General features: G+C 42.4%; 5 protein-coding genes across 5 annotated transcripts; 3 read left to right on the top strand and 2 right to left on the bottom strand.

Annotated features, from left to right (window-relative positions):
- Window positions 1-4719: 4719 nt before the first annotated feature.
- Window positions 4720-5112, bottom strand: LOC117900882 (protein enhancer of rudimentary-like). The gene has a single exon (XM_034811409.1). It carries the CDS (start codon window positions 5044-5046, stop codon window positions 4750-4752), a length of 297 nt encoding a protein of 98 aa, XP_034667300.1. The 5' UTR covers window positions 5047-5112; the 3' UTR covers window positions 4720-4749.
- A 26777-nt stretch (window positions 5113-31889) lies between these two features.
- LOC117900781 lies at window positions 31890-32951 on the top strand. Its single transcript, XM_034811262.1, has 2 exons — window positions 31890-32324; window positions 32389-32951. The coding sequence occupies exons 1-2, from the start codon at window positions 31997-31999 to the stop codon at window positions 32748-32750; spliced, it is 690 nt and encodes a 229-aa protein (XP_034667153.1). The 5' UTR covers window positions 31890-31996; the 3' UTR covers window positions 32751-32951.
- A 4640-nt stretch (window positions 32952-37591) lies between these two features.
- LOC117900647 (histone acetyltransferase Tip60-like) lies at window positions 37592-39049 on the top strand. The gene is made up of 4 exons (XM_034811079.1): window positions 37592-37645; window positions 37703-37829; window positions 37886-38711; window positions 38781-39049. Exons 1-4 carry the CDS (start codon window positions 37607-37609, stop codon window positions 38995-38997), a joined length of 1209 nt encoding a protein of 402 aa, XP_034666970.1. The 5' UTR covers window positions 37592-37606; the 3' UTR covers window positions 38998-39049.
- A 255-nt stretch (window positions 39050-39304) lies between these two features.
- Window positions 39305-40061, top strand: LOC117900792 (transcription initiation factor TFIID subunit 7-like). The gene is made up of 2 exons (XM_034811272.1): window positions 39305-39456; window positions 39528-40061. The coding sequence occupies exons 1-2, from the start codon at window positions 39367-39369 to the stop codon at window positions 40011-40013; spliced, it is 576 nt and encodes a 191-aa protein (XP_034667163.1). The 5' UTR covers window positions 39305-39366; the 3' UTR covers window positions 40014-40061.
- An 85-nt stretch (window positions 40062-40146) lies between these two features.
- Window positions 40147-40705, bottom strand: LOC117900440 (40S ribosomal protein S14a-like). The gene has a single exon (XM_034810810.1). It carries the CDS (start codon window positions 40668-40670, stop codon window positions 40215-40217), a length of 456 nt encoding a protein of 151 aa, XP_034666701.1. The 5' UTR covers window positions 40671-40705; the 3' UTR covers window positions 40147-40214.
- Window positions 40706-60948: the final 20243 nt, after the last annotated feature.

Genomic DNA, 60948 nt, shown 5'->3' on the forward strand with positions numbered 1-60948 from the left:
CAACCATTATTTATCCCCAGCCTATTCCATGGGTCGTTAATTTGCGAAATATTTTAGTGGTGCTCTAATCGATGCACTTTCAGTGTCTGCGACAAGAGTGCCGCCCCACAGTGTGTCCTTCCACCGCCACCAGCACCCATCGATACATTTTCTAATGCACATGCATATTGGGTGTTTGCCCCTCAGCCACACTGAAAATGTGTGGAAATATATGCGCACTGCGAAATGGGGGAGAAAATGTATCGTTTTTGGCGCAGGCCAATATGAAATATTTATGCACGCCCTTCCCCGTCCTCCTTTTTTTTTTGAAACATAATTACTTAGTGGGTTGCGATGGTGGCCGAAGAGAGTTGTAATTAGCTTTTGTAATAACTCGTTGAATTATTTGCGTCGATTGAGCAAACCAAAGGCTGTCCAACAGTTTTGGCGATACAGGGAGAACTTCATTGATCGAAACGGGAATCAGACGACTTTTTATCAACAAGGATTATTTTAAAATAGTTAATGAAATGGATAGGCACATGATTTATCTATAAATATGAGAAATTCTCTGCGCCAAGTACCAATCCTCCCATAAAGCACTCACTGTATAAAGTTTGTCTAGCCCGCAGGCTATTTTCCAAATAGAAATGTTGCACAGCTAATATCAGGACCTCCACTCCCCACTTTTCTTCATGCTCCCTTTTCTAGCTCTTTACTTTCCCCTAATTCTCCCTATCTCTGCCTAAGCTTAACCCCTTTCAATCAGCGAGTTGTGTTTTTCTTGTCCTTTTTCCCGCTAATTTCCTGCGCTCTTTTGTCAAATTAAAAACACACACACCCACCCATACATACATACATATAAACAGAGGCAAAAAGTTTTCCCCTTTCTCAGTTTTCTCGGCTTTCTCAGTTTCTCTGTGTTGGTTTGTTTGCCTGTTGGTTGGGTTCATTTATCATGATTTTGTTTGTCGAACTTTGTCGCGTATGTTCCCCTCGCCCACCGTCTCCTGGATAGGCGGAAAAGTGTCTTCTCTGTTGTTATACCCTGGCAGAGGGCATTGAGAATTCAAGCAGACGCGAATAGTGAACAAAAGCAAAGAGTCTTCCAATTAATAATCAAGTCTTATGAATAGTTTAATGTGCTTACACTCGATCATAATTTGTATCAAACTCTAATGATTTATTCCATAAAGACAATGGATTGTCCAGGGTATCTGAAACTCCAGTCTCAAATTCCATCCTTTCCTCTGTTACTTTTGTTGTTCTTGATGTGAATGCCAGCAGCAAATGGCAGCTGTTGATGGTACTTCCACTTTCCCCAAGCCAGAAGCAGAGCCCCAGCCCGTGGGAAGGGTCTCGTCTCCTGCTTGTGTCAGGAATTTTCCTTCGGTGGAGGGGGGCTCACTTTTTGTTTGTCTTTTCGTTAGAGAGAGGGAGCCGAACCGAGCCAAAATTGCAAAGTGATTACTTTTGATTAGTTGCAAAAAGAAACGTAATTTGTTTATCGCTTTTGCTGTTGCCACTGTCGTTGCTTTGCTGCTTTGATAAATGTAATTTGGGGCCGAAACTCGCTGATTACAACAGAAAATTTCCAACTGAAACAATGGAAAACAATGGCTAACGAGCTGAGATTCATGTGTGGAAAGCGTTTGATGTGTGTCCTTGTTGATTGTACTGCAGCAGAATCAATCCATGTTGATCAATTATTTGAGCTTGTCTCGAAAAGATGAATTTAAAAAAGCTTCCAATCTGCTTTCTGTTTCATTGTCAACCATTTCGACCAGAAGCAGATGCCACAACTAAATTACTGACTATTTTCCAACCTAATTTCTTACAGTCTTCGCCAACAACTGAAACCGCATGATGAAAATGTTTTTGATACCACAAGTTTTTTGGTTAAATTTCGCCTCAACAGAGAAGCTGCATGACTTTCATTACTGATGGAAACGTATTCAGATTGTTTGTCTAGGATAGAGTGGAGTGAAAGTAGAACAGTGGCAGAGAGTGGTGGCTCTGGGGCAACTGTGGAACTGAAGGGGCAAACTTAATCTAGGAGCAACCGAGCTTACATTTTTAAGCAGCGACAGCTGCTTGCATGCAAAATTATGACTTAAAGCGCAGCTGGGGCTAGGGATCTATGTAGAATGTACTCCTACTCGTAGTCGTACTGCTCCTCTAACTAACCAAGGAACCACTCTGTCCTTACACACACACACACACTCAGTAGCACGAGCACAAAAGGATAACATAGGAGTAAGTTATTCATTGTGCACGCAAACATTACGGAAGTCATATGTTAAAGGAGAGCAGGAGAGCAGGAGAGAAGCGAGGCGAAACCTGGCTAAAAGGTAGCAAACGGTAAAACCAGCAGGCTCCCACTTCCTCTCCCTCACCTGCCTCCCTCACCCTCCCCGCACAGCATGAAAAGCTGGCCAAGTTTTTGCCGAGTAAAAGAAAAGAAATATGAAATATGACTCCAAGTCGAATTGTGAAAACTTGCAGAAAGGTACGAATAAGCATATCAAGATCATAAATAAAACACAGTACGAGAGCGAAAGAGCGAGAGAGCGAGAGAGTTGGGAAATTAAATTTTCGACTAGGAAAACCTAGCCAAAAACATGGTTCCCTACCCGTCACAACTCGTAGTCCCTGCCCTGCCCAGCACTGCTCCCCTTTCTCCCACTATATGGTGTAGACTTGGAGTGCACAATGCTAATATACGCAACGCGCTGCCAACTTTGATTTGCAAATAAATTATTTCGTTTCGTTTGCTCTTTTGCCTCCAAAATGAAAATCCTGCCCAAAAGACCAGAACATGGTAACCAGAAGGAAAGAATGAAACAAAAACAGGTGAGGAATAGCTGGATAAATGTACATACAAGCGTTTTTATATACGCTTTTACAGGGTGTGGTGGAGTATATTAGTTCGAGTAATCTAAAGGTCTTTTTATCCAATGCAGACATGAACTCCACTCAACCTCCAATACTTTAAGTACCACATAGGGATTCCTTCAAATCTGATTCTTTTTTGCGTGGTATCAGCGATCCCACACCTTGACCATCAATCCCTGCCAACTCCCTGTTCCCTTTCGATTCCTTGCCATCCTCCCCAGCCTCGCCCACCTGCCACTTTGCCAGCCTTTTCTTTTGCCTTTACCCCGCAGCATTCTAACCAGAAAGTTAACTTGAACTTAAAATAAAAGTTTTCTTCGTTTTTTTTCCACTGAAATTTTTGTTTTTGGATTTCCCACATTTTTTCCTTAGCGTTCTACACAAAGTCAAATATCATAAAGTTCGCCACGCCTTTTTGCATATTTTATTTGCGCTTATTTGAAAAAGCGAACGAGCGTGGCAAGATGTAGATGAGGAAAAGGAAGAAGGGGAAGGCAGGAGAGAAGAAAAACTTGCGGTTGCTGCTGCTGTGTCTGTGCTGTTTTCATTGCTGTTGCTCAGCGCTGCTTAAGTCTGTATGGCACTGCACCCAATATAAACTATACGCATATGGTTCAATTTGGTGTCATTAAGTGAACTTGCTTCACGTCTCATAGTCTAACAATATGTAACTTCATCTGAAAAAGGGAATATTCTCTTACCAAGCAGTAAATCAAGCTGAAATCAAAATCACTTCTTCTTGTAACACTCTCTAAATACTTTAATTTTCCATAAGCCTTCTTAATTAATGAATCAAATGAGTCAGTAGAATGTCATACAGCCTCACTGTTTCCTCTGTTTCTTTTATTTCTGCTAATGTCGCTGCTTTCAGTCAAGGTTTTCTCGTCTTCCTTCCCTCCTCACCCACTCGAAATCCCACCCCACATCCACCTCTCTCTCTCTCTCTCTCAAATTCTGTCTGTGCCTCTGTCCTTTTGGCAACAATTAAATTATTCAACCGAAATTTGTTGAAGCTCCCGAAAAAGTCACGCGCACTTGACGGCAACAACAACAAAAGCAGTTTCCCAAACTAACTTTTCCCGCTTTCCACTCTCGTCGCTGGCTGGCTGCTGTAGCTGCGCTTTCGGTTCAGTTCGGTTCGGTTCCAGTTGTCTTTTATCCTAGGTCTCGGTTCAGGTTTTTATTTTCCAAATGAAATGAGTTTGAAGTGCATTTGATGGTGGTCGCCAAAGTTCGGGCGTGCGCCTTCTTTTCAACATCAGTGGGCGTGGCCTGCAACTTTTTGTTGGAATTCTTTTTTTCTCAGTATAATTGTTGTTGTTGTATTGAGCATTTTAATGGAAAAGTTTTGCAGTTAAAGGCGCTTTTGCACCGAATGGGATTTTAAAAGCTTTTCCAAAATGGAAAACCAAACAAATTTACAGTTTGAATGCCGAAAACTATTTTAACAAGTTATTTCGGAAAATCATAAATTTTTAGATTCAGAAATATTCAGATAACTTGTTTGAATTTAACTACAGTTTTTAAATATTATTTTGCTAATTTAATTTGCCAAAAGATTGATCTTCCCAATGGCGGTGCTGCAACTGAGGTCTAAGATATTTTGATTTGCATAGAGAAAAAGGCAATACCGCAGTTTGGATTCAGTTGTGAGTTTCTACGCTTTATTAGTTCTTAATACACTTCACTGACAAGGTTCTTCACTGACAAGGTTCGGTTTATGGTGGTTGTGGTGCATTGTGAAGTGGGCACTTCATTGATTGACAACAAGGTTTGGATTATTTTCGCTGTGTGAATCGTGCTGTGTTGACTGTTTATCTTATTTTTCCATTGATCGATGTGACATCCCATCGATCCTTTTTAAGGGCTGCCACTTTATGACGCACTGAGCATAACATAAATCTTATCCTTGATCCACTCCTTGTTGAACGGGGCATATGTTTGGGTGGTCTTCTGGTACACCAAGCAGCAGATGTCCCTCATTGTCTCGATGAAATCGAATAGCTGGCCGATCTCGTATTTAATTGCTTGTTTGTTGGGGTAGAGTTTTTTCAGATGGTCCTCGTAGCTCTTGCACACGCCCTCCATGCACTCGTTGACGCTCTCGTAGTCGCAGAAAGTGCGACTCTGTGGGCATGCCCCCGGCTGTACAAGTAAAATGGTGTGCGACATCTTAGATTGTCGGCCTCGATGGATTCACCTATTGGTTGTGTTTTCTGCAAGAAAAGCAGTTGGGGGCGTTACGTTAATTAACCTGCACAACTCTGATGCCGCAGTCTGTACATTGTGAGTTCAGGATGTGTTTAATTTGTGTGGCTTTGCCCGAAAACTTACCACTAATTCTTAATTATGTGCAACAGCTGGTTCACTAGCGATGACATGTGCTTACTCGGATAGAGGTGACAAGCCCAACGATAGTTCAATTACATCGTGAGGGCTTGGAGAATATATAATAATAACTAGACTCTGCAACAATTGTGTTGCAAATTAATCTTTAATTTAATTAATGTTTCACTGGATCACCTGTGGACATCTGTTTGAAATTGAAGTTATAGATGGATAATATCGTTAACGTTGCCATTTGAATCGTATCGACAAACTTCACACAAACTTTCATCGCTAGCGGGGAAGTTGCCACCGTTTACTGTGACTGACAAAATTGGGTTTAGATTGTTTCGTCTGCGTTTCCTATTACAATAACAAAGACTAAACACAGCCATCACTCGCAATACACAAACCACAGCTCCACGGTTCCACATCTCCGGCTGGTTGCACATTTTTAACAAATTTCAGCATTGCAATGTTCTCAAATATGCCGCTGAAAGGCCAGGCCCATGAAAAAATCTAAGCAGTCTGCCGAGTGCTTCGCTGAAGAGATTGATGAACACGCCAATGTTCGAGCAGCGAGATCTGGAAGAACTAAGTATTCCCTGCCGCGCGTGTTAGCCAAAACAGCCTTCGAGCAAGCGTGCGGTCTCCGTTCTCGTCGTCGTGGAATCCCATAAAGACGCAGTGCCATGTAACGAGCCGGTCAGACAGAAAACGAAAGGGACACGGATCTTTGATATTCGAAGGAAGGAAAACTTTATGAAAACGGTAGGTATACAATACATTCTATTCGTGTGCTTTTCTCATCCATCCAAATAGTATTTTTCCACTCTCAGGTATTTGCGTCTGTTGGTTCCTCAAATTCCTCCATTGATGGGTTTCCTCACCTGTGACTCATTCTTCAGTTGCAGCTCTGCTTCTTCAACTACGTTGAACCGTTTTCCATTCAACATTCAATTCCTACATGCCTTTCTTTCTCTCTTTTAAACCATCTCTTCCGCCTCTCTCTGTCTCGAAAAGTCCTCGTGCAGGTGTCACTCGATTTCTAGCATTGCTTCCCTTTGGCTTGTTGCCTGAATTGCACCTTAGCACCAATTTACACACCGAAAAGGACAGGAGAAGGAAAGATAGAAACAGAAACATGGAGAAAGAGGCAGAAACAGTAGTGCAGAAAGACACGCAAAACAGTTGAAGAAAGAGGCAGAAAATGGAGAAAGTGCCAGTTGGAAAAAGAACAGAGACAGACACTTATGTATGTTCATATGTACATCCTCCTTGTGTAGTTTTTCTAGTTTCTCCTTTTATCCTCCTATTTCCATTTCGGGGCCTAATGGCGCATCGTGTTTTAGGCCTCTCACATCTGTCGCTGTTTCTATTTGATGTTTTTTTTATAGCGCTTAAAGCTGGTTCCTTTTGAATTCCTTCGTAAAGTGTTTCTCCCATGAATAACCACAAGTGTCCAAGGCGCCGAAAAGAATCGCTTGGAAAAATTGATTAATGTTTATGGATGTACAAGCTACTATGATTCATCACGCTAATAACTGATGTATTAGTAATTGTGAGTTATCATACAGACACAAAACTTGTGTTCCAGTTTTAAGTAATCTGTTTTAATTAGTCAGTCAAAATTGTACATTGCTTCGTCGTAGAACGAGCATTTCAAAGGCCAACGAATTTATTCAGTAAGTCAACCTCATTCACTGTATGTAACTATTGAAAACCAGGCCATTTAATCTCACTTCTTCAATCAAGTAAAGCCAATGTGCAGTTGACTTTTTGTTAGCACCATTTCGCAAATACTGGGGGCATTGTTGAACGCTGGCTGTCAAATAAAAACAAATATATACTTTTATTTACACATATTATTTATGCGCTTCATTAAAACTTTAAGTCGCCTTTATTTACGTCCACCAACATCATGCGCATCAGCGGCATTGTTAATATTAATATTAATTTTATTTTCTTTCATATATGTACGTACAACGTATGTCCATATCTGCGTATATTTAATACGGAGTAACATTGTGCGGATGATGTCCTTGTTATTGCATACAAACAGTATATCGAGCGAGTATTCAAATATTGGGAAAGATTTGGTGTGATTCATTTGAAACGAATGCCATCAAAGATGCATTTCATGAGTAATTATCAATATTGAAATGTAGCTATAAATATTAAGAGTGTCAAAAGTTTCAGTGTCATACTAAAGAAGTTTTATTTGTAGCAAAAAAGAGTTTAAAATTGACCATAAGAACTATTAAGGATCTAAATTGTTTGATACAGGGAACATCTCAGAGCGATTGTTTCTTTGCAAGGTGCATTTCATTTGATTTGCTCTCATACATTCGGTCCCATGAGTTTCCTCGTATGAAACTTAATACAAAATAGTTAAAACCATAATTTTCTCGTTTCCATTGTCCCAAAACTTTTCCAACTCACTGTACACATTGTGTTCGAAGTGAATTGGCTGACTCTGTCTGATGTCGCCCTGGTGCCGTATAAATCGCACTCAATAAAGCATATAGAAGGCATAAATTATATTTTGCCTGCTCGGAATTTTCATTAAGCCAAGCCCCAGACACAGTCGCCGGGAGTGAGACAGCAAACAATAGTGGGAGAGAGAGAGTCGGACGGAGGTAAAACGTGAGAAGAGAATGAGAAAATTGCACAAATTAAAGCTCTTGAAACTTTAATGCAATTTCAGAGCTTCTACTTGTTCCAGCTCCTCTGCGTTTGAGTCTTCCCCTTCGACTCGTCTTGAGCTCTCTGCCATTTCTATTTTTATTGTATTGGCCAAAGAGCAACCGACAGCCAAACAACCGGCAACAACTCTCCAAAAAACAACCAAAAAATTAATGAGCGCAATAAACATTTTAAGTGGAATTGTTGGTGAAGTTGTTAATTTTTAGTGCAATTTATAATTTTATTTTCCACCGAGCAAGTGTAATAAAATTGTTTGTGGGTAAAATTGGCAGTCCGAGAGACCATGAGAGAGAGGGTTAGGAGCATCTCTCCTCAATTGGCATCATAAATAATCAGTTTACAAGTTAGTTACGCAGCTAATTTCTTTGCGCTTCCTCCTGTTCCATCTGGCTTTGGCCTTTTAAACTAATTTCCCCAAAGATTGGGCAGCCGGAAAACAGTCTCTGGCTCCAGGTCTCAGGCACGCAGGAGGTGACGCTTTGGTAGCCATCTACTTCTCCTCTAACCTTCGTCTCGTATCCTCTGCATAGCGCACCTCCTCCCTATCGCTTTGTTTATTGTTGTGTAAGCCAAGCACGACACCTGTCGAGCCATTTCTGGTCTAGTTTCGCTTTTAGCCCCGCACAAAATTATTAATATTTCATTTGCCATGCCATCCACATCCCCCCATGCCAATCTCACCTCACACCTGACACATCTATTCCGCCCCTATTCACCACCCTTAATCGTTAGTTCTGTGTCGTTAGAGGGACCTGTCTTCCGTTCCATTCCGCATTGCATACTTGATGACGCTTTCATCTCGTTAAGTGGCTTAAAGCCTTTCCTCGCTGACCCCTGCCACATGAAGCAGACAGGGAATCTTAACGGAATGCGTGCGTTTCTGTCGCTCTCTGTGTCACTTTGGGACTCCTGTCTCTCGCTCTCTATTTCTGTCTCGGTTGCCCCAGCAAGTCCACTCATTGAAGCTACCTGTCATAATTGCGCAATCTGTTTCGGGTGTTTATAGCATTAGCGGTTGGCGTACCACCAACAGGCAGATTCCAGCTTGTCAGTAGGGGATTCTGATGTGTATTGGATATCCATTTGCAATGTGGCTTGTATGTATATTAGGTGATGCTTTGATGGGGTTTAAAGTCTGACAATTTCCGAAGGCGACTTGTCAGCTGGGAGCTCTAAACAAATTTCGATGTTACGTAGCCACAGATTGGGACAGTATGGGACATGCTAGGCAAGTATGTATTTACCCCTGCTAATTATGAATTCAGAGTTGGCATTATAAGACAGCTGTTTGACTTTCATCCTACAGCGTTTCACTCATATGAATTTATGGATGAAGTCAATGCATCAAAAAGTCGCCCACGCTCTGCTGTTGAATATGGAAAAAGGCAAATGCAGTTACCTGAGAATAAATGCATGTTAAACATGTGTTTGTGCGAAGCTGCGCGGAAGTTTTGCATGGCACTCGCAGTCGCAGTCTGAACGGGTATATTGCATTCGTGGAGGGTCAGGAAATATGTACTCACCTTTTAAACCCAATAAGGGTATACAAATGCAGAAAAAGATCTCGATCATTCTGGTGATACAATTTACTTTGTTTTATTATATACATAAATATTATGTTTTCCCGTTCGAGGATAATCTTCAAGTCTATATGTGCTCTTTAGACTTTTGCTTGCTGGAAACAATTTTTTATGAACTTTAAAAATGAGCAAAAGCATTAAAATAACTTGGAATATGTATGATGCAGCATGAGGCAGGCTTAACCGTGGACGAAGCAATGTTGCAAAGGATCGAGAGAGGGGGTACGATAAAATAAAAACAGCGAATATTTAAATGTATAATGAGAAGCTGAAAGCTTTTTAATGGCTTTTCAATTAGATGAGGTCAAGTTGAGCCGCAGTGTGTTTGTATATACAAACATACATACATACATACATATGTATGCATGTATATTTATACTTGTTTGGCAACGAAATTAGCATGCCACCTGATTGTGGACAGCGGCGGGGCTTGAGCAGGCAGCTAATTAGACGCCAGCTGAGGCACAAGCCATCTTCCTAGTTGAGTCGGGTATTGAAATACGTTTTAATTACAGTTTAAAAGACATTTGAATTACGTTTTGGCAGTATGCACTGGAGATTTCATTCATTCTTAATTTTTACATATTGATTTTCCTGTTTGCATCCAATAACTGTTGCTCTTCCCCCACTCCTTGATGTGCCTGGTCCCACATGCAATTTTGTTACTCCATTTCCGCACAGAATTCCACCTATTCCTGCTTGCTCTGCTTACTGCCAACTCGCATTTTTTCAGCACACATTCTTCGCCTGCCCACATTTAAAGTTATTTTAAGGATTCCACCTGCGGCTGCGGCTTGTGTTTTTTAACGTATTCTCGCAAAATATTTTTTGCAGCACTGAAAAACGAATATATAATTTGGATGGACACGTTACATTATTTGCCACTACACCTCAGGGAAGGGAATTCCATTAACGAACTCTTAAGAAAAAGGAGTGGAACGAGAAGCATTCATTTGGTTGCGTTTTATTGCGCAATGTGAAAAGAAAAACGAGAAAATATATAGGGTCTCATTGAATGTCTGTGTCGTGGCACGGTGCTGCCAACTTGTCTATGAGAAAATAGTCTGGCAAGAAAAAGTAGCTTTCCCCCTCACTTTTCGATCGTACGAACGTTAAAGTTAGCTGCAGGAAATTCCAATCGACGAATATTTTTGCATACGAAATAAATAATTTTACATGTTCATAATCTTTAGTTCCTTGGTCTTTGGCCTACTGTTGGCTGAATAAATCCATTCGTGATATGAACGGACACCTGGTGCAGGAGATTCTCGAATTACTGCTGCTTTCCCCAGTAGATGTGGACAGATTGAAGATCAATTCGACACCCGTTGTGGGCAAGGGTCTGTGCGAAGATGGCGGCAATGAAGGTAAGTAACAGTCTCTGCTCTGCTCGTACCTAGAAGGGATTACTTATTAGCAAAGAAGCTTGAGACTGAGAGCCTGAGTGGTGCGCCAGTGGCACATACAAAAAATAGGATAAAATAACAAACACGACTCTCAACGGCTGTCAACTGTACAACATCATTTGAACTACAACTGAAACCCATTGATTATGATATTGTATCTCGTTGTTCAGTGAACTTTTGGATTAAATTCAGCTTATTCAGCCCCAAAAAAGAGAGGGGTTGAGGAGTAGAATCAAGAACCCTTACAGTTGAAATGATTTCCAGGGGCTTTTGTGCCATTTGAGCTGATTTTTCATACAGGCCGCCCCTTCCCCACTCCAAATCTCCTGTCAGTTCCGCCCTTAATACAAACAGTAACCATTGTATCTATGAGTGGGCTATATTGTATGTAAAAACCAATGCCCAAAACAGAAAAAGAAAACGCCGCAACAATTTTTGCATGCGTCAGTATTTCACCGAAAATATTTTGCAAGTACAAATAAATCCATTTCAATGCAAGTTGCACAGGACCCCCGACATACAACATTCGAACCAACAAAAAAATAACCCAACAAATAACAAAAAAAGAAGATATATGAAAACTCAGCGAAACCAAAGCGGCACAGCACGAGTATTAGTGGATTAGAGAGGGAAAAAGATATGGGCTATAGATAGGGGTGGCGGGAGATAGAGAAAAAAGCATCAGAACTACACGAAAAACCGCATAAACAACAAAGTAAATAAATCAATGTAAACAATCGAAACAGTTGTCGGTAAATTGAAATTTGAAATGCAACGCTGCCGATGCCGATACCACGGTATGGGTAGGAGTACGCACTCACTCCCTATCCTCCTCCGACTCGACAAAACGTCATTGTAACCCCACTCGCTTTTTCCATGACTCTGCTCTTTGTGACAGGAACAACACCACCAACAAAACACATGTGTGAATACAGACAAGCGGAAAAAGAGAAGAACATTGATGATGACGACGACAACATCCCACATCGGCATGATGCCTGGTAACCCTGCCAACCAGCAGATAACTGACGAAGAAACGGAGGGAATGGAACCAAAATGGGGAAGAACCGAATACAATACCGTATAAGCGTTAATTGACAAATACTTGAAGCGAATGGGAGTGGGAGAGAGCACAATAAAGATGGAGAAAGACAGAGCAACGGATAAAGACAGAGGAGATCCGCATCCATTAAACTGACCAACACAACAAGCTGTATTTTTGAAGTACTAGCAACTGCAAATTATATCCTTTTAAAGAACATCCAACGAAAAAACTTTCCGAGAGAAAAAAAGAGAGAGAAAGCTGAAGATATTGGAGATCCCTTTCAGACGGAGTATGAGATGATCTCTTCTTTTGAGTATACCACAAGATAGAATGATTTTTCAAAGGAGGATAGCACCGGCACAGCAACAGCTCTTGGAATATCGTTGTTTTAATATCTGGGATCCTGTCTTTATGATTATATAACTATATCACGGCTGTATATACATCTATCTACTAAAACTTTTCAGCTTTAGAGCCAACTCTGTTCTGTCTTCCATTATCCGTTGCTCCGGCATAAATCTCAACCCGTTTTTGGCTTTGGAAGTTGCCCCATCGCACTCCTTTTCCTGCCACCTCCTTTCATGTGGGAGGGTGTGGCGCATCTTGTGACACGTGTCATGTGTGGCACAGCAGGCAAGTCACAGAGGATTGTGTTGCTGTTGAAGCTAGACAAAGGCAGGAAGCAGGAATGCCAACGCATGTTTTGTTGTGAGGCATTGTGAATGCGGAGAAGAATGATGGAGCGCAGGAGGCACAGCCGCAACGTAAAATGAACTGCGCCAGGAAACAAAGGAACAACATCCAGGATCCATCTACACGTCTCCGACTAGGACACCGACACCGACACTGGACTCTGTGTCGTGTGTGTGGCAATCAACAATGCCACAACTCTCGCCTCGGACCATGTCCAAGTGCCATGTTGAACATTGTCCGGAGCTCCATTCATTTCACACCACATAGATTTTATGTACTGAGGAAATCTTTAGCCCAAAAACTTGGCCAATAATATAAAGTAATTAAAAACCGCAGAGACACTGTCGGGGGGCATTCGAGCTGAAGGCTAATCTGGTTGGACTTTTATTGAGGAAGTGTACAAGTGCTTCGAGGGGGGAGGAGAAAAGGGAATGTTAATGTCTGGCCACAGGATATGGTGGCACCTGTTTTCTCCCCCAGGTCCCATCCTTCTCTGGTTTCTCCGCTTCTGAAACAAACAAATTTTTATGATGGAATTACAAAATTTTAATGTTTGCTTGTTTGTAATTAAATTTTCTGTAGCTGTTGCTGCTTCACGTTGATGTTTGCTGATAAGCGGTTTCCAGGAAAAGGAAGGCCATTTGGGTTATTAATAAAATCTATTTCATTAACTCAAGCTGTGTCTCTGAATTTATAATAGGATTTCTACGGATTGGGTGCCCTTTTTCTCCATTTCTTTAAATATTTTTCTAGCAAAGTAACTCTTTCCTGTCCATCATAATTCATATTTAATCACAATTCAGGTAAGACTTGTATCCTCCTCGACTCGAATCCTTATCAACCCCAAGGGTATTCAAGGTTCGACCCTGCAACGGATCTCTCCATTTCCTTATTCCCTTTTTTTGTTGTTTTATGTGTGACTTTTATGGGCGTGACACGTGAGCAATTTTTATTACCCAACAAGAGACGACGGAAGTGGAGACAGCGGAAGGGAGAGAGAGAGAAAGGGGACAAGCGTAGGGCCTGCGCAAGGACATTGGCTGTGACCTTTAAACTTTTAATTACACACAACTGTCCGAGCGGCATAGTACATTTTTAATTAAACCAAATTGCCTTCAAATTGCGCCTGGAAAGGAGGAGGCAAAGCAGGTCCTTGCATAGCTTTAAGCTAAGGACAAATTGCAGCTATTACTGTGCACTTTTCCGATTATCTATGACCGATCCCAATCGATATGTGGGGCACGGCAACAGCAACGGCCACCCTCTACGCGTTTAAGTGAATTATAACTTTTGGCTCTGCATTCTCTCGCTTTTGTGGCATGTGGCAAAGTTTTGTGGCAGGCGCCGGGACCAAGTTATCCACAGAATCAACATTTATATTGGCGCGTGTGCGAAAAGAAAATAGCTCAAAGGTTCAATTCAGCCACTCAACCGCTGACTGACTCGAAACAGAACAGAGCACAAAACTTAACTGGCCAAAAAAGGCGAAGCAGTCAGACCCACAACAAAAAAATACTGTCAAAAGTTTCATTCTCTCTCTCTCTTTTTTTTGGTCCCACAATAAGTTAAACTTATCCCAGAAGCCACAGAGTTGTGGCAGCGATCAATGGTTGCAAGTAGGGGAAATCACAGATGGAAACGCGGCCTCGAGATGAAGTGAGACAACCTAATCGACTGCTGGACATACTAGAAATGTCTGGCATTCCCTTGTATAGAGATAGGATAGTGGGGGAAGTCTCTCGTAGACAGACAGAAAGCGGCAGCATCCCAACATTCTGCGACTCAAATGCCAAGGGCATTCGTGAGAGAAGGACCCCTGAAGGCTCGTCATACAAGTACGGAGGTATGTAAAAGGAAAGGAAATGCAAGAATATGCCAACTAAAATCATGCCAGAATAAATGTATATTGAGTGCGGGAGATATACTTACTAAAGCCAGAGCGAAAAGAGTAAATTAAATTCATTGTTGAGCGACATCTAATAATGGTTCGGATACGGAGACTGTTTAAATTTTGGCACGTTTGGGTGATTTGCCTAAGTGCAAAATTTCGTGTAATCAGCGACATTTGAATACCAAAGAGAGCAAGCAAAACCATTAAAATCATGTGAACCCCGCCACCACAGGAACAAAGGTAAACAGAGAGCGTATAATTAAAGGACCATTTTCCCCGAACCCAGAAATGACACACTTTCACGTAACCAAAATCCTTGAGACTTGAGACCTGTAATTCCTCATCCTCCGCTTCAGTTTCACCTCGGGGTCGCATCGAAAGTATCAATTTGTTGTAATCCAAACTCCCCAAAGTATGGCAAATGACACATGCCAATTATTGGTGTGCATTTTTCATGACATTCGACCTGGAAGCGTACTCCTTCCAGCCATCCCTTCATTCCCCCTTTTGACCTTTCCGTTGGCTCGCAATTTTGGTCGGGGCGGATGTGGTGGTTCAGCCTTCAGGTGGGTTGAATGGCGACGTTGCTTTCAGTGCCCTTGGCCTCGCAAATAAATGATTAAAATTGCATTCATGTCATTTCCTTTATTATTTCAGCACACGACAAAGAAAAACAAGAAAGTAAATGGACCGAAAAGGAGGCAGAGCAATAAGCAAATGTGTAAATCAACAGAATGAAAATGGCATTCAAATTGTTCAGATTATAAAATCCCCTACATGACAATCATCAACCGAATCATCATCACACCATCATCAGCTTCATCATCGATGACATCGACAGGATTGTCAACGTTGACAGCACCAATTGTCGGAGGCCAACAGGCAAGGACATCCAGTAGCAAGAGTAGCAGCAGCAACGACAGCAGATGAAGACGTACTGGTCCAGCAGCAAAAGTGGAAGCAGGAGCCACTATAGAACGACGAGTTGGTCCTTCAATCAATACGAAGCCAAGGACAAGCGAAAGTCCATCTCGTTCGCTTTTGCTGCTGGTGCCGCTCTGATGGCTACCAATTATGATTGGCTTCTTTGATTCCCTCGTTCATTGAGTCGATGCTTTTTCAAAATTAAAGCCAATTATCCTTATGCAAATAGGCACTGGAGATGGTGCCGACCTTGAGCGGATTTTTGCTGGGCAAAAGAATGGATGCAGCATGCTGTAAAGATAAGATGGTTAATGAAGTGCTCAGATTAATCTTTGCAGTGGCTGACGGCAGGCTGATTGAAATATAAATGACCAAGTAATCTACAGATTCAAATGTTCTTCTTACCTTACAATTACTCATAACAATTGGTAGTCAAATCTGTTAAGCAAACTGTAAGAAAATATAATGGAAAATCTGTAAGGGTTTGGGTTTCTTTTGGCCCTTAATTTTTCCAAGTTTCGCTTTGCTTTATGAGTTCATTTTTGACGTAGAAAAATAAAGGAAATATTGGAGGGCAAAACTTTAACGTTTTCCATGAGTTGAGTCAAGCGCTACAAATTTAAATTGCTTAGACTATTAGATAAAACTGGATGCAGCAGAATAGAACTCCACTGGAATACCAGTCCGTCTCCACCAGGTCCCTATTTTGCGGCTTTCATTCTTGGCCGCAACTTACCTCTTTGTTTGCTGGTTTCTATTATGCTGCGAACACATTTTGGATGTCCAAGGAGCATTTTGTTTGTACGTTAAACTCGTGCAAAATATGTTTGAATGTTTCTAGGCATTTTCTTTGATTTTTGGCCACAAAACCGCATTATTTTGGTTTCAACTTGCATGTTTTCCCATTTACCGGCCCTCATCCTGCATTTTATTTTCGTCACTGTTCTTTCAGGGGACCAATTACAAACATTTTCTGTTGGTTTCTTGTAAAATTTCAAACTCATTTATCACACATGAATGCATGCAACAGGAAGAGAGAAATGGCAAACAAATTCTAAGCCATTTTGTCGAAATTACTTCATTATTAAGTTTTTGCTACATTCAAGAAATTTATATAATTGATGAACTTTGCATTCACTTTGTACAACCAAAACTTACGTTATGTTTGCAATACTTTGTTGGAATGTTGGACTGGATGTTAATCGGAAAGAAGTCAAGACAATTCAGATAATGTAAGACATGAGTGAGAGATAATTAAATTGAGTATTCCCTCAGCCACATGCCACAGTCAACCTACCCCAAGTGAAGCGGATTCCGGCCCCTTGAAATCACCTTAAGGAACAGTCAAGCATCCCCATTGAGCAAACCGCAACTTGAGATTGAAATATTCCTTTTGGCTGCTGAAGGTTGGATCCTGGGGTCTCGGAATTTGAGTTTGGGTTTGGGTTTGGGTTGTGTTTCTATTTGAGCTCTGGTTCTTGACTCTGGCGGTTTTCTTAATTAAAATGTCGTCAAAACAATGGAAAATTTGTCAAATGCAGTTGGTCCAAGGTTCCGAACAGGGGATTCGGGCTGAGGTGAATTGTTTGCGGAGGCTGGACATCAGAATGACAAACAGCTGCCGTCTTGCGATTGCTCTCCCTTCGCTTGTCTGCTGCTCATAGAATGTAGACCTGACCACACATTGATGGTTGATTCAATCAAAGGGCCACACAACGCACACATACGCCTACATCTGTTTATGTGAAGATGGGACACACAGCCAGCCACACACTGTTCATCATGACGTGTGTCTGCTGGCCCTGTAATTAGCTCATTTATGTTGATTTCCTTTGACAATGTAACGAAAATATAAATTGCTTCTATTAATTCGGGTTATTCATTATGCATTTGCTTGTTCCCCTCGTTCCCCCCGTTCCCGCCATTCCCACAGAAACCAAAAGCATTCATAAATTTGCGGTCAGAAGGCTATCGACCAAATATCAAATGGTGCGGTCAATAACTGTTAAGTGCATGCCATTCCGAATTGTGATTCAAATTTCGAATTTCAGGCTAAAATAATTATGGTCTAATGGTTGACTCCTCTTCAGTCATCTGATGTTGGTAATTACAGATACGGATTTATACGAATTCATGACTAATCTGTGCATAATGGTTGCCTAGTGCAAACTCTTTGGCTACATTGCGACAACGAATGGATGTTTGAGTACTTTAAAAGCACTTTAGATCCAACAATATTTATATTACGTTAAATATGAGACACGGGATTTAGTTAACATTATTATTATGTGTGTTCCGTGTGTGTTCACTCAGTGTATATCGTATATCCCTGCTTGGATACGCAAACTGGATTACGAGAAATCCAAAAGATAGATGAAAAACCCTTCATTAGGCTGCGCTCCTTAAATATTTCGCCACTTCAGGCACTCGAAGTGCTTTAAAAGTTGCAGCTTTTTCTCCGTTCTACTCCAGAGTGGAATAGATACTCGCAAAGAACGAGAGAGTGAGAGTGAGAGAGAGAGAGAGAGAGCGTGAGAAGGGGAAAGAGTGAGGAAGCCAGCATGGATTTAATTAACATTGAAATGGTTTCAATTACGTTGGGGAATTAGCTGAACTTTTGTGCTGCAACTTGGGTGCGAGGCGCCTGATTGGGGACACTTGTGTTTTTTGGCCTTTGCTGCACTCTAACGCAACTTTCTGACTCTTAAAGAGCAACTCTTAACGTCTACTTCTCCATCTCCTGAGGTTCTGTTTGGGTTTACGCCATCGGGGTTTTAGGCAGCGCCTCTCCATGTGTCTCTATGTTCCGTCTTAAGCCCTCTCTACTCTCTTTGTTGTGGTTTAAGCCACCTCTCTTATCTCTCTCTCTATGGCTTAAGTCTAAGTAAACTCTGTAGAAAGCAAACCCATTTGTGTTTAATAATCTCATAATTGCCACTATGAAACTTAAGCCATATAAATTGAGTCTTGAGTTGGGGGGTCCTGCACTTTGCGTATGTAGATTTTGGAGCTTCCAAAGTGGAACTTCTCCCCATATATTCTCTGTGTGTCTCTGCAATAAATACGAAATACTTAAACTGCAACTGGGTTGAGCACACACCATGTGTGCCACAGTCCCCATTGCATCGTCCATTGCATCCCGTTCCCATCATCGTTGCTTAAAACAATTAGAAATGCAACATTGTTTAATCTCTTTCGCATTTAACGCAAATTGCTTAGCATTAAGGCGCTCGCCAAAACCTCCAATGCGAAAACAAAGGAAATGGAAAGTGCCAGAGGAGGAGAGCAGCGAGAGAGCCATGCAAAATGTACACTCAGATGAAAGCGTGAATGAATAAGTAGGAGGGTGACACACAGAGCAAAATAGAGCATGGAAGAGGGGAAAAATGAACGGAAAGCAATGCATTAATACGAATTTAAGCATTGCTTTTGGACAGTCTTTCCGCCTTTTGAATTATAGCTCACGAAAATATTTCTTTGTTGACTCCGATATTGAGAGAAGAACTAAATTAATAAAATATACGCTGACAAAATGCATATATTTCCAAACGAGGAAAAGGAGAGTCTAGAATTGAGTTCGACATTATTGAAGAGCCTAGGGATGCCATTAAATAAGTGCACAAATACTGGACCGGTCTTGCGTGCACCCAAATGCAAAAGCCATCTTTGGTTCATTCAATTGTTAACCCTTATCGAGAGTTTATTGTGTGTGGTGGGGTTAATTTCCGAAATAAAACCCCAAATCCCCCGTGGACATTCGTGCTGCTCGCATTTTGTGTTGTTTTCTAAGCCAAAGACAAATCCGCTGGAACCAAGAGCAGCGCCATGACAGGCACACCCATGGCAGGACGAGCACAAAGCGACGGGGGAGCGGCTGACGGTGCACTGACGTGGCACACAACGTAGTAGAGGGAAACAAATATTTATTTGAGCTTTTATTGCGGACCCCACTGTAGGGGGCTGGCACTCAGTGCTGCTGCTCTGACCTCGTCGCGCATTTGCTGCGTTTGCTGCAAACACACACACACACATGGACACACACTAACACCCACGCACGCAATGCGGGCGTGCCTCAAACTGCTGCAAGCTTCGATAAGGGGCAACCGAGCAGCGCTGCTTTGGTTATGCGTGTTAATTCCCTTTGATAAAATAATGCCAGGGATAACCTTTAAATGGTTTTGCGCTGCTGCCCGCATAGCAAATCTCTCTATGGCTCTCTGCCCGCTCCCTGCCTCGCCGATGGCCTCCACTGCGTATCCGCAATTAAGCCTTATTTATTCGGGGAGCCTCCGCCAATTGATTGCTGTGCCCAGCAATAAATGTATAAATAAATATTATTGAGGAAACAGCACACACACACATACGGCTGAAGCAGGGGAAATCCATCACAAGAGCAACGGAATCAAAGGCCGCGTTAAGTAATATCAAAAATCCCTGCTTTCCCCTGTTTATACACTTCCAGAGGGGGGTAATGTGCTGACAGCCGGAGCTCCCTAAGCAGCTCACAGGCAGGAGCTCCCAACATCAACACCTTAGAAAAGATCGATCTTAAAGGGTATTAAAAGCTGACCTTCCCTTGCTTGCTTCCTTTTAGCCTCGAACAGCATTTCTCCTGGCACTAATTGGTGCTTTCCAGGCACACTCTCCACGCATCCCACACAGCCGTATTGTAAGACGGTGGTCAGGGTTTGAGAGTGGGTTCAGAGAGAGAGAGAGCATTTAGCAAACATGACAAAGTGTTAATACCCAAAGTGTTAATAGTGCTGGCTGGGCATTGCGTAAGCAGCCTGCAAGTGGCACCCGCTAGACCAGGTGTGGCATGCGGCATTTGGTTGGTGCCTGGTGGCAAGTGGCAGGCAGCTGGCGGCATTTGTGCCAGCTCAACTTGCTTAACGAGGTCAGTTGCGTGCGAACGCGCTCGCGCATCAACAAATTAAAAGGAAAAATTCGAGTCAAAGAAATTGTACGCCAAAAACAAAGCTCAAAACTGTGGCAGGAGCCACACAAGAATGCTGGGAATTTATGTGAAAATGTGTATGTAAGAATGTTGGTATAAATATCCAAGGAGTTTCACCTTTCCGCTCATCAGATTCTTAGCAAACATTCCGCGACGTCTGAAATAGTTGAAATGGTTCAAAAATAGTTGACATTAAACGCGCTAGCTGAAGCTCTTTGTCTGCTGTGCGTTTTCTAAGCGAAGGTGCAGACGGGATTCCATCATCATTGCCTTAGCTGTAGTTTGAAGGCCATCCCATAATTATTTCATTTGCATAGCTCTCACTCCATTTGTTGTGGGACACAAAGCAATCTGCAGTCGATTTCCCATAATTTATCACATGTCCCAGAACAACCTTCATTTTTTGCTTAACAACTTTAGATCATACTTAAGATGTCATAAGCAGATGCCCCCCACTCCAAGGAGCGCCTACCATACACATATGTACATACATATGCGGTGTGGGTGTGGCCGTCAAGGCCATGGGAATTCCATGGATGTGGGCATCCTTGTTGTGGGTCCATCCTCCGCTACAAATTGATCATAATCTGTAAGCCATTTATCTTACCAACGCAAGCATTGGCGGCCAGAACGGGGGAATGAGTTCGCACTGAGGATATACATAGATGATAGCAAATGTGCGGAGGTGAGGTGAGGAGGGAGGATTGACAGCGGCGGCTTAAGATGAATGACCAGAGATGCTCCTCGCACGATTGGGCAGCGCTATGCCCGCCATGAATGACACTGTCTGAATGGATGGCTTTGTTTGAATAGATGAATTGCTTGGCACACACCCAGGACCCATCTCCATTTCCATCTCTATTTGTGGACCCAGAACCCCTCAACAGACTCAACAGATTTGTTTTTCGGTTTTTTTTTGGGGCACTGTGCTAATTTGCCAATTTGTTTATCGATTTTGTTTTTGGCTTGTTATGTGCTCCGCAGCGTTAAGTGGCCAATAATCAAAATCACTTAAGTTGAAGTGTTTTGGTTAACACAAAAAACACTCGCACCAGTAACAGATATATTAATGGTTGATGATATTTTATTGAATTAAAATACATCTTGGGGCGGGGACTGTTCTTATGATTGGAAAGGAAATTTGTGTCCCATCAAATGTCAGTTTATTTTGGTATTCATTTGTATAATTACATGCGGATATATTGATATAAATAAACCCATCCCAAATTTAAATACCTTACAATTTTATTACTTTCTCACAGACTTTCAGCAGCGAAACCCTCGTTCAACGCTGCTCAAATATATTCATTGGTTCTCTATCTAATAAAGCCATTATTCCACTACATTGAATACGCTTTCTTTGGTTTGTTTTTTTGTGTGCCAGATTGTGTTTGTGACCCGGCATGGAGGCTGCCAAAAGGCTGGAACATTTGTTGGATCTTTTGGCACACGAACAAGCCGCATTTTGCCACTTTAAGTCACACAACTCCTTGACCCCTATGACACTTTATCCCGCTGCTGACACTAATTCGTGGCACAGGAAAACAAAGTAATACCGGGAGAAATCTTAGAGCAGTATGTTAGGCAGGCTTGAGGCTGGTGTTCCACGATAGGCATTCAACCGATGGACATCTTGTAAGAAGAAAATGTTATTCATAGCGAGTACACTTGTCTTCAGTGTGAATTTTGTAGAGGAAATGGAGGATTGTTCTGCAAAAGGTGTCGGTGAAAATGCGTACCGTGTAGTATCAGCTTATGGGAAATCATTTTATGAGCACGCCATGCACATATTGATCAAGTGACAGGCTGGCTGAGTGACAAACAAACTGGGTCTCTCTCCCGTCGCTTTCCCTCAATGCTTATTATGCAAATATGCAGGCCAAATTGATTTGCTGCTGCTGGTGCTGCTGCTGGTGGTGCCGCTGCGGAGGTGTATAGGCTGTGTTCTGGTTAGGAACTGTGTCAGAGAGACAGCGGAAACAAAACGCGCCGTATGCGCAATTTCCTTCAACAACAACATTCACCGCAAAGTGTATGCAAATATTACATACATATACTTATATGGGAGGCGGCAGTGGAGGCATACGCCACGTAAACAATATAAGGAATTGCTAGGCACAAAATTGAAAAGAAATTGAAAATATATGTAGATGTATGCCGTAGCTAGGGGCCATCACCTGAGTGCCGTACTGTGCCAGTGCCAGTGCCAGAGCGCGGGTGTGTCGAAAGAAATCTCAGATTAAACTAATTTTTGGCTTGTTGCATTGCCGGAGCAGCCAGCACACACAGCAACCACATTGGAGCCACTGAAGTTGCCTTTGAATATTTAATAAGCCCAGCAACAAAAGCTGCCAAATATCAAAAGTGCTGCACAACAACAGGGCACACAATTGTGGAAGGAATACACTTTTTGGCCAACGAAAAGGGAATACACTTTGGGACTGGGATGGGTAGAAACATATAGCAATTTGGTATATAAATCTTTTGCGAAACAGTGAACAGATAATGTTATTAGCAATCAATCTGCTACTCTGTATTTGGATATTATTCCCTTTAAGTCAAATACCAAACGAAATTCCTGTGAATCGAAACCAAACTTCCCATCATTATTTCCTCTTCATCACAAACTAAGTTCCCACATCCGCCCAAAAGGGCAAATGCTCATCTAAAACTTGAAGAGAACAAACGCCTACACACACACACATGTATACCCACACACTCACACCCACATACCATTGTCCTGAGGGAAATATGAACGAACGGGCGCGAAAGGAGCCAAAAACCAAGGTGAATACGAGCACAACTTCCTCTTCCTGGCCGTGGCCTTTCTCTTGGCTGGCATTTTCATGGTCATAAAGGGACCTCCGCTAACACAGGACAAAGAATTTGTACACAAATTATTGAACGCCCAAACGAGTGCAGTGCGTTTCGGGAACGTAATTTAAACTGGTTTCTTGCATTTTGAATGCTTTTTTTTTGGTACTGAAATTCGTATTTAAATTCTTGCATTTTGGGTTTTTGTTAAATGTACCTTAAGTTTTGATATTTTCAACAGTTTTTAAAGGAACTTCATTTCATTACTACTTTCCGACATGTTTATGGCTTACATTTTGCCATTAATTACAGTTATTTAATAACTATCTCCAACTCTCCATCAACATATATTTACGAAACGCAGTTTCTATCCAAGTTTCAGGGCCAAAGTTTTTCCTGTATGTTCTGTTTAACGTGAAGATCACGACCCATAAATAAATTTGCGACAAAATAATTATAAAAAAAAGGAAACAAAAGAACTGAGCTCGAGAGGAGGCACGGCACAAGCGTGGCTATAAAACTAGAATCACAGACACTTTTTCGATTACAACTTTTTTGTTCCGCTTGGAAATAGAAATAAAATTGGTCAGCCATTGTTCGGGCACGCCCCAGTCCGTCCGTTTGCGTGGTGTCCGTGTGCGTTTGCCAGTCCTGTCTGTCCGTTGGTTCGCTTGTCCTGTCCTGACCGACCACCTACACAATTTCAACTTAATGACACAACAATCACGAGTGCCATAAAACATTTTCCCTGCTCGTATACCCACGTCCATATATATTTTGTGTATATATTGTATTTTGAAAACTATTTCCGTTGAATGCCAAACGAAACGCAGCAAATTTGGTTGTCTGGCAGTTAGTTTTTGACTTCCATTTCTGGCCTGGATTCTGCTTTGCTCATCCACTACATTGTTATTGCTGTATACTGTCGATGCAAATGCCTTTGCTGCAGAGTTTTAGATGTTTTAACTGCAGATACCCTCGAAAATGGAACAGTTTGGGAGACACTTATCATTAAAAATCAATGAAAATCGCGAGTAAAATTTGCATCAACTCTAAAGAATAGTTGACTTGTGACCTCAAGGGTATTGCAAGCTTCGAGTCGCTTGCAGAACCTTTTCCCACTGTGCAAATTGTTGTTTTGTGCATAAGTTTTTCTATTATATTCAAATTAAACTTTTGGGCTGCCTGTCTGCCAGGTGTGGTCGCTGCAGAGAGAAGCAGAATTTGTTTTATTTCGAGGCGAGCAGAATGTTGCACACACGTTGGATATATTTGATGTCCTGCCTAATAGGGCACGGTAGCGGCCGCTTTACTTTGCGCTGCGGCTGTGACTTGTGGCACGTTCCGTCATTAAATTTCACAAACAGAGCAGGCCGAGTCTGACGCTTAAAAGCGTCATTAATACGTGGCCAGGAGTGTTCTCAGCAGTCTCTACATTTTTCTTTTTCATTAAATAATAAATTTCAGTGCACCTGGGACGGAGCCCCGGGGTCCGAGGCCGTGTGGCATGCACCATGCTTCGTTTGCCTTGCGCCTTGTGCATTTTAGCAAGTTATCAAGCACTTGACTGTAATTCTATTTATTGCAGCATTTGCCATGCGAAGCAGTTCCCGGGGCCGCGACAGGACTGGGAGAGGCCTTGCAGCAGAATGGTGTCGACTCCGCTGGGCAAAATGGATGCGCTTCTCCGTCGAGCATGGGGGAATCGAGTGGCAGGAAGCCAAGCAGACTCGGAGATTTATGCTCGGGAAATTAAAATAATACTTGTATAATTAGAAAATACTGCCAGCAGATAGTTGGCATAATTGAGAGTGTGGTTAATAGGCAAGGATTCGAATCAATTGTTAATTGTGTTCATTTATCTCATGGTTTAGTCTACTATATCCATATCCAACTACTTATCTATCTTGTGGAACTATCTTAAGGATTGGTATTCCATGTCAAACTATCAACTTAAAGTGAAACCAGGACACAGCTGTTGTGTCCCCTCTAAATCCACCGCATTTACATCTACAAATATGAATAAACATTGACAGAATTTCACTTAAAATATTCCCAAAGCCGAAATGCCTTTCGCCTGGACAAAACCGCAGGGGCTGCCTGCCTGGTGTTGGCCAAGTCTTTATGTTAACCCCAAGGCCAGGTCTGGCCAGGGCCAAGAAGCCGCTGGCTGTAAATGCAGCTACAGCTGCTGCTGCTGCTGCTGAAGTTGCAATTTTAACTGCCTTTTTCTCTAATTTCTCTGCAGTTCTCCCCCTGGCTGTTGGCCATTTTCCGACCAGGGGCTTAGCACTTGCGCTTTTCTGCAACTGCCGCAAGAGGCTGCCAGAGAGTGGGACAGAGAGATGGGAGGTCGGTCTTCTGGCCTGGAAATGTAGACATAGACGACTGGCAGCCAGCGTCAGGAGTTTATTTAGTTGGCGGGACTGTAGTTCTTCAAACAGACTCTCCTTGTGTGTGTGTGTGTGTGTTTGTGAGTGTGCGAGGAGCTGGGGAAGACATTGAGAGAGTCACACTGACAGCCGTCGTCCATATTTCTTATTGATTTATCTGTTAATTAAAATTCTTAGCACGTAACAGGGTGTGTGCACGGTGGGTGCGGGCAAGTGGGTTGGGTGCTGGCTTGAACATGAAGATTGTAGACTCGTACACACACACACACTAGAAGCGAAGGATTGGGAGGGAGGACTGAGAGACATGCAACACGAAATGCATTTCAACGGCTTGTCTTCAAATTGCAATGCCAATGTCTCTGTGTGTCTCTGCCACTGTCTGCCTGTGTGTCTATAAACCCATATTTATCTTTCTCTGAGGAAGAAATGTTGGTTCCCTTTTAATTTGATCAAATCCCACACTCTTCTCTCTCTGTCTAAATGACATAGGGTCTCGTATCCGTTGTCATCGAATTTGATTTGATTGATTTCTGAAAAACAAGAACCCAATGCAACAATAAATAACTTTACTGCACGACTTTCCATCTGCTGACGATGCAAAAGCTTGGGAACCAACAACAAAAAATTACATATGAAAATGCTAGACTTAATGGAAGTTCTGAATACACTTTGGGGACACTAAATGTGGTACGTAATAACCGAGAAGAGATTGATTTGCAGTCCCTGATATTTTTCAAATAATTTACCATCATTTTTGATGCGGTTTTCCCTTCAACATTCCCAGCAAATCGCAAACTAAACTCTAAACAAATTAACACAAAATGCAGAGTGGAAGAATCTATCTAGACGAGTAGCTAGTGTATCCATATCTATGGTATCCATGCACACATACACGAGGGAGTTTCTTCCCAAAGCTGACAGACAGTCAGACACACAGACACGGGCAGAAGGCGGCAGAGACGACAGAGACATAAGCATATTACAATATTACACTGTCACCGGAAATAGCTACAACAACAGCAAAAACACGGCGAAGAAACTAGAGGGGAAAATAAAAGGAAAAGGCAAGCAGATTGTATGCGACAAATGGGAGATAATGTTACTGGTGAAAAGGGGACTAGGTAGATGTCTGGAGAAGTGACACGAAATTGGGGCACTGTGATGAGCATGCGGAACCCGAATATGAACCCAAGCTGAAAGGTAAAGCGAGTAGAGAGAGAAACATTGCCCAAATACGGACGGGCCGCTGTCTATGTGTGTCTGTGCGGCACATTATTTTAACATTTTATGCTGGCACAACGAAAATCTGACAGTTGACTAGCGCAAAAAATATGCTCACATATAGTACATATATATGTATGTATGTATGTATGCATAGAGAGTGGGCGCTGACTGGGAAAAATGAAGCCGGAAACGAGCACGAAAAGTGTTAAAGGAATCCTGAAACGAGCTCGAAAAGTGTTACAAGAAACCCAACGACGAGTGCAGATGGAAGGAATTCCTTTTGTGCCAGAGCGTTGATATTCAATCAGCAGCACTCATATATTCATCATCATCATCATCAACAGCAGCAGCATAAGCAGCAGCACTCATATCATCATCATCACCAACCAACTCTCCTGCCTGCCTGCCCCATCTCTGGGCGCACATTCCACATTCCACCTAGGCCATCATACATGATTGACAAACCAGATCACGTAGTGAATCAGTGATGAATGTTTTTATGCTTATTGTTGAGTTCACTGAGCGAAATGAGTTGTTTGTCTGTCCGTGGGCTCACGTATGTGCCAATGTGTGGGCATTAGCCAGCAGAGCGCGTGGCACTTGTACTAGTCGTAGTGGCAGTGGGAGTGGGCAGGACACGTGTTGGCCCTGATCTTTGTTCCAACAAAAGGAGTACAAATACAACAATTTGGATGCATTAATTCGTATAGTTTTTAGAATCAACTCGAGCTGGGTACGAATATTAAATCAAAGAGCATTTCTAAATGTATTTAAATTTGGAAATCGATTTTGTGGCAATTTCTGTAGCATAAAAACATGAACATTCAATGAGATACTTGGTAAAAACATTTAGTTTGCCTCTACACCCGTATTATGCAATGAAATTGTTTTATACGATGACACAAATAAAGCGAATAATTTTAAAAACTAAACAAACATTCGAGAAAGCCATTGGAGACCCTTTTTCAAATGCTTTTTAAGGCTAGAACTGATGTCATTATTGTAGGAATTATCCCCTGTCACCTTTAGGCCACCTCTAATATAAGTACGTTTGTCTGCGTTAAAATATGCTCGATCTAGTAGTGTTGCCGCACACACACCTAAGTTTCATTTAAAAAAATGCATCCTGTTTTCGATAAACCGCAAACAGCATAAAAATATGACTAATTTAAATTGTTTTTCAGCAAGGCTCAAGGGCTTCAAAGTAACCGAGAAACAGATACAAAAACTAAAAACCGCAGCCAGGGTTGCCAGCCACAACTGCGGCTGCTGTCTGTTGGCTGCTGTCTGTTGGCTGTTGCATTGGCAATTGAAATTATTAACATTCATAACATTCATGAATGACAGTCATCGTCATCGCTGGGGCGAGCAATCGATGTGGTTTTCAAAAGGGTTCGAGTTCGGATGGATGTGTATAATAAATTAGGTTGATTGCTGCGGGTATTCGAGGCTCCCTTCATTTGCCCTTCCCCACTCCCCTCTGTGCAGTTGCCTGTGATTACTTTTGGCAATACTTTTCCCCTCCACAAAGCAAAATGTGAAACTATTTGTGTGGTGTGCAGGCACTCGAATTTCTCAGAAAGGGAATCAACTCTTTCGGAATTTGATTACCAGTTTTCGTCCTTTGGCCCGTCATCAATTATTCGGTTGAGGGGGCCGCCAGTGGCAAGTGTCACGGGGAAGCCCTGAGGCAATCTGAGGAGAAGGAGAGCAACAATTGCAATAATTAGCGAATGATTTAAAACCGTCAGTAATCATCATTACCGTTGTCGGCGTCGTGTCGTTGTCGTTGTCGTCTCGTTCTCATCTCCTCCTTTCCTCAGTCGATTTCTGGTTATGTGCCTGGTCCTGCTGCTGTTATTACGTCTGCTCCTGGTCTATTCGGTGCTGCCATCATTAACAAAGGCAGAAGGGACCAAACACCAGGCCGAAACACTGGCCCAACCAGGCCCCATCCGAACCACTGGCCGGACCAACAAGACCGCAGGCATTTTCATTTCAGCTCGTGAAAATTTCAAGTGAAAATTTCGCCTGCGCCCAGCGCTAATGACGATAAATTGCGTCGCCATCGTCGCGCGGACAACTATAAATAAGTTACGCTTGGCTCCAGCACGGGTTCGACTCGACTCCTGACCCCATTTCATGGTGCATCGTGCCCCATCAATGTTAGGTGGCAGGCCAAAAAATGCTGCGCATTGCGCTTCTATTCCGCCACTGAATGTAATTTCGATTTATCAAATTTTAGAGCGAAGGGGTTACTCGAATGCAGTCAGATTAGGTCAAACTCTATGTAATCTATAGAGCGGAAGAGTGTTTTTACTTCTGGAAATGGTAACGTGCATGTGCAATTTTTACAAATTAGATGTTTATTTTCATCTCTTTCTTTGTCTCAATTAGATACGATTGTGACCTATTAGAAAGCGGCACCATCTAGAGCACTCTTCGGGACAAATACATCACTAGAAAAGAGACGTGCAGAAGAGAAGTATCGGAGGACAAGCGGGAACTTTATTTAGTTATACTCAATCAGGGGACACAAACAACACTTGAGTTGTTGGCCAGTTTCAGTTTCAGTTGTACTGTTGGCCATGGCAATGGCACAGTAAATAAATGAAACGAAGTCTTCGCACTCTGAATGGAAGTTGTCCCACTAGCACTCGTAGACCCTGCCCCATTCGTCTATTCGTAGTCGTAGTCCTAGTCCTAGTCCGAGTCAGTCACCCACTTGGTCAGTCACTTGTGCTGCACATTCAAGTGTCACTGATTTGAGGATAAGCACTTCACAGGCAACTTGATAGCCCTCTTTTCTCACTCTCTCTCTGGATTCCAGCAATGAGCCCACTCCGGGGACGGATTGAATTGGATTTGCTTGGGATTCAGGCTGGGGTTTGGGTCGGTTGGTTGGTTGGTGGTCAGTCAGCCGTAGATGGGAAAATATCACAGCAGTACGACGCTTTCATTCGAGTGCCACTCGTGCAAAACGAACTAATTTGAATATATAAAATCAACGGCAACAGAGGGCAAGGGGACAGGCAGGCAAGCAGGCAGACACCCTCGCCCAGACTGACAGGCAGATGGACCAACAGACAGACTTGCCAGACAGACTAGCCCGATGGCAGAGAGCAGAAACCCCAACCGAATGACTGAATGAATGACTGAAAATGACTGGCAAAGTGAAATTGATGAAAACAAAAGCCGTCATTATGCTGTAGCCATCTTTTTGTGCCGCTTTAATTGACATTCCCTTAGCCGTTCGGAAAACAGTTGACAACCCTGGAAAAGGGGTTTGCATTTGATTGAATGGAAGAAATAAATAAATCTCATTTGAGAAGGCCAGAGTCGCTGGCAAATTATGAATTTGATTAACTTTTGTGGATGATCTTTCAAGCTCTCCTTCTGAAAGTCTTTCAAACATTCAACATTAAATTTACACTTTAAATGAACATTATTTCTACCCCTTTTTTTATATACCCCTTTTCTTTGATCCTTTTTTAATACATTTGTGCACATTTTCCCCATAATTTCAATTAAAATATCCCACGATCTCCAGTTAAGCCAGCAGACACACACTTTTTATATGCTGCTAGAGAGCTGCTACCCACAAAATGGCCATTCAAGGGCTGGGCTGGCCAATAAATTAGCGCAAGTAATTTGTGCAATTAACTAAAAACAGTGAAAACCGCTATTAGTTCTCGATTCTATGCGCAAATGCAATCCATTGGCCATAAATTAAGCAAATGGCTAACGACTGACTAAGTCGCGTGGGGCAACCTTTCTCTCTGTGGAGTGTGGGGGCGTGGCAGAGTCAGCTAATTTATGTTTTAACACACTCGCACATGCAAATTAGCGCACACATTTATGGAATAAATTCAACAAGAGAGAGTGCTTTGTATGTGAGAGTGTTGCGACGCTGAGATACTTGCTAATCAGGCGCGGCATTTGAGGATTTAGATATCCCTGGATAAAGGGTATAATTCCACACTCCAATCTTTTCATTTATTTTGACAGAAAGAATTGGGGATTGTATTATCAAATCAAAAACAACTTGAAACTTCCTTCTAGCTGTTACAAACTTATCCAAGACCACAATATACCCACGTTTTCTGTAAGTTTACATGGTACAATAAATTCATATATTTAACAGCGGCACGGAGGTACGAGGGTTCCCATAATGAGCTCAAGTTTGGTCTGAGGTCTGGGGCTGTGGTTCTTTGCGGTTCGGCGGCGACTGGCAACAACTGTTGACAAAATGAAATCAATAAATTTTGAGCGCAAATCAATTAAAATCCACTGAGAATATATCCGAAAGTACTGCGACTCTTGTGTATTCTACCCCAAAATGAAAATATTTGCCAATTTGCGGCTTTCACAAAATTAAATTTGCCCCACAAAAACGCCCACAACACACACACACACAGCGTGAGGATTTTCAGGGGTATATATACGAACGAGTATTCTAATTTATTTATACGGCTTATTAAAATTGTTGTAAGTTGTAGTATTTAATTAAAATTGTTGTCAAATTTGATTTGTGAAATGTCGCCCGCCCAGTGCAGCACTGAGGCAAAAGTGACAGTTCAACCAACAATTTATAAATCAAATTAAATGAATATTCTGTAAATATGCATATAGAAATTCCACTGCCAGGCAATTCCTACAAGTAGAATAAACAGAATATTTGCATATGAGATGCAAGTTTTTGTCTCTCCAAATTGAACATGAAATTTGATTAATGAAGTAAGCTGGCTATAATGGCTTTCTATAAAGGTAAATTAACCTTTAAATATTTTTTAATTGGAGCCTCTGATTGGTTTTAGACTTTGCCAACTGACCAGCCACAAAAATAGGGATTTTGCTTTTTAGATATTGCTGCCAGGGAGCTGTGTCTCAAGTAGTGCTGAAAGAATAGTAGACCTGTCCAGAGACGGCTTACAACACTAATTTGTGACATCTTTTTTGGCATGCTATCTCCCTCTTCTCTGAAAACATCATACGGAATACTAAAATTTAGTTTTTCTCAGCATAAAATTCAGACATCGACAATCCATAGCACAAAGTAGGCCCAGAGATTAGACTCGATCGTAGGTGAAAGACTTTAATCTTAAAAGTAAAATCAGAATCGCAACTCGGAGAACAAAAATATTTTCATTGTAATATTTAAAAGATGTCCAGTGATAGCAATAACGAAATCAAACGCGTGGAAGGCGGGGAAGTTCCCGGAGGAGGATTTCTATCGACAGTCGGGGAAATTCGTTCCGCTGGAGACAATCGCCCTTGGGAAACATTCGATGAGAAGACCGGGGCAGCCGACGAGGCTCCCTGTTGCAGTAGCACTTTGCTTGGACTTGGGGCACCAACTCCAAGTCGCGCTGAGCCAGCACTAGCTGCCCCAGAAGACAATCGCACACGCCAGGCCAAACGGCTCAATCCGTTTGCTGCAGAATTTGTGCCGGGCGTCGCAAATCACATAATTGCTGAGAAAATACAAGAATGTAAGTTTTAAGCCTCATCTAAATTAAACAGTAAAATAATTAAAATTATTCTATTGATCTGCAGTTTCCTGCTATTCGCCATGGAGCATTATTGGCGGTCCGCAGAACATATCGTGTGGACCTCGATACGATGGCATTTGGCGTGAGAGCAGCTTACAACAGCAGCTACCTTTTCAGATCCAGGTTCAGGATCAGATACAAGATACAGAGCCGATGCAACCAACACAAATCGAAAATGTTGAGGTTTCTCGAGACAAAGTGAAGCCATCGATGACACAGCGCCTACATGGGGATACGAAGCAGAAACAGGAACAGGAACAAGGGGACGATGCGGAGGAAGTACAGGAACCCCCTAAGGCAGCTAAAGGTATTCGGCGTTTCATCAAGATCCCTGCTGGGCTCAAACGACGCTGCAGCATTATGTAAACTACCTTACACAAAAAGCGCCTAAAAACTGAGATTATACGGGAAGTTGGGAAGCAACAGGAGGCGAATAGAGCAAGAACACTTTGAGGCTGACAATATTACAATTACACAATCAGATACTACATATGTAATCTTACACTTAACAAAAAAATGTTAGCCCACTTCCAAAGTTAAATCCGATTAAACCTCAATCAAAGCTGCTCAACTGAAGAATTTAAATCAATTAAGTGCTGCAATTAAAGCGCCTTTCAACAGCTGCCATTGAGAGAGCCCTCGTGCCAAATGCTATCAGCGAGTGCATTTAAGAGAGCTCTCGTGCAGAAAGGAAGCCTCTAGGTATGACATAATTTATATTCGACATTTTAGCGCCTTAAACGGGCTTGTTTTACTTTCCCTGGAGACGCGAAGAAGGCGCCTGCCCATGTCTTGCGTTGCCCTGCTGCTGCCTTCAGCTACTTTGTCCTGACTTTCTAATGATGTTGAATATGCATGGAAAACTTTTGCCTTACGCAAAATTGTCTTGCAGGAAAAGAAAACTTGATTCACCTGTCTATGGGTTGCATGGACAACTTGCAACACGCACCAGCCGCGCAGCAGGCATCCTTTCCCCACGCACAACCCCTTTTGTATGTTAAGCAAAGTGGCGTCAACTTTCTATTTTTCGCCTTGATTATTTTACTTTTCAATGCGCGGTAATTTACAGATTAAAAGGGTATGCAGTAGTCGTGTGTACGTTGGTGACAGGTGATGCCGCTTGTAATGTTCCCAATTTCTGTTCTTCTGCTGTGGCCTGCTTAAATAAAAGACACTCGAGGTATCCTCCCTGAGGTATCCTCTAGTCGCATGATCGATCACAGCATTACTTGAAGCGCACAAGGTGGGGGAGCGAGGGCCAGTGTGTGGCATAATGAGAAAACTTTCATGTCTCATTTAGAGAGGGCTGACAGCAATGTCGGCCAAAAGGGTTGACTTCCACAAGACAATGGACGTGGTGTGTCCTCTACTGGCCTGTCCTGAATATGCTGATCTGCCCGGAATGTCCTGATCCGTTCTATTATATTTGGATTCCAATTTCTCATGCGCATCTGCCCATGACTTTTGAATGATTATAATGGCCAACAGGAGGAGCATCTGCAGCAGCAGAAATTGTTGGCGGAAACAATTACAAGTTGTATGCAAAAGCGCCAATGGAGGGCGAAATTTTCACGCCGCTCAATGTCAGGCCAGGACATGTGGCAGGCACCACCTGCGCCACACACTCATACCCAATCCTTGGCCGACAAAAAGGATTGGCAATTTTGTGCCAATTTTCTCCGCCTTCTGTTTGTTTATGAAACAAGTCACGTAAACGTTGTTGTGTGTCCTCGTGGAAACCCCGTTCCCATGCCGCCTCTATATCTCTGCCGGGGGCGTTGAACCGGGGAACTCACACTCAGACATCTGGCTAAATGGGCGTGCCATCACCTTGTTGTGTGCCGGGTCCTTGGTCTTTGCAACCTGCTCCCTGCTCTGCCCGGCGATTGTCATTGGCATCGAGAATTTAGCAATTGGCAAACGTCACGAAAGCAGCACCAAAAAACAAAAACTTTCACGATCTTTCGCACCCTTCCCTTTGGCCGCCTCCTGGTTGTTGATTTGCTAAAGTTTCTCTCTTGCTTTTCCTATTTCCATTTGTTTTTTGTTGCCTGTTTGTTTTGTGCCCTGTTTATTGTATAAAATTTATGCTCGTATATTGTGCAATTGAAAAAGTTTGTCATATTTCACTGATTTTCCGCTTGTTCCGTCAGCATTACAGTGCGTTCCATCGCTGTAGGGACAGCTGAAGTAGATCAGGATTATGGTTGTCTTACCATTCAACAGCATTTAAAGCGCCAGCATTATTCAAAATTCTTTAAGCAGCTCCAAGAAATCATTTTGGTTTGCAACCATCTCTTCACTTTTGAAGCGCACTGTACGGTGGTTAGCTCTTCACCGATGTAGAACAGGCCGCAACCAGAATGTTGAAATAAGGGGAAACCAGAGCCGTTGGCAGAAACCATTATTTATGCATCGATTTCAAATCACTAAAAACAAAAAAAAAACGAAAAAAAAGGGGAAAGTTTCGAATACACAATAACAAAACGGAAGAAGGCAAATAAATAGACAACAGCGTCGAAAATGGGCAAACAATGCCTTCAACAAATATACATACACGTACATACATATGTATTTACATAAATGTTAGGATAAATTTCATGAAATTTAAGTCACGATATGGCACTCAGTTCAATGACCAACAAAAAGTTTGTCTTTTCCAAAAAAAAAGGCTAATATTTATTAATAAGGACAGAATATAGAAAAACTAAGTTTATCCTCGTCACTGTTAGTATTTAAAGTATTTTCCTCTTTGAAGCGGTAATTTCGCTTGCGTGATTTTTCCGAAGGCTTTTCATAAAAATTGATTTCTTACACTCCCAATTCTTCATCCGTCTCTTTTTCTGATTGGTTTTTCCCTCTTTGTTGACGGGTGACTTTGTATCCTTTGTTATTAAAAACAATCGTCCCCCCGCCGCTCATCAGCTTGTGCGTAAAAATCTCTTAGCATTTCCAATAACTGAACGGTTGCTGTTTTGCTCTGCTATGCTAATTTTTTACGATCAATGAGTATGGGATTTAGATATGGATCAATAAAACAAAAGAGAGACTGAAAGTATTTCCGTATTGTCGCTCTGCAGATAATCTCCAGTGTAACAACCAATAATAATTGCTTATTTTAATGCCCCAAATCGATCAGAAACAGTCGGTTTGGTTCCTTGAGGAAAAAAAGTTCGACTTTTGTCGAATAGTGTAATCTTTCTTCACATGCCTTTCTTCTCTTCCCCCCCTCACAAATACCAGTTCGCCAACGATCACAATGTGCTGGAACCAAACGTTAGCATTGCCCTCCTCACTTCTCATACAGCATTGACAAGTACCGTTCGCTCCGTTTTCGTGTCTTCTTTCTCTGACCATTCGGTCGCTTTCAGCTCCTTCTGCTCCCTCTCCCCACACAAACCATTCGAAAATGCATGGCTAAGGGGAAGCGAAAGAGACAGGGGGAGTTGGCAGCACTTTTAGTTAAATTGAGCAACAAACACATTTGGCAGTAAAAATGATTCCACTTCCCGTTGTAGCCGCCACCCACCCCAGCGCTAGAAATCTTTTCGAACTTCTTTCCTCTTGTCCCCTGTCTCTCTCACACTCCCACACGACGAGCAATCCTTTCCATCGAAACGACTACTCTCCGCTTTCCCTTGCCCACTCCACCAACAACTCATTCAAAACGACGGCAGTGGAGGCGCACAGAATTGGCGGTATGTTTTAAACAAGGTTAGGTATTCGCGCCTTTCGAGGTGCATATTATTTAATCAATCTCTCGTACGTTTTTGTACGAAGCTAAGGCGCAAGAGTGCTTAGACGCTATTTGTTCAATATTTGTGGTCGACTCTAATCTCTGGGAGTGCGTCACATTGTATTGATATACCTTGCAAGACTCCTCACTCACTCGCTTTCTCACTCACTCTACCTTGGACTGCACAGTCCCTTCCAAAAAAATGCCCGCCGCAATGCGCTTGGGAAGAGTTGTGCACATTCCAACAGATTTATTTCACTCGAAATAGTTTCATTTTTGTTGCGTTATTGTTATTGTTGTTTGTTGTTGCAATTGTTGTACACTTGATGTTTTTGTTTCTATTATTGTAAGGGTTATTGTTTGCCAGGAGTGACTGTACAAAGTTTTTCTATTATTTTCAAATTTAACTTTGCCATTTGTTTGATTTTCATGGCTGTTCATGTGTGTGTGGCTCTGAAGGGGGAGGCCCCTTTTGTAGGGGAATATAAATGGGTTTGACGCATACAAGTTTTTAGTATTTACCAAGTTTTTCCTTTTTGTTGTGCGTGGCGTTGCTCCCTGTCTGTTTTCCAATGTATCACAACAGCCGTCCAAAATGCAGACTTCCAATGGACACGCCAATTCACTTACATATGCAAATTCTGGTAAAGAGGTACATACAAGGTATGTACATAAATGTATCTGTCCACTGATCTACTACTGATAATGCGAAATAAAATTTATAACCCAAAAAAAAGCACATGGAAACTTTTTTCGGTTGGCATACTTATTTATGTATGTATGTACATATGTGTGTACATATTGTACATATGTATGTATGTACGCATAGGCAGGCTATCACAACAGTTGGAGAAGGGAATAAACTACACGTTTAAACAATTTAATCAAAACTTGATACTTGACGATCCGATGTTAGCAAATTTAAAAGAACTAACAAGCGATTAACGATGCTTAAACTTGCTCCGAATTAAAAATGAAATGTGCATTAAAAGCGCAAATTTACCAAACCACATGTGATGACTGTGTTACCGTACACCAAAATCGATCGAAGTCAGCAATATTGCCACTTAGTTAAGTTAAGGTATACAGTTAAACCAGAGGAGCCATTAAAGTAAGTTTGGCTTTTAATCAATGGTTTTAATAGTTGGACTAATAAGACTGTAAAAACTATGCAAATTAGTTTATGCTTGTTTCTTATCGATATATATCGCATAGAGTCGGCAGGTAGTTCTCCACAAATAGAAATAAATTTATTACAAAGCTGTTGTCAGAGGAATGAATATTAATTTTGAAAAGGTGTTTTAAGCCAATCTCCATTTCACAGTACATAACGTGGGTATTAAGCAGATTTCTATCGATATACGTCAGGCTACTTTCGACTGCGGCCATACGGCAGCCCTGCAGATCCACGTTGGCGAACAAAAAAAATCAGTTCTCAAAGTTGACCCATATTTGGCCGCGCAAGTAAATAATTGAAATAAGCAGGATGAGTAATAAACCAACTTTCTTTTTCTGTAAATCCGCGGTAAGTGGAGATATCGCTAGATACTTTCCATATAAATATTCTCTTCTGGATCCTCAGGCGCAGTTGGAAGAAGGCTGCACTCTGTCTGTGCGTATGGAAGCGACAGGAATGTGGAAGCCGGCAGACATTTTGAGCATAAAAACAGAGGGAGGCAAGCGTCAGTACTATGTGCACTTCTTGCACTGTAAGTATGTAGGATGAAATGTCCAAATGAATTAATTTACAGTAAATGGCTCGCAGTTGACAAGCGTCTGGATGACTGGGTCGTGGAAGAGGATCTCAACTTGTCTTCTGTGAGATTTCCTCGCAATTGTTCTACGGCAAAGCGAAAGTTGGCCGATGAGGATCTCCCCGTCGCCAATGAGACGATGACTAGGTCACAGCAATCCCAACTGCCGCAGAAGTCGGTAGATGAAATCAATGCCATCAAGAATGTTCAGTGGATTGAGCTGGGAAAGCATCGCATCAAACCCTGGTACTTCTCACCATATCCCCAGGAAATGTGCGCCCAGCCGTGCATCTACTTGTGCGAGTGGTGCCTGAAGTACGTGATGAATGCCACATGCCTGGCTCGCCATTTGGTTAAGTGCAATCTTCGCCATCCCCCTGGCGAGGAAATCTACCGCAAGGATACCATATCCTTCTTCGAGATCGACGGACGCCGGAGCAGGACCTACGCACAGAATCTCTGCCTGCTAAGCAAGCTTTTCCTGGACGAAAAGACTCTTTATCACGACACGGATCCCTTCCTGTTCTACATAATGACTGTGTTCGACTCGCGCGGCTTTCATATTGTGGGATATTTCTCTAAGGAGAAGATTAGCGACGAGAACAACTTGGCGTGTGTTTTGACTCTGCCTCCGTACCAGCGGCTGGGCTATGGCCGCCTGCTCATCGAGCTCAGCTACGTGTTGTCAAAGTGTGAGAGGAAGACGGGCTCGCCGGAGAAGCCGCTCTCGGACCTGGGACTCTTGTCTTATCGCTCCTTCTGGTCCCAGGCCATACTTGACGTACTTATCAATCAGAAATACCACGATTCGGAAAATAAGATTACCATTTCTATAAAGTATACGGCTAAAGAACATAACATTGACTTTACATCTACTAATTTTACTAATTTTTTTACCCTTAACAGTGACATCTCTGAGAAAACTTCCATCAACATAGACGATGTGATCTTCACGCTGAAGGAATTGGAACTTATCATGTACTATAAGAGCCGACACATTGTCTGCGTCAAAAGCGATGTAGTTAAGAATCATCTGAAAAACAAGTCAAAGCCCCAACTTCGCATTGATGCCAGTTGCCTGCACTGGGTGCCCAAGGAATGGAACAGTTCAAAAAAGCACTAGATATTAAACAAAACGTATTAATAAGCTGAAGTAAAACTCTGCCTACTTCTGATTTTCCCACTGTAAACCAAAGCAAAGTTCCTATTGAATCGACATTCCAGTAATAAATAAACCAAATAAACTTAATTTAAGAAGTTGGCGAGGGCACGCAAGGCCCACGCAAGGGTTACAGAGTCTTTGTTGTTCTTGTTGGTTGGTTAGTTCATTTTAGTTCATAGTTGGAGGTTCATCAAAGTGTTCCTGGTTCGGAACCAGTCGTTCATAAGCGAGAAGTGTCAAGACGAGTGACTTGTCACAAATTCGTAGGTTGTCAAAAAGTTTTAGCAACTGGCAAAAAATACTATTCAGCAACACAATTAATTAACAAAAATGGATTCAATAAACGATCAAGACATCTCAGGCGAGCGGAGCAACGAGGAAATTGAGTTAGAGGGTCAGTTCATAATGCGAGTTCCAGAGGTAAGCAGATTGATTTGGTGGATGTGTGTTGCCGCAAGTCCGTTTCTATATTCCATACTTTCGCAATGCAGGATCGTGCCGAGACCATACACAAGGCCATCCGCGATGGAAATGTACACAAGAAACTGAGCATTGCAATGAACACGGACCTGCGCCACGGCGAGGTTTGGCTGGAAGGCTCTAAGCTCCACACGAAGCTCGTCGACCTGCCCTCCACCGTGGAGAGCTATAAGACGTCGGACAAGAAGAAATTTTACAAGACAGCAGACATTTGCCAGATGCTCATATGCACCGAGCAGCCACAGGAACAGGAATGCAAATCATCAGATTCAGACGAGGAGACAGCCAATAAACTGCGCAAAAGCTACTTGTACCCTCATGGTGTTACTCGTCCCCTAAAGAACATGCGCAAGCGTCGATTCCGCAAGAAAATGCTGAAGACTCCGGAAATGCCTGCGGCCGATGTCGCGCAGCAGTTGAAGTATCTGCTAACCACGGACAGCCTGGCTGAAAGCTACAAATACGAGCTCGTCGACGAGTCCGACGACATTCAGTAGTCTGCCAGGAGACTACTCACTATTGATATTAGCAATAGCTATTACATTTAGCATGTTTTGTGCACAAACCTCACAGAGGAAAACGGAGAAGTGTAATTTGTTTACCAAATTATAGAATTATAGAACTATAATGGACTTTCCAGTTTATTTATTCATGGTGAACTTATGTATGTGCAGCGCAGATAAAACATTGAAATGCGCTTACAGACGGCGACCACGACGACCGCCTTTCCTGCGGGTGCCATCAGAGGGGTTTGGAGTGAAGTCCTCGATGCGACCAATCTTCGTTACCGAACGGGCCAGGGCACGCAGAGCAGACTGGGCACCAGGTCCGGGTGTCTTGTTCTTGTTGCCGCCAGTAGCACGCAGATTAATTTTTGGGGCGGTGATGCCAAGTGTCTTGCACTTCTCGGCGACATCCTGAGCAGCTAGCATAGCAGCGTAGGGCGATGCCTCGTCGCGATCAGCCTTAACTTTCATGCCGCCTGTGACGCGGACAACGGTTTCGCGCCCGGACAAGTCGGAGACGTGGACAAATGTGTCGTTGAAGCTCGAAAAGATGTGGGCCACGCCAAAGACCTCCTCGCCGTCGCAAACCTGCGGTCCCAGGTGGACCAGCTCATCTTCCTTCTGGGCCTTCAATTTGCTGGGAGCCATTCTGTAGTCTCTTGAGTCGGATACGAGTAGTTCACAGGGTTTTATTTTTAAATGTTTTGTAAAAGCTCAGTGTTGAGTAGGAGAATTTTTCTTCGTCGATTATTCTACGTTCCTTCTGCTCAACATTTGAGCAACAGCTAGCCGCATGAATTTCAATTGGAAAATAAGTGTATTTAATTAAATTAAATTTAAATAATGGAACAAATCAGAGTATTTCTGTAGAATAGATTCTGCATTCACAAAGTTTCGATAATACATCCAACAAAATACCCTTAATGATATTTTCGAACAAAAAATATCACCTAAAAATATATTATACAAAATGTGTATCGATATATGTACACTCACCATCGGAAAGAAACGACAGAACAATACATTTACCTGCGGAAAATACAAAAATCAATAGTGGTACACCCAAATTAATATCTGGAAGAATAAAGAAATCTGGAAATATGCATCGCAAGGCGCTTCTACCGGAAGTAAGTATCCATGCGTATGTATGTATGTATATTTAGCTGAATTATCTTATGAATTTGCACCTTTTAAGGAACTTTGTTGTAGAACAAGAACTAGAGCAATATGTGTATACTGATGAAAAAGAAAGCAATGCTTGTGGAATTTATCTAGATCTATTTCCAAGAACGCTTTATCCTGATCAGGGAATTAGTTTGTTGCAAGTTCATTATTCATAGGTTCATCTGGTTCCTCATAAGCTTCTGTCTACACGAGCTTTCTCATGATCAATCAGAAATTCACATATGTAGGTATGCATGTTACTGCATTTCTAGAGAATCTTGTAATAGTTATGTACGTATGGTCATCCATGCGCAGTTCCTTTCCATCCTGCTTTTCGTTTTCCATTCCCGTTTCCATTTAGCTTTCTGGCTTCCTCTCGCCACCCACCGCACTGCTGAAACACTCTACATCTTCCCCCAGTGCACCTTTCTGCTCCTCTAAACAAACACACCTAGACAAGGTGGCCAAATTACTGCCGGTTGGCTGTTGTAGTTGTCGTTGCTGTTGGTGTCAGTGTTGCCACCTTGTCGGCGAAAAGCAAGAAAAAATTGTGAGCGAACGAAAGAGAAAGAACAGTAGTACTGCTGCAAATGTTGCATTTGCATGCATGGCCAGTCCGGTGTCCTCCTGACCCCCCGGCTCAACCATTTTATCCACGTTCCGGCCACCTTGTTCAAGCCAGCCGTCGCACAGTGGGTCGTTTTCTCGTAAGAGTGTTATTTATTCCAAAGTTGTTTTTGCCATACAAAATGTATGTAATGTATGTAAATTGTTTTATTTGTATATTTTAAATAAGTTATTTTAGCAGCAATTGATATCAAATCTTGAATCTATTGCATCATCTTTTTCTAACTCGTTCAATCCCTTCCTTTTGCAGACCACTGTGCGTTGGCCAGTTCGAAGCACACACACACAGATGCACACACTGATACGTCGCTGCTATTTAGACAAGTGACATATGGCACACAGAGCGAGAAAGAGAAGGAATGAGAGAGGTGAGACAGAGCAGTGCGAGAGTGCGAGAGAGGAAGACACGCACACACACACGTGGCAGCTTCATGCAACATGCAAAATGGTGTGTCAAAAAGGAAAGCCGCGTCGGTTTCTGTTTGCCCCACCTACGCCCACCCATCCATCCGTTCTTCACTCTCCGACTGTTCGGCTGCAGCAAACAGATAGCAAAGGACGTTGCTGCAGCCGCCAGCGCACAGTGGTTCATGGATAATGAGGTGCATGAGGTAGAATTGCATCCCAAATGAAAGTCTTTGAATACATAATCAAAATTTACTGTCTTTGTCACTCAAAAAATCTTGTCTATAAGAACCCAATGGTAATAATATCTTCGGAATATTGCTTCTATAACAATGTTTCTCACCTGTGCTGCCGCCGCTTCAGTCCAACACCTGCGGCACCGGTTCCAGCTCCGTCGCACGGGCTTAAAGAGGAAGCTTTGGCAGAGCGCAAATTGCAGGAAGCAACGGGCAGCGCAACAAACAAACAGACACACGGTTGGACAAACAAACAAAAAACCAAACAGAACTAAACAACAAACTTGTGTGCGAATCTTTAGTTTCGTTTCGTATATTTTTTACTGCTGCTGCTGCTGCTGTTTTGGCCGTTTCCCGGTTTACCGGTTTGGGCCCTTGTTTTTGACACAGTTCAGGGAAGCAGTCACCGTTATTTTCGTAGTTCTCTGGGTTCGGTATGGTCATTTTTTATTTTGCTCCTGCTGTTGCTTTCCGCTTTGAGTTGCAATTAAACAAGCTACTGCCGAAGCAGACGATGCAGAAAGTCCAACAGCGGACCAGAGAAACATCGCTCATCAGTGCAATGTCCAATTTGCATGCATTCCGTTCTATCTCTACATATGTATATCTCCATCTCTCCCGTATCTCTTTCTCATGTTCCTTGTTTTTTCCAGTTGTAACTCACAATCACTATAGTACCAGATATTTGAGACATACATATGTACATACATATGTCTGTGTGTTTTTATGTTGTACGTCTAGCTTGTTGCTTGAAATTGAATAAAAACATTCACGAATCGCAGCAAACTTGAAAATGCTTTAAAGAAGACAGAAATGTGTTAGTGTTCAGCCATCAAAAATCATCTTTTTCTACCGATTACTTAACACAAGAGACAATAAAAGCGGTTATATATTTCCCTGAGTTAACTGCCACTTACTTTATCAAAAAAAAATATGGCACAAATACATCGTCAATCAATTAATAATCGTTCATTCCAAATGAAAGAAATCGGAGATTGTTTTTCATTAGTAATTCATAAATTTCATAACTGCTCTGCTCGGGTCAGGTCACGACGGGTTTATCAATTACGTTCACGATTGAAAAACATTCCATGTTAAAATTCAATCAAAGTTGACGTCTGTCGATTAGCACCAGCCACTGAGAGTTCAATCCAAAAATGGTAGAAAAAGATCTACAGAAAAAATCGAAAAACATTGAGCCGTAAATATTTACCTATAAAAATGGTTTAAGCATTTTATGTTGGAACAGCAGTTGCCATGGAATATATACATACGATATACATACATACGTACAAGTGGGAGCAAATTTAAGGCGCGGACTTTACATATGTATGTACATACATGTGGATGTATGTAGGATAGGTAGTACGTATTTTTTTGGTGCGACAAAATTAAATTAAACATTTTTTTATGCCTCTCTTTGGTTCGGTTGGATTCTGGGTTTCCTGGGTTTCCCGGGAAGTTGCGTGGCTTGACAGGCGCCAGGCAAATAAATTTCTGTTTCGTTGGGTTGTGTATCGCATGACATATGCATCAAAGTGTGTGGCATGTGGCGGGGGGTTTGAGGACGCATGGGGGCGTATCACATGCCTGTCGCAGCTGTCAATAAGTGCGCCGAGTCGACGTTAAAAATCAGGCATTAAAATATGCCGTTAAAAATGCAGATCATCTCCCCCATGCCCGTACCCCAACTGTGCCCTTTGTTAATGCGCTGCATAACCCATAGCTGGAGTGTTTCGCTTGCATGTGGCAAGTAAATTTAATGCGATACAAAATGAAAACTTTGTACCGAATCGGGCATCGATATTGTATGCTCCCACAACATCAGCCACACAAAGGAATGCCCCAAAGTTTTGGATTAATTTTAATTTGTTGCAAACTTCGGGGTGAGCTGAATGGAGCGGATGCGATGTTGATGGGATCTTCCAAATAAGTACATATGTATGTACATACATGCATAAGTGCATGAATGTATGTATTTAGAGGAGAGGGTCGCTGAGCAAGTTTGAATAGAAGATAGATTCCACAACTGATGAGAACGTCTGAATATTGTTAGCCAACCCTCGTCTTGGTGCTTGCGAGAATGAGGGAAACTCCAATTGGATGTGTGGCCCGTGCCAGAGAAAAGTTTTTAAATAGTTACACAAACTGCAAAACGCTTTTTATTTTGCTTGCGGGCCAGTCAAAACGGATTTTCCAGCATTCTGGCCAAGCATTTGCCATTGCACTTCGATTTGGCTGCACAGAAAAGTACACAGAAGTTTTATGAAAGAAAATGAAATGAAAATCCTGATCCGAGTCCCCATTCCATTTCGCCATCCGCAATCCCTCAAAGCTTCTCAAACTAAACAAATCTTTAGTTTTTATACCCGGTACTCGAAGAGTAAATAGGGTATATTGTATTTGTGCGAATAACGGTTGTATGTAACGCACAGAAGGAAACGTTTCCGATCCCATTAGGTACATACATATATACATATGTATATTCTTGATCATCATCAATAGCCAAGTCGATTGAGCGAGCACTCCAACAGCGCATCTTCTTCATCTCCCCCTCTTTTTACTGACAATGGAGAATGTACCAAAAATCCAGAGACAGATAGTCAAAGTGCTCGACACAATACATGTGCATCCGATTTGCAAGTAGGAGAGCGAGTCATCAGCAACCAACACAAAGAATCCAATTGTCTTTCCTATTCACTCATACAAAGCAAAAAGAACGACGGAGCTCAGTCTCGCATTGTTTCGCCGTTACTTTGCTCTCTCGCTCTCAATGTTTTCGTATTCTTTCTCCTCTTCACTTCCTCATTAGCTAAATGTAAAGAGAGCGAACATTCCATATCTCGTCACAATATATGTGCATTAGATTTAAGAGTAGGGGAGCGCTGCCTACGCCACCAACACCTACGCAGTTAACCTCTTTTGCAGCTTCTTCATCCCCATTTCAATAGTTAAAAATTTGTCAGCGCGTTCGGTCCGGTACGGATTCGGTCCGCTAAAAATCGGAAAAATCGGGTAAAATCGGGAAAATACGGGAAAATTCGGGAAACTAAACGGGAAAAAGTATCGTTGTGGAGTAGTGTGCAGTGTACAACAAAAAGTGTGTGTAAGTGAAGTGTAGTGAAATGGTTGAGCATTTAATGGGCAAAAAATGCAAGATCAATTGCGGAGAAGCACAGCGAGGCTAGAATCAGCTCGTCGATGGAGATATGCGGCAATATGTGAAAGTGAAGTATGTGTTAGTGAAGTGAAATTAAATGTGGTGCAATGGTTGAACATTTAGTGGACAAAAAATGCGAGATCATTTGCGAAATATGCGACAATATGTGAAAGTGAAGTGTGTGTTAGTGATTGCAGTGAAATATGGCGAGATCAATTGCGGATGAGCACAAAGAGGCTAAAAGCAGATCGGCGTTGGAAATATGCGGCAATATGTGAAAGTGAAGTGTTAAAAGTGTATTATTTTTCGTACAAATGTATGTACGTACATAGAGCAAAAATGTTTTAAATTTGCACCAAGGGCTTGCAATGTGTGTGTGTGAAAATGTGCCAAAAAAGGCGCGAAGTTGTCCCCTCCCTTTACCATGCAATCATATAAAAGCGCAAGAAAAAAGAAGAGGCGCAAAAAGCAAAGAGCGAGTGTCAGCGCTCCCATTTCAAGTGTCTCCTAATAGGGTGAGGCTACCCAATTCGAGCTAGTCTGACTCTCTCTCGTTCAGTGTGTACGTCCGAACTTCCGTCCCAATGCCTCACCCTAAATTAATGTGCCCAAAATCTGTGCTCTTAATAGAATCTCTCGCTCGATCCCGTTGGATTTGTTTCGTTTCGTTCGTTTCGTCGTTTCGTCGCGCGGGTTACGTATGCATGTGTGTGAAGAGGACAATAAGTGCTTCACGACACATGCGAAAAGAAGAAGCGCATTGAGGAAAAGAGGAACGTAAAAGGCAAGTGGAAATTGATGTTTTATGTTTGCTTTACAGTTTATACTTCTTTTCTCGTTAAGTTATTTTGTTTTTGTTTATTACCGTACCCTATGGCTTTACAATCTCGAAATTAACCAGTGAGTGTGGGTGCGTGCAAAGTCAGTTTTTAATTACTCTTCCCTAGGGTAGGGGGGCGAGCTAAAGGAGCGTGTTGGCGTGAGAAGTGTTGTAGATGTAGATGACAGATGAAGAAATTGTTAAATTTGGCAAAAAACCGAGGAGGTACAGATGTAGTACCGAGTACCGGGTATAAAAGTTGTGACGCGTAAGAAGCGTAAGAACACGTCCCTTCTCGTTGGCTTTAACTTTGTGGAAACAATTAAATGGAGCTCCAAGTGAAAAAAAAGCAAAAGAGAAAAGATTTCCGGGTCAGAATCCTTTAAGCAAACACTTAAAACCCAAGGAGCGGAAAGTTTTCTCTTTCCTGAAGCAATTAGTAGCTGGAAAGGAAATAAGTTTCTACTCTGAAATCGAATCGGACAGTGGCACACTCATTAGGACCTCCCGCCATGCATCGAGTGAACCAAATGTATTAATAAAATAATAATTAAATGTGTCAAAGTTTCCAAAGAGTAATTAATTATAATAACATAGACAAAACTTGACCAAATCACATTCACAAAAGCAACACATCCCCAGGAAATTCGAGACAAACAGTGAAGGCTACTCATGAAGGACACTATGAATGTGATCCCTCACAAGCTGATTTTCTTACTCTATGAAACCAATAGAATGTTCGTCTAGGGTTTCACTGTTTAAGCCAAACAAAGAGCGCAAAACTTTTCTTATTGGCCGGCTCACATTAAATGTTTAATGGGCTTGGGTGACAAAGCACCTGCTCGTGTAAGAACAACACAATATGGTCGAGAAAAGTTAAATTCAAGTTGGTTTTGACCCAAACGTGCCCTAGTTCTGTGGTAGCTCTGATAGAAAATAATAATTATATCTTTAATTAGAGGATAGTGTAGAATAAGCTTTTATTTCTTTTATTTTATTCCTCAGTGCTCGTCTATTTGTACCTATAACTTTTTGTGTGTGTGAATAACTTCCATCCTGTCGATGCTTTAATTATATTTAACTCTTTCCTACTCATACCACTCTTATCATTTAATTTCTTACAGGGTATTCACACCCACATATGTACATGGCCCTGGACCTGGCTGGAAAGTTTTGCTCAGGTTTGTGCTTTGGGGTTGGGGGTCACAGGCAATCCATCAGTTAATAAAAATGTGACAAAATGAATCGTTAGCAAGAGAAACTCGGGACAGAGTGTGAGTGAGTGAGTGAAAAGGTTGTGCCCAGAGGGAGAGCACATTGAAAAATAATAAATCATAGGCAGCTCGGACAAAAGGCCAGAGCCAATTCGAACCAAAACTTAAAGTCAACCCATAAAGTGCACCTGTGTGGGCGAGTATCTCTGTGTGGCAAGCTGAGCTGCAAACAGCAGCTGGCAACAATTTGCTACGTGCCTCCGATGCGCTTTCCCGACAACTATTTTCCCAGCCAAAAATGTATGACAAACCTGAGGGAAGGAAGGAGCAGAGCATGGAGCGTGGGAAGGGCTTGCTCATGTGTGCAGCAAATGAGTTTAATCACCTTCGAGAAAGAGTAAAAATGGGCAGGAGGGCAGACAAAATACAGTGAATCGTCGATGTGGATGCGGTTTACTACTTCCAGACCCGCCAATACCTACTAATGTCAGTCAACATATAGAGACTTCACTGTACTTGCATCTTTACGCATCCTCCAAGACAGTTGACATAGTTTCTGAAGGCGTTGTAATTGAAGTGTTGCTTAAACAAAAGCTAAAACTTAAATTGCTGTGAAATTGTCTGTGCCGAGCTGCAGTCACTCCCATTCATCCCCCCCTGAAAAATGGCAAACGTTTGCCTTTTTTTTACTTTTCTGGATAGTTGTTGGTGTGGCGGCTCCTACTCAAGTTGCAAGTTGCACAAACTCCAAAGGAGCACAAGAGGAGAGGGCACAGCGCACGGGGCTCTGGTGCGGCAACATTTATGGCGTCGGCAACGTTGCTTAACTGCTCCAAGAGCCACTTGACGCAATGCTTTGACCAAGTAGCGGGTGACAAGCCAAGCGCTTTGTGGCTGTCAAGTGGCTCCAGCTTCCCTTTCCCCTTCCCTTTCCTTTCTAGCCTTTTTTTTTTGGTGCTGAAACTCGTACTCGCTTCGACTCCACACATAAGTGTACTTGGCCCGGGACCGGGACACAGAGACTGCAACAAAGTTGCCTCTTGGATCGTTTCAGCAGTGGTAACAAATTGCAGTTTGGTTTGGCGATAGAAAGCGACTTTAACTGTTGACCTTGGTTGAATATTGTGAATGCCTACTGTGCACTGTCTGTAATAAGATCATTATAATATATTCCAGATAAAGGGTTGTGGAAAATAATAATACTCGATTACTTAAAGTAAAATATCTCCTACTTCTGTGCACAATCACATACCAAAAGATCACTGCAATGACTTTCCAACCACAGTGCAGTTTGACAATCCACGGACAGAGACGTTCCGATGCGACGACTATGACGACATCGAGGATGGACACTTTGTCAAAATGTGGCCCCATCCCTTTTGCTGTTTGCCAAATTAAATCTAAACCATTGGCCACAAAAGCGCAACATCTTACCAAACTGAAAAGTGGCGAAGTTAGAGCCGGAGTGGATTGCGAGTGTATGTACAGTTGTGCTTGCAGACAACTATCGATTGGTGCCAAGCACAGATGTAGCACACTTTGTGGCTGGAAGGAAGTCAAAGAATAGTCGGGGGTGGACAGAGAGAGCGAGAAGGAGAGGAGAGTGAGAGGCAAGCAGAGAAAAAATAAACTTTTGCTAATACAATAATAAAAAGTTACTACGTGCAGTGTTGCAAAAGTAAGAAAGGCAGACAGAGGGTACGGGACAGGGGACGGGTGTAAAGCTAAAGCAAAATAATATAAAAAATTTAAGTGAAAACTTTTGCTCCAATCTCCAGGTTTTGCCTTCAATCTCTCCTTTCTCTCCCCGCTTTACACTCGTCAAGAAGAAGTTGCAACAAAAGTTTTGCCTGACGCTAACCTTTAAGGTAAGCACTGACGAGAGGCGTGTCGGCTTAATGTTGCACGTTGGCCGCGACACTGATTAGATTTATCAGCGGCAACGGCATCAAGTTGCACATGACAAGTTGCAGCCAGCAAAGGAAGAGAGTGAGCTGCTGCAACTTATGCAAAAATCCACTACAGCAATCAAAATTCAATCAGACAGCAGCTGAAGCCGCAACTGCCACCGCTAGTGGTAGCAACAGTTGTCAATTGGTTGTGGCATAAGCGGCGTATGCGTATGCGTAATGTGCAACAGTTTCCGGCGCTGATTGGTGGTGCAACATGACAGGACACAGCACGACATTTCAGTAATGAGTGGAAAACAAGGATGTCAGTGGATTAACTTCGTTATTGGATTATAGAAGACAGCACAGCACTGTTTCCGGAAGAATGACAGAACCCTAATCGAATTGCAGAATTTCCCCCGATAAATGAGTAAGGGCCTCCCATAAGCTCATCAAAATGCAAAAGGCTTTGGGGAAAATGTCCGTCTTTCATCTAACGAATAGATCTGCTGGCTGCTTGTTTTACAATATCTCACAAATATCACGCTTCCCAATCATAAATGAGCCATAAATAACACATTGCCAGCCACACGCACACTCAAATATGAGAGGAACAAACAGACGAAATGTTGTCAGCCAAGTAAGACTCGTAATAAGTGGGCTTGGGGGATACCCTATAAGAGCGAAACATTTGCATGAACCACATGCCAGCCAAGTTTATGCCATTCCATTTCCTTATCCGTAACTACTCATCACAAACCATCTCCTGTATCCATCATACCCATCCCAATGCCACGTCAAGTAACGGACCTGCATATAACGATACTTATGGTCAGGCCTCACATTTATAGATGAGATAGCTGGGGGGAACGTGCTTGGTTCTTGTATTTCCGTATTCTTTCTTGATGCTTTTTGCTCTCTACCGTACTCGGGACCATTCCATGTCCATGGTGCTACATCCTTCGCTTCGTCCTAGGAGTACTCCTTCTCTGCCTTACATTGGTTGTACAATGCTGTCTCTGGCAGAGTTGCTTGTTGATCAAATTTAATCATATTACATACACATATATTTCGCCCTTTACGGTCTGTTACCCCAATATGGCCCCAAGGTTTTGGGTGTGGCAGTGAGGCACCGGGGTGCATGGATGATACGCTGCGATACGATGCTGTGATGCTGGAAGTATTTACTCTTGTTTACAGTTGTGCACCGCCGGCTGAAATGGGCAAAATATCCAATTTGAAAATTAATGCCTTTAGGATATTATTCATAAAATTCGTGCATGCTGCAGGGATAAGCTGAGCAAACGAGGCGGAGTGAGAGCAGCGCGGCGGCATATCAGGGGGAAAAAGCATAAAAGAGAAAGAATTTGGTCAGAAAAAAGAAGAGAAGCAGCAGCAGCAGCTGATGCATTGCCTTGCTCTCTCTTCCTCACTACTTCACTCACTCACTTACTCTATTCCTTTCTCCCTTTATATGCATGTATGTATACCCTGTAATTAAAGCGCAGAAGGGTAGATATGCTAAGATCTACTAATTTTATTATTAAAGTATATTAAATATTAGAGTAACCAAATTGGACAAGATTTAGATTTCCCATTGAAAGTCAATTAGTTAGATGTTTCCAAGTGGTAAGTCCACGTAGGGTATCTAATAGTCGGAATATGTACTTATATTTCTTTCATATTTGCTTTGCCCTCTGCCCTCCCTCTCAGTTGTAATTGCCCTGCGGCATTTGGCGCGTTGAAGTTTTGCCAGAAACCGCAAAAGTTTATTGTGCGCTATAAATTAAATGCAACAAACCATTTAGACTGACAATGAGGGACGGTGGGTGGGAGCAGAGGAACAGTGGATAAATATGGATCGAATGCCATAATTCAATTTAAAGCATTTTCGGTAAACGCTCAATAAAAATAATGATAAACGGATGACAAGAATCACAAGGAAGAGAGATTGCTCATAAGCAAAGCGAGGCTGTCAATGTTATCGTATTCTCTCACATAGTCAACAAATCATCAAAATGCAGGGACAGAGAGTTTCAGGGAACGTTTACGTGTCGGCTGATATCAATATGGTTCACTATATTTTAGACATGAAAAGGGGAGGGGAAACCTGCTACGTAAGAGCGACATCTTAGCGAATTTAAGTGCACACAATGTGTAGATCTTTTACGAATATTAACAATTTCCAATGAAAGACAGAGACAAATACGAAAATAAAGCATTGGGCTAAATTCAGAATAAATACGAATGTGGCAGGGAGTAAGGAGATGGAACAAGAAGTTTATGCAGAGTGCGGTGGAGTCATGGTGAGAGTGTAGGCAGTGTGGAAGTCAGGCGATATCAATAAGCGCAGAGGGGCATAAAATGTTGTCGGAAATGACTGCGGAAATTACACTAAAACGCAACCCGGGCGTAGCATCGCGTCGGACGCATGTGACGCAACAATTCCAACTCATGCGAGTTGTTAACGGGGAAGGAGAAGCAGAGCCCGAGAGTCCGAGGAGGTGGGCCGGAAAATGCCTCAACCAACAGCCCAAGTAATGCAAATATTTTGTAACCGTCTGTCTGCGTGGGAATTTAACCCCCTCTCAACTTGATTTGTTTCGGAATATTCCTGGAAATAAAAGTATAAAGTATAAAAGAAAAAATATCAGCGCTTGCGAAAAGAGTACATCCATATGTGCAAAGAGAGATTTAGAATAAATATTTTAATATGCACTGCGTATTTCTGACTAAGTGTGGAAGTGGCAGACATGAATTTGACAGGAAAATATACGCAAGTTCTAACTGAATGATACTTTTATGGCTATCTTTCAGCATCTCTCTTTGAGACAATGATTTACATTTGTGTGGGCTTTCAGCAGTTAAAGGCAGTGCTGAGTTGAGAAAAGCTTTCAGGGAAACTGTTCGTAGTGGTACGAGTACGACATGCCTCATGTCAGGAAAAATGCACAACCATTTACCCACCACTGGCCTTTCGGGAATGTCGCTTAGTCCAAGCGATCGGTTTAATTCCTCCTCGACTCTAGGCCGCGTGTCGAGGCGCTAATGTATTTTAGTCGCGTGTGCATTTCAGCTGCCCCCCAGGGAGGCAGAGGTACACAAATGGAGGCGGCGTGGCATGTAGGATTAAGGGGCGCTGTGCTAATTATACCCTCAAACAGTGTACAGTAGCTTGCAGGCGTAAGAATGGAGCAAATAAGAAGCTTTAGTTCTGCTGTTGGGTATTTACAGATATTTAATGGTGGATATATAAGGATGATACTGTCTTTGAAAGTGTACTTCCGCCTATGAAAGCCCTTCGATTTCCTGTAATCGAAATTTAAATTATTTTTTGGGCTGTGTACACACCTCTTTGCCCTTTCACACATCGAAAACATCTGCTGACCAACACAGAATCCCAATTAATTGTATGTATAGCCACAAAATTTGTATAAAATTCATTGAATTGCAATTTATAATTTTATGTAAAAACTCAGTATGCAATTTTTTAATTGCCAAATATTTGCTCTATGCGTACATAATTTGTTCTGCATTAACTGGAACAAAGAACGAACCATTCGGAGGAGAGATAGGGTGAAAGGGAAAATATGGTGAAAAATATTTGGAAATTGCAAATTAATTATGCTACACGTGTATTTATTTAAGTTATCTAATTAGAGTCGAACGCAATTCATTACCAATTGTTTGTCGCCCCTGGCATTTGAATATTTATGGTTAGACTCATTTAATTTAATATACTGAAAAATCGAATGCAGAATCCACTGTATTTTTCTCTGGCCCTAAATCGATTAGCAGAGGGGTTTGAACATTTCCTGAATTAAAATGGATTTATATTAATGGAACCTAAGCGCATTTGAAAGTATTTTTTGGAACTGAACGTAATTTAAAGAAAATCAATGAACAAATTTGTAAATAAAATGATTCCTACCCACTTCAAGCTCAACTTCTCTCTCTTAACTCATCTAATTATCATTTGTTTAAGTTTAAATTTAAAATTGACTTTTCCCAAATGAAAAAAGATCCATCCAGACCCATAAATTTAATTAGTTTGAGCCACGCTCTCAGTGCGGTCTGGAGGTCAGCAGGAGCAAAAGCAGAAGCAAAAGCAGGCCGGCCAAGCAGCTGCCAGAGTCAGGGCCAGAGCCAGAGCCAGAGTCAGAGCCACATGCATAAACTCGTACAGCGGGCCCGAACACAGAGCCAAAAAACTTTGCCAAATTAGTTCAAAGTTCACAAAATTTTCCCTGGCCGAAGAGGGGAGCGTAAGAGTGGGCCAGGAAAAAAGTAGCAAACACCAAGTCAATTATTAAAAATAATTACTTTAGCCCAAGTTGCCACAGCGAAAATTTTGTATTTGTATACAGTTTTTTGTTTGCTGGGTTCCTTATTTTCGAGACATTGTTTGAGTTGGGGTATGCACGTGCAGTGCTCGATATGGGGAGAGACGAGCTACATTTAAAGACCTATCGGCACGGATCAATGACTGAGAACCGACTTTGTTTGTCTGAAAGACAACGGGATCTGGAATTCATTTTCTCGAATTTTGTAGGGCAACGCACAGTCTCCACAGGTTTCCTTAATTTGGCATTTTAAACTGAAAAAGTTTCAGCGGCTTTTTTCATTTAAGCAGAAACATACAATAAGACCTCAGAAAAGACAAACCAAACGGTATTCAAAAATATAAAATACCTCGAAAAAACACAGTCAGTCCCAGTGACACACCCCCGCCAACCGCTTTCTCTTCCTCCAGCAATGGTGCCACGCCCCATACTGCCCGAAAAGGCAGGCAACTTATGCCATTTGTTATTTATAAAAGATTAAACCACAAAAAAGCAAAGTAACCCCACATTGCCCACCCGAAAAAGGGAGGTGGTAAAGAGGGAGCACTGGTGTGAGAGAGGGAGATAGATGGAGAAAGACAGTGGAAGAGATGGACAGAGCATCGTTTTATCTGTGTTATGTCCTGACCAACCGCAAAATGGCGCTGACTTAAAACGAAACGAAAGAGAAATTAAAATAATATTTAACTAAATACGAGAGTAAGCCTACAGTCACTGGGGGGCTCCCGTTCTGCACCCACACTCTGCCCCTGGCTACTACTGTGCCACAACACCTCCTCCGCCTGTACACCAGTTCTTGTGGCTTATTTATGGCCGCGTCCCTAATTGAATTGCAGTTTATTTGAGAGCCCCCGCCCTGGAAGCTGTTTCGCTCCGAGGAGGCTACTTACACAAAAAGCTCTGGCCGCCGTCTCTTTCACTGGCCGCAATTTTTTAATTAACTTTCTGCTGGGCCAAAAGGTAATTTCTCCGTGTGTCTGTGCGTCTCTTTCTCTCTCTCTCCCTCTCTGAGTGTGTGTGAGTGTGTTGGCCAAAATGATTTATACGAAACAATTATCAGTTTAAATGGCGTATTGAAATTTCTGCACAGAAGTTTTACCCTCAGCGCACCTGGAAAAGTGCCCTGGCATCGGGCTTTAATTTTATTATTCCGCCCAAGCTAACGAGATTAAAAAGTTTTGCCAACGCCTGTCACAGCTGGCTGACAGCGTGGTAGGTGGCAGGACTGCTGGAAGGGTGGGTTGCTTTGAGCCAAAGTGCTCGCGATAGTTGCAGCTGAGAGCCGCGTTGCATTAGCCGTGAAGGGGAAAACTTGTTGCTGAAATGAAATGGCAATGGCCATTAGGAAAACTTCACAGGCAGAAAAAGAAGCGCTGCAAGGGGAAGCCAGTGGGGATGGATGCCAGAGCGGAGCCGCAACAATAAATCAAAGCTGAAATATGCAAACATCCCCATACAAATCAAATAAAAGCCAAAGCCACAAGAAATAAAAGACAAACCCCCAAACGAAACTAATAGAAATCTCGCCCACACTCGCTCACTCCCCCTCTGCTCCACACACGCACCCACACACAGCAATGGGAACCCAATTCAATTGCAACTGCCAAAGGATGGCCAAAAGCCAAAAAAGAGGCAGGAAAAAACCAAAAAAATATATATGTACATGTATATTTGGGAAAGTAAAAACACGAAGCGGGCAATAAAAACGCCCGTGCTTCAGCGCTGGGCGTGGCACTGGACAGACTTCTAGTGGTGCTGCCAATCGGCGTAAAAGGGAGCACATTGACTGTTCGACTAGGAGGCAGGCAGGCAGCAGCACATCCGCGGGATAAAGGAAATCAATTTGGTTTGCTATCATACTCAAATTAAAGGGAATCGCGATTCTAGATGAAGCAGTTTTATGGCAGCGCTGTGTTTGGTATTGTTTCTCATTTTTATTTGATTCTAATGATTGAATGAAAAGATGGAGGTATTGGTTGGCGGGGTTGGCATGCAATGAGTTGTATTAAAAGGAATTATAACGCTTGGAATGCTTCTTGAATGCTAAACTAATTTCCTAAACAAATTTCATGAATTTCTGATGTACAAATCTCGGATTTACCATTTTATAACTCTCAAAAAGCTCCGTTTCAAAGTGCACTTAAATCAGTTAAATATTTTTACCATGCTAAGCGCTCGTTTATTCCAAATGTGAATTTTCTATTGGTTTTTTTTCCAACGATTATCACTAATAGTCATCCTCAAAGCAGCCCATATGAATTCAATTTCAAATGAAACTAAAAAAAACTGCTGCCAAAAAAGTTGTGAAAAAATGCTAAACAGATAAACGTTCATTGCGGTCACCCCAAAAACACAAGAGCAAAAAAAGAGAGACGGGCAGATACTCGTATGGCTGGCATATCGCACTCCTGTTTATTTTATGTTATTAAAGCGAAAGTTTTCATTTTGTAACCATTTTCGGGGCGTGTGTATGTTAGAGTTTACACAAAATTAAATGCCATAAAATTCAACAAAAACGGACAGAATGTTGGGAGGGCGAGACAGAAAGGGACGGCAAGCGAGAGCTAGAGGGAGACGCAGTGACATATTTTAGCGACAAAACAATTAAAACTGCATGCTGAGCGAACCGACAGAGGCATCTCCAAAACTCTCTCCACATGCAAAACCCCTTCAGCCGGGGGCCGAATGAGCAGTTTCCGCTCTGCAGGAGCGTAGGACAGGATACAGGACGATGGCAGGGACTGGGTTAAATGCGAGCTGCAGTCCTGTGAAGCAGTGTCACGTTTGCCAGCCATAAATTTCCTATTATTGCTCGCGTATCCGTGCATAGATTTTCATGCACATTTGCTTAATAAAAACCCACCCCAAATCCTCTACACCCAAAAACAGCTCGGAAAAAACAGCACAAAAAAAGTGTAAATCAAAAGCGAGCAAAGCAACTCACAGGCAACAAAAACAACATTTTGATGGCCCGCATGGCGTATGCTTAGCCACATCCGACTACACACTTCCGCACATTTGGCGCTGTCCCTCCCCCGAAAACCGCCACCGCTTTGGATTGTTAACAAATGACTCGATGTGGTCGACAGGATAGGGCAAGGGGGCGACGGGGAAAATTATGCCATGCCACCCGACTGATTGCATATCCATGCCATATCTGTAATGACTCATTTGGCATGCCCGTTTTGATTCTCTATGAGCAAATGGGCCCTTTGATTTCGATTTGAAGTTTGTAAATATCATCCCAGACTCTGGAATATTTCTATGGGTAAAATTGTAGAAGCGTTGAGCAATCTTGCAGGGTATCTAAAGCTTCGGCATCTCTGGGAGAGCCATCTTTCATGTTTAGGGTTGGCGTTGATTCGGTTTGGTTTGTGTTTGGTTGCTCTCCACATTAAATCAGAGCGTCAGCACTTGCTGTAGCTGGACAACAGAACAGAGTTGCAAATTACAATGGAGAGACACTTCGAGGGGTAGGAGTTGAAGAGTGGCATTGAAGTTCCCTTCTGCGAGTCTCTTCTCATACGAGTCTGTGTGGCAGCTGCGGTCAAAGAGCGCCCATTACTCTCCCACCAAAAATGAAATCTATATTGTCGCAGAGCTCGACGTGCGGCGCCTTTAATTAGACGCGCGACACACCGCACAAAGGGTGGCACATACAGAGAGAGACAGATGGAGTAAGAGAGAAGAGAGAGAACCTCGACTGTGTCAAAGAGTGGAACGAGATACCCATCCCCATCATGCATAGCGCATGAGAGTTGAGCACTTCAAAGGGCTGGTTATCGCATGGCCTCTGGCTTTAGGCTCTGTCCCTGTCTCCTGCTACGTGTAATTGGCGCAAGTAGGCAGCCATGGGGCATGTGGGGCATGCACCTAAGGGCCACGTAAGTACTGAACAACACACACAAACACACACACACACACACACACACACAAATTCGCATTCACGTCTGCTCGTATAGCATATTGCCAGCGGATCTAACCCGAGGCCATTGTGTGCTGCGTTTGGCGACATGTTTTCTTTATGCATTGCAGTTCCTATCGAAAGGCCGCAGTAGATACACGGGGTGGCCTGGGTCCATCCATTAAGCTGAATGTTCACTTCATTGCCGGGCAGCCGGGCAGTCGGGCAGGAAACGCCCCTACAGGGAGTTGGAGTGACGCAATCGATTGTAGGGCCCAAATTGGGTGATCTTGAAGTACTTTGATTGGAAACAGCTTCCTTTTGGCCTATTTATTCATTGAATGTTATCTACTATTGATATCATGAATGTTATTAGTGTCTGAAAATTGTGTTAACACGATCCAAACTTTAATAAACATTGGGGATAAAATCTCCGTAAAATTCGTTTTTTTTGGCTTTAGCTCTCAACTCTTTAAAGTGGCTAATGCCAAATCCCTTCTGAAGTTATGTCCAGCCAATTATAAGCCAATGCAATTGAAATTCTTATGGTGTGAAATTCCAAACAACGTTTAAATGGCATGTCCCGCAAAGTCCGTGCTAAACACATACCAAGCCCAAGGTATTTAATCGTTAGCCCTCAATATTCCCAAAATAAATTTTGCCCCTAATGCACGAGTAATACAACTTTTTGAGTTGTCATATTTTGCAAAATATGCCAGACCTTAATTTGAACAAAAAAATGATTAAAAATTCCACAAAATGTTCTCAATTGCTGACAAACTTTCAGCAAAATAGTTTCAGCATTCCTTTCGAGAAGGGGGAAAAAAGAGAGAGACAGAAAGAGGCATGCAGTAGAGATGCAGAATATGGGCTAGAAATTTTAAATATTTTGCGAGGCCCGCAGCTAATAGTTCCCTAATGGCGGCAACTTTTTGCTGGGAGCCACCCACAAGGTCAACTACATGCGAAACAGATAAACCCCACCCAAAAAATGGGAGGAAAAAAATGTTTGCAGAAAGCACAGAGACAGAATGAGAGAGAAACAGATTTTTTCAGCTGGAAAATGCTGACACTTGCAGTCGCGTCCAGCGCTTGGCCTGCCAGCAACAATTTTGAGTTTATCACACGTGCCAAATTGTGCGGCAACCTCCTGCGGCGACAGCAGCACCAGCACCAGCAGCATCACCAGCACCAGCAGCAATGAGCCCTGGAAACGTGCATCAGGTCTACGTGAGTTAAAACTACGAAACGGGTTGTCCCCCGAAAACAGTTGGCCATCTCCAATCCATGTCCGAACCGCAACCAACCCAAACGCAGTTCCACGTTTTGATTTATGCACCGGAGTTCAATGCAAAAAGTCAACTTTTCTTTGCTGGCTGGCCATAAAGAACATAATTTATGTCGTTTCACTGATGGCTTTCCCATGCGCTTAGGAGTTGAGTGCTTCGATGTGGTGCTGGTGCTGGTGTTGGGCTCTCCACTAAAACTCAACATCAGGCAAAGGGTCTGTCTTTATTCATTCTAAACGAGTATCTGCCCCTGTGTTGGCCAAGTTTCAATTGTGGTCTCCGGCACAAAGCGAATTGACCGGAAATGCGCCTAATTGACTTGGCTCTTGCGTTTCTTCTCGTTTTGTGTGTGTTTCTCTTTTCTCTTTTCACTTTTCACTTTTCCATTTTTCTTTTCCTTTTTTTTTCTATATTTAGAACAATTTAAGTGCATTAGCCTATGTGTGTCCTCACAATTATTATTACAATGGGGGATGACTTCAATTTGATTGGGTCCAGCTCACAGGTTTACTCTATTCAAATGGGGGACATGTCCACATTGAAGAGTTAATAGGAAGGTAAGGTAGAGATACTTAAAATTATTATTTAGTTATTTAGGCAACTTAGAAAGTATTCATAAATGTTAAACTTCAGAGAATAGTAGAAAATGAATTTGAATGCAACGACACACAGGAAAGGTGTTCCATCAAGTAAAGTTCTAGAAGCATCATCATTCAACGTATAATGATACAAATTAATGACGTTATTTCGAAGCATTAAAGTGGTATTCTAAGCCTAAATTGTATCCATAAAAGAGCATCTTCAGTTCGACTTTAACACCAGTTCTAGTCCATTTCACATTCTGCTCTTTTTCTTTCCTTCTTGACGGCTAAGTTCCTTTTGGAAAGGAGTTTCGACTATTGTTGTTGGCTTTTTATTTAGCTATTTTCATTGTTATGCGATTTTGTGGGCCATATTATTGTTACGGTTGCCGCTTGACGGGCGACCCCAGCATTTTACCTCAAAATCTTCCTCTCTCTTTACAGTTTGGCCCTCCGTCTGCCATCTGCAATCTCTCAGTTGCCATTTCTGGCTCCCATCTTCGTTTATGTAATTTAATTCAATGTACCGTTCCAAATTGAATCTGTGAAAAGCTGCGCAAAGAAAAATAAGCTTCACAACGGACTAACGGAAATTTCCATTAGCTGTGGCAAAAAGCAAAATGGAAGCTAAAAAGCCAAACAAAGACAGGGAGACAGGTGCAGGTCGGGACTTTTCCTTCTGCTCGGTCTCTCTTTTATCCGATTTAATTGAGCAATGACAGGAAATATGTTTCATTTGGGGTTTATTTTTTTCCATGCCGGACACCAGCTTTAAACCGAAATGGCAGCAAACCCCTGGGACTGTTTGCCATCCAGTTGCCTCCTCTCGTTTGCTTTCCTATCCCGACATATTAGAGGATTCCCCACCACTCGCTCCTAAACACACTCGCAGCAGGCACTTAAAACTAAAACTGAACTCAAGAAAATTAATTGCAATAAACGTGGCGAAGAAGTTTTCGGTTGGTGTAGGAGGAGGAGGAGGCGGAGGCGGCGGAGTAGGAGCGCCTGCAGGACTTGGCCGAAACTAATGAAGTGTCGCAATGGGATAATTAAGCTCTTAATCGCCGTGTCTGCAACGGTGTTTGTGGGTGGATGGAGCTCCGCTTGGAGCTCGAAGAAAGAGCGTGTTAACGTGCTCAGTTCGGGAAGCGTAATTAGTATTTTATGATCGATTTGTGTTCACACATAAAACCATAATTCAATTTGTGCGACCCCCAAAACACTTTAAACGGAATGCTGGATGAGTGGAGGGAAGCGTTGGGAAGTTTGAGGTCTCCAGGACCTGGGGGCACTG

The sequence above is a fragment of the Drosophila subobscura genome, chromosome U (assembly GCF_008121235.1).
Source record: "Drosophila subobscura isolate 14011-0131.10 chromosome U, UCBerk_Dsub_1.0, whole genome shotgun sequence".
NCBI classification, from domain to species: Eukaryota; Metazoa; Arthropoda; class Insecta; order Diptera; family Drosophilidae; genus Drosophila; species Drosophila subobscura.

Coding starts and splice junctions, on each gene's coding strand:
- LOC117900440 (XM_034810810.1), bottom strand. CDS start 40,670: ATGGCTCCCAGCAAATTGAAGGCCCAGAAGGAAGATGAGCTGGTCCAC.
- LOC117900882 (XM_034811409.1), bottom strand. CDS start 5,046: ATGTCGCACACCATTTTACTTGTACAGCCGGGGGCATGCCCACAGAGT.
- LOC117900647 (XM_034811079.1), top strand. CDS start 37,607: ATGAGTAATAAACCAACTTTCTTTTTCTGTAAATCCGCG. Junction 37,830..37,885: donor CTATGTGCACTTCTTGCACT/GTAAGTATGTAG, acceptor AATGGCTCGCAG/TTGACAAGCGTCTGGATGAC. Junction 38,712..38,780: donor AAGATTACCATTTCTATAAA/GTATACGGCTAA, acceptor TACCCTTAACAG/TGACATCTCTGAGAAAACTT.
- LOC117900792 (XM_034811272.1), top strand. CDS start 39,367: ATGGATTCAATAAACGATCAAGACATCTCAGGCGAGCGGAGCAACGAG. Junction 39,457..39,527: donor TCATAATGCGAGTTCCAGAG/GTAAGCAGATTG, acceptor TTCGCAATGCAG/GATCGTGCCGAGACCATACA.
- LOC117900781 (XM_034811262.1), top strand. CDS start 31,997: ATGTCCAGTGATAGCAATAACGAAATCAAACGCGTGGAAGGCGGGGAA. Junction 32,325..32,388: donor TGCTGAGAAAATACAAGAAT/GTAAGTTTTAAG, acceptor ATTGATCTGCAG/TTTCCTGCTATTCGCCATGG.